Source organism: Vipera ursinii (assembly GCF_947247035.1).
Source record: "Vipera ursinii genome assembly, chromosome: 1".
NCBI lineage: Eukaryota > Metazoa > Chordata > Lepidosauria > Squamata > Viperidae > Vipera > Vipera ursinii.
The window spans coordinates 1-70,809 of NC_139512.1; the positions used below are offsets into that span (position 1 = coordinate 1).

The 70,809-nt window shown below is 42.2% G+C and overlaps 4 protein-coding genes across 4 annotated transcripts in view; 3 read left to right on the forward strand and 1 right to left on the reverse strand.

Moving 5' to 3' along the window:
* Positions 1–949: 949 nt before the first annotated feature.
* Positions 950–14,171, forward strand: TUBGCP2 (tubulin gamma complex component 2). Its single transcript, XM_083348367.1, has 16 exons — positions 950–1,077; positions 2,198–2,386; positions 3,472–3,631; positions 3,942–4,149; positions 5,434–5,633; positions 6,659–6,848; positions 7,108–7,253; positions 7,767–7,947; positions 8,083–8,263; positions 8,852–9,024; positions 9,300–9,428; positions 10,412–10,532; positions 11,411–11,554; positions 12,410–12,538; positions 12,963–13,126; positions 13,430–14,171. The coding sequence occupies exons 2-16, from the start codon at positions 2,315–2,317 to the stop codon at positions 13,542–13,544; spliced, it is 2,313 nt and encodes a 770-aa protein (XP_083204493.1). The 5' UTR covers positions 950–1,077; positions 2,198–2,314; the 3' UTR covers positions 13,545–14,171.
* A 2,288-nt stretch (positions 14,172–16,459) lies between these two features.
* On the reverse strand, positions 16,460–28,835 carry LOC310650430 (erlin-1-like). The gene is made up of 11 exons (XM_083379432.1): positions 28,572–28,835; positions 27,011–27,092; positions 25,215–25,261; positions 24,725–24,786; positions 22,795–22,920; positions 21,503–21,576; positions 19,803–19,861; positions 19,422–19,513; positions 18,622–18,711; positions 18,020–18,099; positions 16,460–17,440 (listed from the first exon to the last, which is right to left on the reverse strand). Exons 1-11 carry the CDS (start codon positions 28,718–28,720, stop codon positions 17,234–17,236), a joined length of 1,068 nt encoding a protein of 355 aa, XP_083235558.1. The 5' UTR covers positions 28,721–28,835; the 3' UTR covers positions 16,460–17,233.
* Positions 28,836–28,887: 52 nt separating this feature from the next.
* Positions 28,888–45,752, forward strand: CWF19L1 (CWF19 like cell cycle control factor 1). The gene is made up of 14 exons (XM_083368155.1): positions 28,888–28,948; positions 29,552–29,636; positions 30,636–30,714; positions 31,805–31,906; positions 33,377–33,591; positions 34,437–34,555; positions 35,652–35,736; positions 36,581–36,721; positions 39,401–39,512; positions 40,955–41,034; positions 41,578–41,787; positions 42,292–42,411; positions 43,204–43,301; positions 44,717–45,752. The coding sequence occupies exons 1-14, from the start codon at positions 28,923–28,925 to the stop codon at positions 44,859–44,861; spliced, it is 1,617 nt and encodes a 538-aa protein (XP_083224281.1). The 5' UTR covers positions 28,888–28,922; the 3' UTR covers positions 44,862–45,752.
* Positions 45,753–50,645: 4,893 nt separating this feature from the next.
* Positions 50,646–70,809, forward strand: part of LOC310643677 (cytochrome P450 2H2-like) — a 25,000-nt gene continuing 4,836 nt past the window's right edge. Inside the window, exons 1-6 of the mRNA XM_083368164.1 lie at positions 50,646–50,915; positions 54,124–54,286; positions 66,026–66,172; positions 66,678–66,838; positions 67,096–67,272; positions 70,467–70,608. Of these exons, the coding sequence (XP_083224290.1) occupies positions 50,739–50,915; positions 54,124–54,286; positions 66,026–66,172; positions 66,678–66,838; positions 67,096–67,272; positions 70,467–70,608 (967 nt within the window). The 5' untranslated portion in view covers positions 50,646–50,738. The remainder of the gene's footprint in view (positions 50,916–54,123; positions 54,287–66,025; positions 66,173–66,677; positions 66,839–67,095; positions 67,273–70,466; positions 70,609–70,809) is intronic.

Genomic DNA, 70,809 nt, shown 5'->3' on the forward strand with positions numbered 1-70,809 from the left:
TTCATTTTATTAAATGAAATAATTTAGCGGAGCTAAGTGGGAAAAAAATATACTGCAGGTTTATTTATTTTAGTCGTTGTTTATTTGTTAAATTTATTTGCCACCTATTTGCCGTGGGGTTACTCTGGGCGGCTTTCAGTTATAAGGAAGAAAAAGGTGTTTAAACAGAAGTAAAATAATAGAACAATAAAATAAACAATTACGAAGGAACACCAAAATAAATACACTAATATGATAACCAAAAAGAGGGGAGGGGAGAGGGAGAGGGAGTCTTCCATCAATCCAACAGCCACCTCCAGGTTTATCAAGTTTATCTGTTCACACCTGGCCTAAAAGAGCGGTTGGCCTTCAAAATATGAAGTTGGGTTCATATATATTGGCCTTGCTGACCACCCTTTACCCCAGAGTGACCCAGGTAAATCCAAATTTATAGAGTTAACCCATCAAGTTCAATCCCCTGCTCAGGGTAGGAATCAAAATAATTCACAGAGATGATGATAGCAAGGATGTTTTCACCAAGATAGAGGAAAAATTGGGAAATGTGGTAAGTGATGTTGGTTTCTTTATCTTATGACTTTAACTTTTTGGCGATGCCATTTCTTTTCTTTGCATAATGTTGCTTACCCCAAAGAGGAATAGCCTGGTGGGTATGAATATATAATACAGTCATAGAGGGAACATCTGTAGCAGCTTTTTTCTTGCTACCACAGGATCACAGTTCAGCTACCCAGCAATTCTGCTTCATGCCAGAGGAAACAGACTTTGTTAAGTAGAAAAGCACTCTGGAGGTTTATAAATATATAAGAACAATACTATTATTATTGATGGTTTTTTATTTATGTTGGCTGTTTTTGTACACCACCCAAAGTCACACTGCTCAAATTGGGGGGGGGGCTATATAAATTAAAATTTAAAAAATAAATAATAACAATAACATGTATTTCCTAGGTTAAAATTGCAGAGTTTTCCCGGACTCCAGAAGATTTCTTAAACAAATATGATGAACTAAAATCGAAGAACACAAGACATCTTGATTCACTTGTGTGTTTGCTGTCCAAGCTTACAGAAGACAAAGAGGTAGAAGGTTTACTTTAGAAAGCCCATATAAAAACAATTCTACTTCTTAGTTAGTTGTGTTGAATAGGAGACCAAGCATTAAAAAAGTCAAGATCAAACACAGTTGTGCAGTGGGATGCAGAATGGAGTAGAAAACAAGGAAGAAGGGAATTCTCTTGCATTCTTAAACTAACAGTATTGAACTGAGGAATACAGTAAAGGAAAGTCAAAATCTATGTTAAGTGACATTAATTTTCCAAGGCTGTGTACAGAATAACTTCTAAATGTAATATGGAGGTCTTTTCAATTGGAAATGTCACTGGAGATGATCATAGAATGCAGGGGATAAAAGGGACATTGGAAATTTCCTTTTGAGTCCAAGGTTCCCCAAAGTGGTTAGCATCAACCCTCAAGGGTCAATGGAACTATCCACTGTGGTTATTATTATTTTAGTGCTATTAAGTGGTATTGATTAGATTTCATATAATAAATGTTTGAGGTGTGGATGAACAATCCGAAACTTCATGAGGGAGTCAGTGAGCTGAAGAGATTGGAGACCCCTGATCTAGTGAGACCCCAGTCAGCTGTCCAATCATATAGCATAGCTAAGTGACAGTGAACAAGTCTTTATTTACACATCTCTAGAGAAGAAGAATCTACCATCTCTCAAGATAGTCCATTCCATTGTTGAATGGTTCTTTCCATTAAGAACTTTTTCTGAAGTCGAACCAAAATATGCTTCCTTAAAACCCATTTAGATGATATAGGGGATCTTCTGCACAAATGGAATAAATGCCATTCTAAAAAAAATAAAGTAGACATCTTATTCAAGGATGCCTCAGAAGCTGAGTAAAGTTATTAACCGGCACTCACCATAAAGCTGGGCAAGAAAGCTTTGTGCTACAGAGCCAAAAACTGACTATTTTAACTATATACATTGTGTACAAAATTCATGTTGCCATACATATTCAAATTCCATAAGAAGTTTCTGGGAATTGTCAGAAGTGCAAGTAGATGCCTAGATATGTTGGTAGCCAGAGGTATTAGTAAATTCAGCAAATAATCAGGAAATCGTACGCGTGCCATGTGAAAGAATTTGAAGCATTCATTATTTCTAAATTCTGTTTTTGGGCCATTTTAGACTTTACAATACTTGCAACAGAATGCAAAGGAAAGGGCAGAACTTGCAGCAAATGCAGCAGCCAGTAACAGTGGTAGCAGCAGCCTCACTTTCTCTGTCCCCTCAACAACTTCTAAAATGACTGTTCAAGAACTAGAGGAGTTACGGAAACAGCTGGGTACTGTGACAACTGGCTCCAGCTCACAGCAGGTCTCTGACATTCTTTGTTTATTTGCTATATATAAGCCATGTAATCCAAAGGGCACAGGCACATTATGTATTTTTCTAGTAAGCAATTGTGATTTACTTCTTACTAGAAAACCTTTAGAAAGATTGAAACTTTTGGAGGGGGGAAGCTTTTTTCCTCTTTTTTTAAAAATAAGATCATTACTTTGGAGAGAAAAATAGCAACTTGTAAGTTTCTTCTCGGACTTAAAAGGTTTTTCACTTTTGCCAATAGATGCTTCTTTCTAAGAAAGTTGTGGAATGCTATTTGAAAGTCAACTGGTTATTGCTAAAAACATCTGGTGGAATTATTTTGGTGTTGGAAGGTGATGTCAGAGATTGCAAATAAAATAATTGCTAAAACCTATCTTTGTAATAGAAACAATGAATAAATTGTGAATGAAGAACATATTCCCTGTCAAAAAACAAAAATTCAATATTATATATTTATCAAAAGTTATAAGGAATCACAGGGAACATACTCTAGTAAATTATTGGTGGATATTGCAATATGTTATGCATAGGCAATCCCTTGGCAACTTTAGTTACTCAAAATAACCCTGAAATGTTTCTTACAAGTTACTTACTTATCTAGTACAGTCAATTGTCCTGGCCATTAACTCATATCTGAACCCAGTTCAATATCTTGATGCTGATTTTTAAAGCCCTGAATCGCTAAATGCCAGACATGAATGGCTCGAGGAATGATTCTTCCCATATAAACTAGCCTGGCACTTCAGGCTAGTACTGAAGTTGTGGGTGCTTAGAGTGGACTAAGCAATGTTATATGTACAACTTTTAAGCTCATTGTGGAATGTGAAGGTAATACAGACTGGATGAAATGAACTGGTTGGGTGGGGTGGAGGGTTAAGAAATGCTTTGTCAATTCAAGTAGAGATAGATGACATCACTCTCTTTTTATTTTATTTTTATTTTTTTGGCCCTGCAGTAAATCAGTTGCTAAAAATATTTCATCCTGCTGTGACAAAGACCAATTTGTCTCATCTCTTTGTGTGGCAAAAGGCTTCTTTCACTCACAGAATGCTCATGTCTCTTTTTTTCTTTGGCAGCCTCTTGAACTTGTACGAAAGGCACTCCGAGAAAAGCAGAACAAGAAAAATTCCAGCCAGCCTATCCCATCATTCCCTTCCTGGGTGTATGAGAGACCAGCTCTTATTGGAGACTTCCTCTCTAGCTCTAGTTTAAGTACAGATACAACTGTGCCAATAGGTGGGTAAAAGTGGTGGATTGTAAGAGACCATCTAATCATGAAACACAACACCAATCTATTGTTTGGCTGAAGTCTTTCATTAGCATTTAAACATTCAGCTTGCATGTTAGTAACATCCAGTTCCTGCTTGTGTACCTCAAAGGAACTGGGATGTAAAGTTAGAGATGTTAATTAATGTGTGTACATTATTCAGGGAAGATTCTTTTTGTATCTTAATTGGATGCCTTTATAATAGAAAAACGTGATCCTCCAGAAGCCTGAAGGTATTCCCTTCTCCAAAATAACATATCTCTTTGATTTCCCCATCAGGTACATTACCATTGGCAGCCCAAGAGTCTGCAGTTGTAGAAGACTTGCTGTATGTTTTGATAGGTGTGGATGGCAGATACATCACAGCACAACCCCTTGTTGGTAGAGAGAATCGCACTTTTCTAGTGGATCCCAATCTAGATATGTCAGTTAAGGAACTGGTCACTAGAATCCTCCCTGTCGCTGCAAGTTACTCCATAATATCCAGGTACCAGCTGTTTTCTTGAAATGTCACTAGGGGGGACCAATCTGGGCGTCCCATTTCTTCTATGCCTTCTTGCATGGTTCCAATAAATGAGACCAATTAGAATAGAACTCTGAGGCTTGAGTTTTCCTTTAAGACAGACATGTCAAACACAAGGCCCGGGGGCTGGATCCAGCCCACAAAGTGGTTTCATGTGGCCCGCAAAGCCATCCTGGAAACAGTGAGGGAACGGCCCCCACTGCCTTGGCCCTGGCCCAGAGACCCTCCTTCTGCCAGAGACCCTCAGATCTGTCCCACTCCTGCCCAGGCCCCCATAGGCACCCTTGATGCGAACGACATAGAGCTGGCCACGCCCTCCCAGTATGCCATACGCACTCTGGCCACGCCCACCCAGTAGGCCACGCCCACCCTGGCCATACCCACCCGGCCCCCTGAGGGCAACGGCAATGCTGATGCGGCCCTCAATGAAATTGAGTTTGACACCCCTGCTCTAAGAACATGTTTATTGGATACAAAGTATCAGCACGGTCAAAAGTAAAACCAAGACTAAAAACCCATCCCAAAAGCAACAGTAATACAAAGTTACAGTTCCCACCCCACTGGCTATGCAATCAATTACGTTTCCCAATAATACTTCCAGGTGGGCTTTCTAACATTAGGATCATCCTCCCCAGCTGAGGGAAACATAAATGACCTTGGTTCCCACAGGACAGAAAACTGTTTAGTCCCAGGGTGGCAAACCTATGGCATGGGTGGCACGCAAAGCCCTCTCTGTGGGCACGCGTGCCATCACCCCAGTCCTAGGCTTCCAGCTGGGTTTTATAAAACATTTTCACTTTAGACCACCACCACTGTGTGCAAAACAAAGGTTCAATCAATCAGTCAATTTCAACTTCTTTTGGGGGAAAAAAAGATCTCACAAAGTTGGAATTGATTGATTGAACTTTTTAGTCCCACCCAGTCTGCCATTACCACCGCAGCCATGCCCACCCAATGGGCCACACCCACCCAATGGCCACACCCACCTGGCACCCGACGATACATAAGTGGGTTTTGGGTTGCAGTTTGGGCACTCGGTCTCTAAAAGGTTCGCCATCACTGGTTTAGTCTAATAGAAAACTTCCCATTTCCCCCCCCCCAATCTTGTGGCAACTGGAAACAAGGAAAATGGCTTCAGCCAAGTCCGTTGCAAGGTTGACAACAAGCCATAGTCCTGTTTCAGTTAGTAAACCAGCCTACTGTTTATTCTTATATTTATTGATTGACAAAAAGCTTGGATTGTTGCAGGTTTGTGGAAGAGAAATCTTCCTTTGAATATGGACAAGTAAATCATGCATTGGCAGCAGCAATGAGGACCCTTGTTAAAGAGTACATGATCCTGATAACCCAACTGGAACATCTCCAGCGCCAAGGACTCCTCTCATTGCAGAAGCTTTGGTTTTATATCCAGCCCACAATGAGGACCATGGAAATCTTGGCTTCTCTTGGTGAGAAATTCTTTTTTTTTCTTTGATTTATTGGGGTGATGGGAAATATTTTCTGCTAGACCATCTTTCAGCATTTATCTATCTATGTAAGGGTGGCCAGTTTTTTTTTTAGTAAATCAGATGGAATTTTTTCTGCCCGCATTTCTCTTCTTCAGTTAATTATCTAAAACAAAATCCTAATTCAATGACTGTTTTTAGTAACTAAAATAATACCTGTTCTTCAAATACAGGGCCCTTCCATTGCACCTTTACTTCCAAAGAAAAATATTTCAACAAGGGTTAAAATATATATATTGGCTAAAGCCAGAAAGCATACTTAGGTCTGCTAGAGGCCTGAAATTTCAGAACTGGAAGGAATCATGCTTTGACTCCATACTTCAGCCAGGGGGTTAAAACTGCTGGTTTATGAGATTGTGCATTTGTACTCTCTTGTAAGCTGGCTTGAGACTTATCATTCTTATTATAATTTTAGTTATTATAATTAACATGCTTAATTTGAGCTGTTCACTTATAGCTCAATAATCACTTTTACAGGTAATCCTTGACTTACAACCATAATTGAGCCGTGGGAGTATGCGACCATCATAACTGCAGAAACAGGTCATAAGTAGTCTGAGGAAGTCTGCCGTAACTTTAAACAGTCATTAGGCAATTCGTTATAAATCAAGGACAACCTATACATGTACTTCAGTAGCATCAGTTTGACTGTCTTTTATTCTGCTAGTTAAATTATTCCCACTCATTCAAAGATGTTTAAAATTGCATTGTGGCATCTGAGAGTTGTATTTAATGTTTTTCAGCATACAGCTAATTAAGCTCGGTGAGCCTTTTTGAAATTGTCATGTTTAGTAGATTAGCAGTGTTGCAGTTGAATATTCGTTCAAGTGGACTTTATGCAAAAAGTTCTGTGTGAGCAGCAGATTCTTTCAGCAGATAAAGGATCTTCTGCTGGTGAGTGATGGGTTCAACAAATAACTGCATTTTTTTCACAGTGAGGTTTTTAAAATCGCATCTTTTTTCCCCAGCTACTTCAATAGACAAGGGCGAATGCATGGGAGGTTCAACCCTCAGCCTACTCCATGACAAAACATTCAATTATACAGGGGACAGCCAAGCCCAGGAGCTGTGCCTTTATTTAACCAAAGCTGCCAGTGTTCCATACTTTGAAATATTGGAGAAATGGATCTACAGAGGCATCATCAACGATCCTTATAGGTACCCTGTGGAATCGTGCTCTTTTTTTTTCTGGATATCATTTGCGGTATTGTTGGGAGGCGAGGTAAAATTCTTTGCACTGATGGAAGTGGTGTCTTAGGGCTGTCAGAGTAACCAGGGTATAACACACTGGAAAAACAAAAATCCTTTTCCACCTTTGTATTCTGATTTCCCCTTTCCCCCTTGTGCCCTCCCCCCCCACCCTTCCCCACTGCTGTTCTTCATCACTCCCAAACATTCATTTCTTTTAATTGCATAGTGAATTCATGGTGGAGGAACATGAACTCCAAAAGGAAAAGATCCAGGAGGACTATAATGATAAGTACTGGGATCAAAGATACACCATTGTCCAGCAACAGATTCCCTCCTTCCTGCAAAAGGTTGCTGATAAAATACTTAGCACAGGTAAGCATTTAGCTGTCAGTGAACAGGAAAGAAGGCGGGGGCTCCTGAAAAACAATCCTCTAAGCTAAGCTCCTAAAAAATGTGAAACCTGTTTCTCTGGTAACAGAGTGAAAAGTTCTTTTTTTAATCATGACAAAGCATGTTGTTCATGGAGCCTGAGAAAGCCATATGGATGGAATCTTGCTGGCCTTGAGAAATCCCTGCAGTTTCCTTGGCAGAGGCTTACAGGTGCCTGCTTTTTAGGGCTAAGAGAGAGAGTGACCCAAGGTCATTCACTTGGTTTCATGCCTAAGGCTGGACTAAAATTCAGTCCCCCCAGTTTCTGATCTGATCCTTTAACCGCCATACCAAACTGCCTCCCTTAGTACGTATTTTTAAATGTATCTGTGGTGTGCCATGTGTGGATTCACTTCTTTTGGCTCCATCACAAGGCAGAGCAAATTAAGCCTTGCTTGATGTAAAGTTTTTATTCAGTCTATACACATCTGAGTTATTATTCCCTTCTCCTTTCAGGAAAGTACTTAAATGTGGTCCGGGAGTGTGGCCATGATGTTACTTGCCCAGTGGCAAAGGAGGTCGTTTATACTTTGAAGGAGCGTGAATATGTGGAACAGATAGAGAAGGCCTATAATTATGCCAGCAAAGTCTTACTTGATTTCCTGATGGATGAAAAGGAGCTTGTGGCCCACTTAAGGTTTGCTTCATTTGTTAATAATCAGAAAGTATGGTTTTTTATACCCTGCTTTGCCTAAGAGAATGATGGTGGAAACATGCTGGCTTTTGGCAGCATTTCTCCTTGTAGAAAATATGTGCTTTTTTTGTTGAGCAGGTCCATCAAACACTACTTTCTTATGGACCAGGGTGACTTTTATGTCCATTTCATGGATTTGACAGAAGAGGAGTTGAAAAAACCTGTGGACGATATCATTCCGACTAGATTGGAAGCTCTTCTAGAATTAGCATTACGTATGAGCACAGCTAACACTGACCCATTTAAAGATGATTTAAAGGTAAATGACTCTCTGCAGCCTGAAATGAAGGCGAGATGTTCTAAAAGTCAGGAAATAAAGACAAGATCGCAGATCCACAGATAAGAGCTGGGAAATCCGGGTAGTTGTTGTCTTTACCAAGCCAGTAATATAAAATTTTCAGGACCAAAAAAAAAAAATCCTGAAACAAGCATAATAATAAGCATTAACAACTTTAGGGAACATTAAGTCACAGCATCTGACATATAAGCCAGGAGGAAGTGAAAGCCTTTTTAACTATGTTCCCAGGTACCACAAAAACAAAGGGTCACGTTGATTACCACTATTAATTATTACATTTATATGCTACCCAACTCTCACTTGTCAGTTAATAATTCCATAATAGGGCACATAAGCTACAAGTTGTATTTCGGGGGTAGAAGAAATGCTTTTTGCCGAAGTTTCCTTTTGCTTAATTAACCTAATTACATAATAATAATAATAATAATAATAATAATAATAATGCCTTATATTTGGCAAAAAAGTGCAATTTTTTTCTCCAATATCACATTTGTCAGATTTTTACTTTAGCTTTAAGCTAACCTCATCGCACTTGTGGTTCCTTTCAAGATTGACTTGATGCCACATGATCTCATAACTCAGCTCCTTCGAGTTCTGGCCATTGAGACAAAGCAGGAGAAGGCAATTATCAACGCTGATCCCACGGAGCTCTCTCTCAGTGGCCTCGAAGCATTTTCTTTTGATTACATTGTGAAATGGCCATTGTCTCTCATCATCAACAGGTAAGCCAAGGAAAGGAATTTCTTCCAGGAAGAACCATGTCATTTATACGTTGCCATCCATATACTTTTGTAGCGGTATGATCACTGATTATTTAATAATCTGGGGTCTCAATATAGGAAGTGTTTAGAATGGACTAAAAACTGTCTGCAAGGATTCCTTTACCTTTACCTTATGCCTAGATAGGTTTCCTTCTGAGAAAATGTAATGCTTTTTATTTAGAAATAGACTTAAGCTTTCAGTTCTGTATGTTGCTAACTTTGTGCTTGACTTGTAGAAAAGCCTTAACACGGTACCAGATGCTCTTCAGACACATGTTTTATTGTAAACATGTGGAACGGCAGCTGTGCAACGTCTGGATCAGCAGCAAAACAGCTAAGCAGTGTTCACTACATTCATCAAAATGGTATATGACCCTTCAGTTTTCAGTGGACTAGAAATAGTTGTTCAGCTATTTATGCAAACAGCCTTCTATCTCTGACATCTGGTAATAATATCCTGCCAAGGAATATTTCCCCACCTGGAAATTCTTGGCCTCCATAAGGCCCTCCATTTACGGTGATAAAGGGGGAATCTTAGTGCTTTCTGCATAAATTGTTTTTGCCATTCTAAAACTGAAGGAAGTAAAAAAAAATTGAAAAGCAGGTAGAGATGTCATTTATGTTAATAGTTTCCAGCTTTCACCCCACTCCACCTTTCCTCCAGTGAAATGTTTTGATCAAAAGCTAAACATTAAGTATGTTTGAAAGGTAAATAAATTTGAAGCTGCAGTTTTTTCATAGAAAACTGCTTTGCAATGAGTTAAGTTGTTAGTATTATCTTCAGTGATAGGGGTGACTTTTCTGGATTTGTGCCATTTCTTTCTCAGCACTTGTTAACTAGGTCATGGACTCACAACCCATCTGCTTGCAAAGCATAGCAGTAACTACTCTGAGGCTGTGTTTGCATGACACATTGTCAGGGATGTCAAACTTGCAACGTCACGTGATGTGTCGCGACGTATCGCAGCTTTTTTGCCGCGGTTTTACTATGATGCATCCAGCCCGCGGGCCAGCAGTTTAACACCCCTGCATTGTCATATGAACAGTTCATGAGAGTATTCACTTTTTGCCCTTATACCAACCTATGTTGTTCATTAACTACAATTGAAGGCTTACCTGAAGCATAATATATCCCTTCAAGTGAATTGCTTGTTGTTTAGATTTGTAAAAACTAAAATGGAAACCTACAACAAACGTTGATTCTAAATTCTGATTTCTGTAAATAACAGCCTCTCCAAGTGGCAAGCTTGGACTTCCTATACTCTCTCTTGAGTTTGTTGTCTCCTTATAGCTTCATCAACTCTAATTAGCGAACTCTTCCTTGGGTTCACTGCTCCTCTCTTTTTAGGTTTGCAGGTGCTTTTACTCTGCGTCAGCGGATGCTCAATTTTGTGCAGAATATCCAATACTATATGATGTTTGAAGTGATGGAACCCACATGGCATATTTTGGAGAAGAACCTGAAGTTGGTTAGTCTGGATCGAACTATATTATAGCTGGAATAACTAAAGAGTTAATTGTGCTGGAGAGTCAAAATTATAGGAGCCAGTAGGTTTCTGCCATCTATTCTACTTGCCTATTAGCAAAGCTGTACAGGACTTATACTGGGGGGGGCGGGAAATCCCACCACTAGGGCTCTTGAAAGACTGCAGAATGTGTTCTATATTGAGCAGGCTTCCTGGATGAAGTTTTTGGTAAACTATAGCAACTGAGCAATTGGATAAACATCCAAGTACAACGTTAAAACAAATTTTAACAATTCTTCAAAACCAGATGCTTCTGAAATACATGTAGCTATCTAGACAGAGCAAAGATTACCAATCCTATCTTGAGCAGTTTGGTTTAAATCTTTGGGAGTATGGATGTTTCCAGGCTATATCATTGCTACAGTTTGGCTAGCTTCACATAGCATGCTTTAGCCAGGCTCATTTGATTAATTTTAATGTTGGTTACTTTGTGCCTTGGCTTTATTCAGTCTCCAGCTCACTTGGTTGGTTTGCGATTGATTACATTACGTGAACCTTGAAAACTCAGTTAATTCCCAGATTGAGTGTTGAGCAAATTGAGGATTTAGAGCAAACCAATTCTGTATTCCTGCAGAAAACATAGCTTGAACTGATAGCTGGGAAACGTTAGGGAGAAAATTCCAAAGGGTAGGAGTTGCTTTAAGAAGCTGTAGGCTGTTTGAAGAAAAATATTTAAATTGAGATTGGCAACCACTTCTGTGAGACAAACTAGTTGGATTCTGTTCTGCATAGTATCAAACAGGATAACACTGAGTGACGTCTAACTTCTCTTCCATGATTGCAGGTAGGGTTGGTTGATGTTATTATATCTCCTTCAATAGGCCTCCAATATTGATGATGTCTTGAGCCACCACACAAGCTTCTTGGATAATTGCTTGAAGGATTGCATGCTTACCAACCCAGAGTTACTGAAGATTTTTTCCAAGCTGATGTCTGTGTGTGTCATGTTCACCAATTGCATGCAGGTAGGACCCACATAGCTATAAGTCTTATTCTAGATTTGTTGAGAAGGGCCACGTACTGGACTATATAGGACTTCAAAGGCAATATATGTATGCTTTTGAACATGAACATTAACACCTGTTGGCAGTACTTTAAAACACCTGTCTGTAGTACTGCTTTTCCCAGGGTTGCACAGTTGTCTGAAGAAGAGATGCAGCTTTTTTATTTGTTTACAAGATTTGTCAATTGCTTCAATTGTACCAACTCCTGGCAGCATACAACAAAATAAAAATCAAGTAAAATTTTTAGCTGCATGGCTACTGCTGGCCAGCCATGAAATCTGGGAGGGCGTGCATACCACCCAATCACATGTCAATAATGCAAATTAAGTTTAGAAAATTGTCCTTTGCTATGTCTTAAATACAATCTTTAAAGCAACGCTGCTTTAAAGGTAGGCAGTATGCAAATAGGCACTAAGTTCATGCTCTCACATGCTCTGGAACATCGGTCCCCAAACTTTGCGTCTTGGCGGCCCAGTTTGAGGGAGAAAGAGGGGAACCGGGCCATACAAGGGGGCCAGCGTGTGCGTAGCTCAACTCACATGAGTAGTGGGCCAGCACGCACGCACACACATGCTCATGTAGCTTGACTTCAAGCTGAGCTATGCATGCGCGCCGCTCCACCATTCACATGAGTTGAGCTGCACACGTGCATACCAACCACTCGCACAGCCCAGTTGCAAATAGGCCACAAGCCTGGTAGCGAGCTGTAGCCCGGGGTTGGGGACCCCTGCTCTAGAATATGAAACATTTTGTAGAAGCCTAATACATTTGCCTTTGGAATATTCCATCCTTCCTACTTTTCTTTCTGCTTGTCAGAGATTTTCCCACAGCATGAAGCTAGATAATGAAATGGACCGGCTCACTGTAGAGCATGGGACCATGAGAGGCCCACCTACTAAACAGGAACGAATAGAGGAATCCACAAAAAAGCAGCTTGCTAACAAGGTAAGGGATGGGATCCACGCTCTTCCCACTTTCTCCCTTACTCATGAATTTCTAAAAAAGCACTTGAAAATGTTAGGCCATTGTATTTACACATACAACTAAATCATGTGGTATGTTTCATTTTGGATTATGTGATATGAACAGTTAACAGATTATAGTTTATGGCTTAAAGTGAATCAGCCACAATGTTCCATATATTTTGAAAAAAATACCATGTAGAAATGTACAGAACCTTTTCTCTTAATGTTGTACAACCATACAAGTAGAGATTCTCAGTAGAGTTTTGGCCTTTTGGTTGTTTAAAAAAAATCAGTTTGCTATGAAATGTACAGGAAACAACATAGATTTGCAGGAGTCTTCCCCTTTCAGTTTCAACTTTTTGGGAATAAGAAAAAGAAATGTCCTGTATTTTGCTTTTTTTCAGTTTTTAGCAGAGCAGGCAGATTCCTTGCATGTAAGTTCTGGCTTTGAGGCAACAATAAACAAGTTTGACAGCAATTTCTCTGCACATCTCCTGGACCTCCTGGACAAACTGAGCATTTACAGTACCAATGACTGTGAGCACAGCATGATCAATATCATCTACAGGTGAGCAGAAATTTTTTCCCAGAAAAAAAAAAAATCCTCTTCCTCAACCATCTCTTATCGAGTGTATAAAACTGTAGAAAGCAAATGTTATCAATGGCAATTCTGATAGTGTATGTATACTCACTTCAGGATCAGACTCAGTATGGCTTTCCATTCCAGTTGCTGGGGAACATTTTTTGCCCTTCACATCCTATTTGCAGCCTCTTATAATCTGGTGTGGCAGTGGGGAGGTAGAAGCTGGGCTAGATGGACTTTTGGGCTAAGAGAGCTCTTTCCCACATAAACCCACCCTTTCTTTTCCAGACTGGACTTCAACGGCTTCTACACAGAACGACTGGAGCATATGTCTGCAGAAAGGAGCCAGAAGACTGTATTGCATGTGGCCCCTCCTCCCAGGGTTGCTGTCACCACTCAGTGAAAGGCCTTGTCTTTATTATCATAAAGTCATTTTCTCAAAAGTGAGAAGAGCTGGGGGCTGCGTTGAGAACGACATGGTTTCATCAACGCTTATGCCGTGCAAAAATTGTGAACAGTGGTGGAAGCGTAAAACACAGACTCTAGCAACAACAGTGTATATAAAGGATCGTGACTTTGAATGCTTCTATATTTTTAAATCCAAGCATTTGACTTCTAGATTCTCTGTATTATAGGTGAAAAATAGTGTTTCTAAGGAGCATCTTTGATCTTTAAAAATGTACTTTTATATGTTCGTGTTTAAACTCTGGCTAACTAATGACTGCTCAGTTCAGTCAAAATTAGTGTTTCTAAGGAGCATCTTTGATCTTTAAAAATGTACTTTTATATGTTCGTGTTTTAAGTCCTGGCTAACTAATGACTGCTCAATTCAGTCAAGGAATAGGATTGTGCCATTTATTTTGAGAAGATATTAAGAATTTGGAGTAGAGTCAATATTATTACATGAACTTTCATGGACACTGTTCACTGCTACCGGCCAAGTTACGTTAGTATTTGCACTTTTGTCGAGAGCTTAACTATCTCCTGTTGTGTGCACTCCATTTAGATAAAGCTTCATTAAATTTGATCAATTTCGTCTGGGTTGTATAAGCTTTCTAAAATTAACCCAACCCAACATCGGGTCAAGTCTTGTTTATTTGCACATGCATGGGAAAATCAATGAACAAGAGTGGTAAACTGATGTAATTGTGTGCACTGGGAATAATAGCAGAGGAAGCAGGAGTTTAAATCTATTAGGTACACTGGGAACCATTGTTAGAACATAGCACTAATGACACGAAAAGATTTTCAAGCAAAATCATTTTGAAGTCTTGAACTTCCCATTGACAGATACCAGAGGAATTTGGTGGGGAATCAAGTTGGACAGGTTGAATGTGAAAAAAAGACTGCCAGAAACAAAGGAATAAAAAGAAAGCAAATTGGATATCAAAACAAATACAGAAACAAAGAAGAGAGGAGGAACTTTACAATTTCAAAGAGGTTTTGGAAGACAGAATAAGTAGCATTGTAGTATAAGTATCTGTAAAAGCATGAGACATAGAAATAGTTATAGAAAAATGAGGAATTTCAAAAGATCTCTGAACCGAGAAGGTTGCAATCTTGAATTGATATGCTACAAGTCGCCCATGGACAGATAGTAAGATGTATTTTCCAATAAGATGGAACAAAGATGGATGAAATAATGCGAATTTGTACCATAGAAATATCATTGTCCAAGACACCTTAGAACACATTCCATACTTTCAGGAAACTCTAGAATTAGAAGATGAAATCAGATTGGCGCTCCAGTCAAAGCTATAAGAACTGATAGACTATCTACAGAAACATGTCAAACAACCGAATTATAAAAATTCTAACCAAATTATCCCAGAAAATCTGGGGATTTATACCATGGCCAGTAGTTTGGAAGAGTTCAATACTAAACAATATGCAAACTCATAAAATATCTCACATTCAAGCAAAATAATGCTTATGATCATTCAGTCCGGATTAAAACTGCATGGAAAGGAAAATGCCAAACAGATTAGGAAAGAAAAAAAAGATAATGATACATCATTGCTGGCACATATTGAATAATTAAGAAAACCAAAGAATACCAGAACAAGTCAATATCTGCTTCACAGTCTTTCAATAGTGTGAAGCTGTCCAATGTCCTGATGAAAATGAAAATCCCAGAATATCTCGTACAAAAATATACAGACTACCTGGAAATGACTATTTGGAGAGAATTTTTCAAAACAGAATAGGTCCTGGGCAGGAATAGACCGAAGCTAGCTGTTTACTCTCCTATTTATTCAACCTACATCTTTAATATGAATCAAGACAAGCTTGGCTGGAAAAATTATGTGCCTAGTTTTAAAACTGGAAAAACTTAACATTATGCTGATGATACTAATCAGATAATGCCAAGGATCTGCAAACTCACAAGTCAAGCAGCAAAATGAAAAAATGGATTAAGATCAAATATAAAGGTGACCTAATAACAGCAGATTAAGCAATGAGTTTTAGAATTAACAAGATACTGAAGTGGTGGGTAGTATCTGCCTTTTTGGATCTATTACTGTAACAATTAAAGGAAACAGCAGCAAGGGAACATTCCATAGATTAGCCCTTGGTAACAGTGAAAGCCCCAAAGAAGATACTCAGATGCTGTAATGTGTGTATTCCTATACAAATCAGAATTGTGCGTGCAGTAATTTTCCCTGATACTTTATAGAATCAAAAGTTGCAAGTTTGAAGAAGCAGTAGAGAAAGAATATCAACACTTTTGAACTTTGGTGTTGGACAAGAGCCTAACAATGCCATGAATAGTCAAGAAACTAAATAGATGAACCACAGAACAAATCAATCTGAAGTTTTGATCGAAGGCACAAATATCAGGTTGAAATTATCATTTGCTGGACACATTCTATGAAGGCCTCTCTTGCAGTCTATAATGCTGGGAATAATGGAAGGGGGAAAAATAAAACAACTATCAGCAAGGTGTATGACTTCAATTAGTGTGATGTACTTGGCACTGATGGAGGAGCTGAAGAGATAAAAGTTGGGGACAGATCATCCTTGAGAATGTTGATCCGAGTATTCACTAAGAGTCAACACTAACTTGATGTCAACATAATCATTTATAGATTTTAATAAAGTTGTCTTGATTTCTGAATTTTAAAAGGATTTCTATTTTAGTTTTCTTTTTAAATAATTAAGATCAGAAGGCAGAACATTCTAATTTTACTGAGTTGCTGTTTCAGCCTACAGCTCCCAACAAATACTAGCCCATTTTAGTAATTTGTTTTTTTTATGCAATAACTTGTCTGTGATAACACAGGATAAACACCTGAATCCACCATACACATTCTTAGAAAAGGTTATGAAAATAGCTTTATTTTCCCTATTCCAAATACCAACATTTTGCATATATATACTTGAAATACAAGCCTTTTTTTAAAAAAAAGTCTGAAATGACACTTTCCAGTCATGAGATGCATCTTCTTCAGACACATTTATAAATTCCAAAACAAAGTTTTCACAGCAAGAACACAATTGATTTGGAGCCAAAGCCTAAGAAGTTGTCTCAATAGTTTTTATCTTACCAACAAGTGGGACCAAAAATAATCTGGGTACATACTCCCCTGGAGTCATCTTATTGAGTCATGGGACTAAACTGCATCAGCTCTTAGTTAGTAGCATCAACTTCCAAATTCCAGTAGTAAAATGTATGATTGAGGTTATTAAGATTTAGTACATCAGAGCCCCTATGTTACAATTGCCTTCAACGTAGGAACAAGTACTTCCCCACAAGAGCCGAGTAGCCAGGTTCAATTATTTTAATTGCCGATTCTTTTCTAATGATAAACGTTAGCACTCGAATCGCTTTACTTCTTGAAATTTCCAGGAGCCAGCTTCTGGTGTGGAACAGTCTAAAAAGCCTTTGGATTCTCTTTCTAGCAGGATTCTCTTTCTAGCAGGCTCTGGAGAATGACACAAACTTGGTGCAGAACTGTTTTATACTGCAAAAAAAAAACTAATTCCTTTCCTCTGTTTATCAATAAGGCAGTTTGAAAACAATTAACTGCCCTGATTTTGAGCAGTTGGTTCCTTTAATGTTCAGATCAACAAGGCTACATGGTGTGAGCATCAAGTAGCAGTTTCTTGAGCCCTGAGGTGGTGTTTCCTTGTTTCTGAGACAAGATGACTTTCTTTAGCAGTCCTTGCAATTATGTGCTCAATCGCCCAGGAACCTAGAAACAAGTGAGAGGGCAGGCTACTGCCAAAGTATAGCTTGCTGTTAGTAGCAATTGCTTGGTATTTCATCAGCTCCAGGTAGGCTGGTGTGAGTTTCAGCTGTCAAGGAGAAGAAAAAATAAATAAATACACCCGGGAAGGTATTCGCATTACAAGAATTAAATGCAAACATAGCAAACCACTAGTAAGGTAAAGGTTCCCCCGCACATGCGTGCTAGTTGTTTCTAACTCTAGGGGCCAGTGCTCATCTCCGTTTCAAAGCCGAAGAGCCAGCGCTTGTCCGAGTACGTCTCCGTGGTCATGTGGCCGGCATGACTAGACGCCAAAGGCGCACGGAACGCTGTTACCTTCCCACCGTAGTGGTCCCTATTTTTCTACTTGCATTTTTACGTGCTTTCGAACTGCTAGGTTGGCAGAAGCTGGGACGAGTAACAGGCGCTCACTCTGTTACGCGGCACTCAGGATTCGACCTGCCAAACTGCCGACCTTCTGATCGACAGGCTCAGCATCCTAACTCACTGAGCCACCACGTCCCTTTAAACCACTAGTAAGGAATGCTTTTATAGCCAAGACTTGTTTTCTCCCCCAAGAAGTAGGCTTGGTTTACATGTGTCTCCTTTCCTTTCCCCCAACCCCCAACCTTTCATCAGATTGCTGGTGCAAGCAAGGGAAACTCACCTTGTTTGAGTCAGCTGCTTTTTGGGCAGTGTAGTATCCTGCATCAGCCTTTGCTTTCTGTCTTGCTAAATAAGCAGCATCTGAGAAGGGAGCAGCAAAAACTTCTTTCAGCCAGTTTTAAGCCACCAGGACATTTGCTACCAAAATAAACCTTTCTAAATCTCTGCAGCATGGCCCACTGCGAAATTCATGAAGTCTAGCATGTTTCCTTTTTGGCCTCAAAGAACAAGTTCAGAATAGAAGACAAAAAAAAAATCAGGGAAGATTTTTGAGGATGGCTGAAGGTTTTTTGGGGTTTTTTTTTGGGGGGGGGGGTGGAGAAGGGGATGGAATGTAATGGCAGAAGGAGATTCCATTAAGTTCTATTCCAGTTCCAAAATCTGGGGATGCGGAAGAGAACGATCAGGGAGAGAATAGAAGAATGACTTATTTCCCCAAAGGAATCTGTAAACAACATTAATCATTCCTACAAATCCTTCTAAGCAGCTTGACTCAATCTTTGGAAATCGAGACAACCATCCTTGCACCCTAGTTCCCAGACACTGGATCTTTGCTCAGAACCTCCAATTAGCAAGAGATAGTAGGGTGGAGCACATAGCTACCTTCAAGCTCAGAAATTCGCTTCTCTGTCAAAGTCTCCATGACCTTCTGTCGGTACTGTATCTTTGCCACTTCAGCAATTTTCTCTGCTTCTGCAATTGAAAAGCATTCAGAGTTAAGTACAAGAACTGTGTATCGGCTGTGACAACAGTCAAGCGTGGCAATGCCCAAATTTATTCAACATCCTGAAGCTCACAAGAAACACTCTGTGGTATAGCGTAAGCACCGTTAAACCCCTACAAGTCCAGGAGAGTAACATCTGGCACATCCTTGCTTGTAGCTTACTTTCCTTCTCTGCTTTCCTTTCCTGCTATAGTGAAATATAGGAAAGGTACACTAGCCAATGCCTGAAACTAACCAATAGCCAAAGTAGGTCACCTCAACATTTGTTCATTTAGAGCAGGGGTAGGCAACCTTGGCTCTTTTATGACTCATGGACTTCAGCTCCCAGAATTCCTGAGCCAGCACAGCTGGCTCAGGAATTCTGGGAATTGAAGTCCATGTGTCATAAAAGAGCCAAGGTTGCCTACCCCTGATTTAGAGTATGGCTGCACACAAGGTACCCTGGAGGGCTATTGGCACACATTTAAGTCTCCTCAAAATTATGCCACACAATTCTGGCCATTTAGCTACTACCTTCAATACCTAACTACCACACAGGAAATCTATGGCTCAACCATTGTGCTTGCCAGTTTCCCTACTCAGATTTTTTTTAAACCAAAAGAAGCTACTTAGCTCGGGGGGGAGGGGAGGGGGGGAAGACGAAGGGTGCTGTTGCCAAACTGAAGGCAAAGCTCATTACCTATAACTGCCTTCCTTCTTTCCGTTTCAGCCTCCTTTTCCACCACTTTCTGCTTCTGTGTAGCTATCAAGAGTTTAGTCTTCTCTGCTTCCCTGCAAAGCAGAAAACAAATTAGTTTCTTGAGCTACCTACCTGGAAGGTAATCTCTATGAAATTATCTCCCTTAAGCATCCTCAGCACAAGAGTACATCTTTACAAAAGTCTCCGTTTTGAACTCATGAGAAATCAAATGAAGACTTGGAAGTCAGAAACAGAGTCTACTAAGCTATTTCATCCATGTCCTGCTTTATAAGTGCTCCAAAGGCTTCCAGCTAAACCTCACGAGAAGCAGAATGGTGAACGTGCCTCTGAACTGATCCAGGAGGGTGCTCTTATACTCACACAAGTTCAAAATTTCTTCTGATTGCTTCAGGGATTTTAGGCTTTGTCACACGCACTGCCTATACACAAACAACAATCAAATGTCTTGATTAAACAATATTCATGTAGCCTTTCCCAAGCAGAAGTTCTATACCAGTGTTTCTCAAACTCGGCAGCTTTCATATGGGTGAACTTCAACTTTCAGGATTCCCCAGCCAGCCGTGCAACTTACAACCATTCGTTTAGCGAGGGTTCAAAGTTACTGTGCTGCCACCACGTGGCTGTGTGGAGAAATCACAATGTGGGCAGTTAGACCCCCCCACCCTATGATGTATTTCCTTTCCCCTCCCCTTTCTGGGATGGACTTCCTCCTGCTTTGTCCCTAGAGAGTCCATTCTCCATTAGCCAGAAGACATGGGGTAACTTGCAGACTCAATATGCAGATCCTGGGAATACTACCATTTTCTAACTATTCTGGATCAAAGCTGTTGTACTTTAATTAATCTCTTGATAAGACCTCTATGGTCTATATAAACAGATATCATTAACATTAACAGATCTCTCCAGATAGTTTTGAACTCGTAGAGACACCTTTTATCATATAGAAATACCTTTATTGCAGGTAAAGTTGAATACAGTAGGTGGATGCATTCAGATGACCTTTGTACAGCATTTCCAAGATATTTCCAAGGTATCTCTAAGGTTAGAAAATGGTGATATTCCCAGGATCTGCATATTGAGTCTGTACGTTACCCCATGTCTTCTGGCTAATGGAGAATGGACTCTCTAGGGACAAAGGAGGAGTAAGTCCATCCCAGAAAGGGGAGGGGAAAGGAAATACATCATAGGGTAGGAGGGTCTAACTGCCCACATTGTGATTTCTCCACACAGCCACGTGGTGGCAGCAGAATTACAGCAGTACTCAAGTCACCTACAACACGTTCTCGCACTTACAACTGTCACCAACATCCTGCAGTCGCATGATTTGAGCATTTGGCAATCATCACAAATTTACAATGGTTGCAGCATCTCATGGTCACATGATCACCATCTGCGACCTTCCCAGCCAGTGTTCTGTTTCAATCTCTTTCCATCACTCACACAGATAGGCAGTGGGCATGTGATAAGTCAGTGGTGGCGAACCTATGGCACGCGTGCCAGAGGTGGCACTGAGAGCCCTCTCTGTGGGCATGTGCGCCGCTGCTGCCAGCAGCTTGCGCAGGTCCATTGGGCTGCCACCCGGAGTGGCAGCCCCACCCAGCACAAAGGAGAAGCGGCCGGCTAGCAAGCCCGAGTAGAGGTGGTAGAGCACCCCCACACCCAGCAAGCCAAAGGCCAGCCCGAGCAGGGAAGGCCAGATCCCCATCAGCGCCATGGCCCCCCAGTCCTGGCTAGGATTGCGTGCCTCTCCCCCATCTATGCTGGGCCTCCTGCCCACCACCCCACCCACAGAGACCCCCTGGATCTTCCCCAACCCTGCCCGGCCCTCACAGGCACTCCCCCATGAGCAACATTGAGGTGGCCATGCCCATCCCAGCCATGCCCACCCAGTCTGCCGTGACAACCGCGACACCCACCCAGTGGGCCACGCCCCCATGCTCCCCCTGAGGGCACCACAATGCTTATGTGGCCTTGGCACTTTGCGATAAATAAGTGGGTTTTGTGTTGTGGTTTGGGTACTCAGTTTCTAAAAGGTTTGCCATTGCTGTGATAAGTAGTACCTGAATGGTAAGGCCTGGTGCCATGCTATTCAGATCCTGTTGTAGTGCTAGCTTCAGGTTTTCATCAATCTGATCTGGTAGAAGGAAACACAAATTAAAGAGATAAATTAACCAAACAGAAACGCTTATGCCAGAGCTCAAAGTTTTTTCTGTCAGCACTGCTCATGGCCATGCCATCTATTCAGCTAGAGAGGGAACTGTGACTATATAGCTACTAATCTGCTCTTAGCCAAAGTACACAAAAGAAGAATGTAGGGCTTATCTAGGTGGCTCCATTTCAGGCTAACTATTGCAGATATTTTATTTATTAAATTAATATGCCGCCCATCCCTCCATCAAGAGACTCTAAGTGGCTTTCATCCAGCTAAAAATGGGAATATAAAACATTAAAACAATAAATATTACCAAAAATATTTAAGGAAGGAGCACTATACAGTGGGCTAAAGGTAGAATCTTCTCTTATATTGTAATAATAAAATTGTAAATGACAAAAGTGTCCAAAACATGTTTTGCGTAGGTTTAATGACAACTTGCTGGGGCCAGTCTCCCCCCAGCTGCACACACACCCAGCCTCTCTGTGCTCCATCGCACTGGCCACTTGTGCACTGCTGCAAATCCTCGCAAACCTTTCTTGACCTATGTATCTCATGCATCCCCTTCCCAACCCCCCCCCGCCCCAATCCATTGTTCATTTCCTCCCCTATCCAGCAGCAACCACTCACCTGCCTACTGGCCTGAACTTATAACTTCCTTCCAGCATCTCCACTGGTTGTAAGAAGCTGACAGGAAGTTTCCTTGCTTAATAACTATGGGATTCAGTTAATGAGGGCAGTCAAGATTGCCATGACTAAACGATTTTTTGCTTAAGACTTATTACTATTGTTGCTGTTGTAAGTCGCTAGAATAGCCCCATGGCAAGATAAGTGGCAAATAAATTTAATTAACTAATTAATGTACAAGTGCATTGTTTAGCAATGGAAATCCCAGTCCTAATTGCTATCATAGGACAAGGACTACTTATATGTGGAAAAGCCCATCCTCCATTGTGAAAAAACATAAAATAAGACAAAATCACTCCAGAAGGCATCCTGCAACAGAACTAGGTGCCCAAAACCAAATATGCAAAACCTCTTAACATGTATAGCAAGGCCTTGTTTGTATTTACCAATCACAAATACGTGCAACTGCAGGTAATGAATGGAACCATCAATAATGAGGATTGCTTGGAAACAACAAAATGTCCCCAAGACTCTCTGTGGAAAGGAGTGTAGCCAAAACATTGTGACACTTACCAAAGAGCTCAATGTACACCTCCTGCAGGGTATGGACGCTGCAAAACTGGTTGAGTTCATGATGGATCTTATTGAAGATGAGTGCCTTGTCATAATCGGCAGTAAAATTCCTCACAACGTCATAAACTAGGAAAAGGAATACCAATTTACTTGTCTATTATATGCCACCTCAATGACAAAAGTGATTCTATGCAGCTTATTTAACAACATCCAAATCAAATTAACAACTAAAATAATAAAAGGTGACCAGGAAAGGAACATCTGGCACACATCAAGGAGGATAACGTATTATCCAACAACTACCATCAGGGAGTAAATCATTCTACTGCACCCTGGGACCTGTCGTGAGAGCCAGGTTTTATAGAAGGGGCATATAATTTCAGGGGGTGTGCTGAATGTCACCTAGATTCCACAAGAAGAGGAAGCCAAGACCTGGTGTGAATCAAGTCGTTCAGAATCCAATACACCAAAATGTTTCCTTGGGTAAATACGTCCTGGGCCACGAAATACTCCTCACAACGACCTTTGAGATATTCTTCCTGTCTCTCAAATTTCACAAGAGTTTGGGTTTCCTTTAAAAAAGGTTGGTGGGTAGGATTCTGCATATGCACCGAGGGCAGAAAAATAATCATGCCTTTATTTTTGAGGTACAGACCGAAGCTTGTACACGTATTTGGTAGGACTCATTCTTCATTCTCCCACACTCTAAACATCTGTTCTGATGCTTTGCCTCCTCAGAAAACCAAGGAACAGTATAACATCACTCAAGTGCCATTCTATCCAAGGCACTGATGTAACTTTCATTTCAGAGAGCAATTAAGATCCAGTCCAAACTGTCTACTAGACACTCATGGAATTCCTCAAATGCTTTCTGGAAAACAGACATCATCAGGCAATGCGGACAATGCAATCTAATAATCCCTTTTGCAGAAAGAGGTGGGGGGAACCATGACAAGGAACAAATGCCTTGTCACCCACTTCAGATCATGTCACCTCTGCTCCAAGATCAAATATGTAACAACCTATGTGAGTCAGGTCCTAAGTAATCTGGAACAGGCCACAAATTCCCAAGCTACTTTAGGTTGAAATTCTCCAGAACTATCAGTCTAGGGAAGATTTAATAAACATCCTGGCAACGACATTAAACCGTTCAGGCAAAGAATCTGCTAAGCAGCAAGAGAGTCTAGTGCTCCAGCAGCAATCTCACCTGCTCCCTTATACTGCATCCAACTTTACATTTCCAAGAAAGGAACATTGTGCCCAACCAGATTTGGTAATTACTGCTCTCTCGTGGATGAGGAAGGACTTATTATAGGCCAACCTGACATTAAGCAGAGATCACCAAAAGCCCAGAGGCACTAAGAATCTGGTGACCTGAAACTTGGGCTCAGAACTAGGATGCAGATTTGGGGAAGTGGGGCTCAAAATAAGAAACAAAACCTCTCCTTCTTAGGAATGGTCCATTCCCTCTCCCAACACATCTCCCTCTGCACAACTCCATCAAAATACTCCTGTAATTCCCACAAACACACAATACACGCAGGTTTCTACAGTGAAATGCCTCAATTCAATCTGGTGTCCTCCAGATTTGTTTATACTTTTTATTTATAAGTCCACCCCAACGCAAAACAGATTTTGGACATTTGTTCAGACAATATTGATTTAGTTGATACTATGGCTTCCAGCACTTCCCAAATTAGCAATCCAGAAATCTTTATGAACCAACTGTCATATCAAGCAATAACAAGCCAACTATAGTGAATGTATCTCCTTTTGGAAGCAATACCTTCCTTTCCTATTTCTACCATGTACTTGCCTACCTTCTATCTTCCCACCACTGATCCTGCTTTAAAGCTCCCCTCCCAAACTTGAGTTCTGGTTCTCTTTCCTCCAAGTGTTTGTTTTCTGTTAAAGAAAAAAAGGAAAATACCTGCATACGGGGCCAGCATGTTCATCACCTCAATTCGGTCAATATAGATCATGACACCACCACTGCAAGAAGATAAGAAGAAAGCTCTTCCTTCATTGCACATACATATTTGCATGGTTAAAAACTATCCAGTTTGTGCTTTTGTAACAAGACAACGTCTCTGGTACACTCAGTCCACAAGATCAGGATTATAAATTACGTTCCTCCAGGGCTATAAACTATGTTCCTCCAACTTTTGCAGAATTTTTGTTTGTCTTTGTGAGATTAGTCTTCGGAATGAAGGCTGAAACCCCTAATCATACACCTCAGAACTGTTCAGTAAGAAGGCTGCATTATAAAAATTACTTCCTTTTTTCCATTTTTACCAAAGAGAAGATTTAATACCTTCTGTTCTTCCACCCTGTGGCTCAACCATTCTACTACACATCTTAGTGGTATATTTCCCAACTAGGCCAGAAACACAATACAAACTAAAAAAAACAACACATACCTTGTCCCACAAGGCACATTTTTGATTTCATCTGTCTGCAATGTTGTCTGGAAAAAAAAACAGCCATTGATCAGCAAAGACATTGCACGATGTAACATTTACTAACTTAACAATTATTTTGGAAACAAACTAAATTTCAGGAACATTCTGCTCTTTTTCTGAGAAACAATAGTAATAGTAATAGTAATAATAATAATAATAATAATAATAATAATAATAATAATAATAATAATTAATAATAATAAAGAAGAAGAAGAAGAAGAAGAAGAAGAAGAAGAAGAAGAAGAAGAAGAAGAAGAAGAAGAAGAAGTTGGAAGGGACCTTGGAGGTCATCTAGTCCAACCCCCTGCTCAGGCAGGAAACCCTATACCATTTCAGACAAATGTCTGGCCAGTCTCTTCTTAAAAACTTCCAGTGTTGGAACATTCACCACTTCTGGAGCCAGGTTGTTCCACTGGTTAATTGTTCTAACTGTCAGGAAGTTTCTCCTTAGTTCTAGCTTGCTTATCTCCTTGACTAGTTTCCATCCGTTGCTTCTGGTCCTGCTTTCAGGTGCTTTGGAGAATAGCTTGACTCTCTTCTTTGTGGCAGCCCCTGAGATATCATGTCACCACTCACCCTTCTCTTTGTTAAACTACACATACCCAATTCCAGCAACCGTTCCCTATATGTTTTAGCCTCCAGTCCCCCAATCATCTTTGTTGCTCTTCTCTGTACTCTTTCTAGAGTCTCGACATCTTTTTTACATCGTGGTGACCAAAACTGGATGCAGTATTCCAGGTGTGGCCTTACCAAGGCATTGTAAAGTGGTATTAGTACTTCACATGATCTTGATTCTATCCCTCTGTTAATGCAGCCTAGCACTGTGTTGGCTTTTTTGGCAGCTGCAGCACACTGCTGGCTCATATTTGATTGTCCACTAGGACTCCGAGATCTCTCTCACAGTTAATACTATCGAGCAAGGTACCACCTATACTATACCCGTGCATTTGATTTTTCCTGCCTAAATGTAGAACCTTACTTTTTTCACCATTGAATTTCATTTTCTTAGATAGTGCCCAGTGTTCGAGTCTGTCCAGATCCTCCTGTATCTTAAGCCTATCTTCTGGAGTATTGGCTATTCCTGCCAGCTTGGTGTCGTCTGCAAATTTGATGAGTTCCCCAGTCATTAAATCAGCCAATGGTTCCCTAAGTCTATGATTTTGCTGAAAACTGGCACTGTCAGTTTTTTAGAAAACCATTGCAAAACATGGTCATGTGACTGCAGGACATTGCATAAGGCCGTAAATGAGGCTGCGTTGGCAAACTCTTGACAGAACTTTGAATCAGGGTCAAAAGTCCTTTTCTTTGGGTCAGCTATAACTTCAGTCACTAAGCAACTGATCATAAACCCAGATAACTCCCCCCCCTTAGATGTTATATAACCTATCATTTAATCCAGGGAAACAGGGGAATTGCTAATAAGGAACTAACTAAATTGGTATTTTTTCTTCCTTTTCTTCAATGCTTCTTTTTTATCTTCAAGCAACTAGCAAGATCAAACATGCAAATGAGAGGTATAAGCTTATTTATAAGTATTTATCTGTATGCAGCATTAGCCGTTACCTACTTCTAGTAACATATTAACCTGTGGTGGATTTTTAATAGTGGCAGGATACCACAGCAAGTATCAAAACATGAATCATATTCTCCCCTGACACCATCTGTATGCTGTACGAAAGACAAAGGCAGTCCTTTTATCATCAAACCTCTTTTCCCTCCCTCTATTGTTTTCCACCCAAGGCAGTTACACAAACCTGTACTGTTCTGTAAGATGTGAGAATTGGGAGCATGATGTGATAGCCTGGTCCACTCAGGGAAGAGAGCAGTGCACCTCCTCTACAATAAATCATATACAAAAAAGAAAGCAAATAAGCATGAACTAAAGTCAGAGAGGACAACTTTCTTATAAAACAACAGCCACATTTATTGCATTTATTTCACCTGTCCAAATCATTTTCCTAATACTATACTCCAGTGGTTCAGAACAGAATAACAGAATTGGAAGGAACCTTGGAGGTCTTCTAGTCCAACCCACTACTCAAGCAGGAGACTCTATACCATTTCAGACTGTCCAGTTTCTTTTTAAAAGCCTCCTCTGGTGGAGCACCCACAACTTCTGAATGCAAGCTATTCCACTGGTTTACTGGCAGATAGCTGAAGGTTAGAGGTAAAGACAAATTTACAGGCACACAATATTTACAAGTTGCCTTCTGCATACAGCCAATATAGTCTGGCTCTAGGCCTCTTCGGGAGTAGAGCAAAACAAAAGATGAGTGCCAATGTTGTTTCACAGCTTTTCAGGAACAAAACAGGACAAGCTGCCCTTTATTTCTAATATAAGTATTGCTGGATGGAGTCCTGTTTGTTCCAAGACAGTGTTTCTCAATCTTAGCCATTTTAAGATGTGTGAACTTCAACTCCCAAAACACTTCCTATTTTGAGAGTTGAAATCCAGACATCTTAAAATGATTAAGATTGGGAAACACTTATCTAGGACAACTTTTTTCCATCTGGGACCATGCACAGGTATTTTGGATCACAACAGTGTGTTTTGGGTTCATGCATCATGCCAAGTTACCATGTATTTTGTTAACCATGGATCGACAAGGCTGTGAACCCAACCAATTGAAGTTGCTTAAAAAGTACAATTAAGTAAACCAGGACCAAGCACCACTACACACATTGCCTCTGAATCACAACAGCAAGTTTGGTATTATAAGTTGTAGTCCTAACACTACCCAGAGAACTAAAGTCGGGCAGGCTTCTGCTTGCTCCGAAGAAAGGCTCAGATCAGGGCAGATGGTCAAGTACAACTAGTCCTCGACTTACAATAGTTCATTTAGTGACCATTCAAAGTTACAACAGCACTGAAAAAGGTGACTTATGACCATTTTTCACACTTATATCCCTGGCAACATCCCCATAGTCATATGATTTTGGATGCTTGATAACTGTCCTGAGGTTATGTAACCTTTTGCAACCTACTAACAAGAAAAAACAATGGAGAAGCCAGATTCACTTAACAACAGTGTTACTAATTTAAAAACTTCAGTGATTCACTTAACAACTGTGGCAAGAAAAGTCGTAAAATGCGGGCACAACTCATTTAACTAATTTCTCACTTAACAACATAAATTTTGGGGTCAACTGTGGTCGTAAGCTAAGGACTACCTGTATTGTCAGATCCAGAGGGAGGCTGGCACCAGGCTCTCTACTCAAGCGTTTCTATCATCTGCCCGGGGAAGGAAGGAGGCTTCTCAGCATTGAGAAGAGAGCGACCCAAGCCACACGAGGGATCCCTTCGCCAGGACTCACCTGTAGTAGACAGCCAGGTGTCCCTCCTCCACCTTGTGGACCGAGGCCCAGAGCACCAACGACAGCAACAGGCCGGCCGTCACTGCTACTGAAACCGCCGGTCCGCGCCTCCGGCTCCTGGTCGGGATCTCGCCGCCGCTTCCAGGCATCCTCCCGCCGCTCACACCCCGCAAGCGGCCCCGCTGCCACCGCCACCACGACGTCGTCGCCGCCGCCTCTCCCGCCGCTGCATCTACCAAAACGGAACGGACTCTCCCGCCTCCACTCGCGTCCTTCGCGCTTCCGGCGGAGCAGTTTGCTTGTGACACAAGCGCCCGAGAAGGCGGGCGGAAGCGAGGCGCCGCGGTTGTGATGGCGCCGGAGAAGCCTTTGCGCCTGTGAGGAAAAAAAAAGGGCGAGAAGGGAAGAGGGCTGGTCAGGAAGTCCCTGTACTTTATTAAAATGGGGGAGGGTCTCGGCAGGATTAAAAATCAAGGTCCTGGTCTTAATGGGAATGCGAAAAAGGCCGCAAAGGACTGAGCTTTGCTTCCTTTCTCCAGAATCCACTGGTCGTTTGGAAGGTGGCAGTTTTAATAGCAGCGTTTCTGATTTGAGGATCAAAAGATCCCAGGTTTGGTCTCCATTTGGTGCTCGAAAATTGACTTAAAAATCTTGGCAGCTGCTGCAAAAAAAACAAGCCAGCTGGGTGGCGAATGATGTGATTCTGGAGCATAGTAGCCACACCTGGCCTATCTCTTCATTTGAAGATATTACAAGATGGAGGAGCTCACGCTTTTCTTGAGCTCTGGCTACCTTGGGAATGGAGATATTTCCTGAGTTGCCTGGCTCACATCAGCGCATTCTTCAAAACAGCCACTCAACAACCCTTTGATCAGTAGTTTTGTAGATTATTTTAACCACCACCCCCCAGGCTTCCCTGCCATAGTTAGTTGATTCAGGGACTCTTTCTCTGCTTGAGACTTGCTTGTTTCTTTCCTTAGGTTGGCCTGTGGAGATGTAGAAGGAAAATTGGGAGCTTTATATTCCAGAGTTCAAGCTGTTCAGAAGAAAAGTGGAGCATTTGATGTAAGTTTGCCTCCGTAGGATAATATCCTCAAGCACAGAAGCTTCAGAATGAAAAATGCCTCTATCTTATATTAGTCCTTCCAATCTGCCTCAGTACCTGCCAAATGAAGAATCAATTCATTTTTTTTTATGTCAGCACTGGATTCTCTTCTTTTTCCAATCACCACTTCGTTTATTCCTCCTTCTAGAAAATCTGAGACGCTTCATAGAGAAGGTGGAACCTGTCAGACCAGCAGTGGCAATTCCACTAATGGAATGATATGATGGGATACAGTTCCAAAACTGGCATTTCATGTAGCTGATCAAAACCCCTTGCTACAATATGTCATAATAATGATAGTTTTTTGATACTGCACAGGACTATTTGTATCACTTCAATAGATTAAATTATTTTTAGTAGCCTAGGTTCTCTAGGCAAATTACAGTTAATTTAAAGCATTATGATAAAACAATGAAAATAGTGCACCACTTTAAAAGATACCAGCAGAATGAATTATGGAGAAAATACACAAATAAAAGTATATTAAAGCTACCCTTGTTGAATTCATCATCTTTGTTTCTGCTTTCAAAGAATATTTCACTATGTTGTCTCAAAATTGTGTTTATTTTTATACTTTTACACTATTTTAACCCAAACATTTCTCAGCATTTTGTCCATATTTCAAGTTATTTCCTTAGCTGCCCACTTGATCTTAAAATTAGCTTTTTATGACTGAAAAGTGAAATTTTTATATCTTACCTGAAAGGGAGAATATTTAAATAAGTAAATGTGCACCTTAGTTCTTTTCTTTTTTAAAATTCAACCACATAGTACTGATAAACAACTATTATATTCAAACGGCCTTGCTGAAATAACTAGGAAGGCCATTGTGGTATCCCAGATTGAGCAGTCAAATGTATAAATCAGGGAGCCCTTTAAAGATGAAATGTTTTCACCTTGATGCATCTCTTTGGTTTATTCCAATCAGTATTATAAAATTGTATGAAATGTTTTTACAGTTTCTTTTGTGTGTGGGAAACTTCTTTGGCTCTGCTCAAGATTCAGAATGGAAAGATTACCAAACAGGAGCAAAAAAAGGTAAGGAAAATGACTGTCCAATAGGATCTGTGGCCTTTGCAACTGACAGTTGGTCATGTAGTAGAATCTTTTCCACAAATCTGTCACTGCAGCTTAGACCTCGTTTTTACTTACATAATTAGCCTATGTCTGGACTGTATCACTTGAGGAAATTGGCTTGCTGACTCTTCTATAACAAGTGAAAATTCTTTACCATAGGAATTTTGACAAGGAGAGATACTGACATTTGTATACCAAAATCAATTCAGATAAATTCTCTTAACATTTCTATAAGGTACTTTATCCCACATTTTTGAACCAAAATATTTCTCTTCTATTCCCTACTCCTACTGATAGATACTTTGATCACAAATTAAATGTGCATACTGCTGGTTTTCATATCAAAATAAACATCTTATTACTTTAATATGTATTGCATAACATTCTATATCAGGAGTGTCAAACTGCTGGCCCATGGGCCGGACGCGTTATCCGGAAGCCGCACTCACCCCATTGCTGGCAAGGGCAAAACAGTCCCGATACGTCTCGCGACGTCACGAGTTTGACATGTCTGTTCTACATGTTTACCTACAATTTTGTTATTAAACTACTTACTCAGAAGCTCACAGAGTATATACAATCTCAAAAGTAGAAATGTTTCAATTTGATTCAGGCCAAATTATGACTATATCAGATACACAGAGAAATAGAACAGCATATTGCTGCACCCACTGGAAATGAAACATCAGTTGACTTCTGCGCCCACACGAAAAATAGAGAAAAACCATTTAAAATAGAAGCCTTATATGTTTGTAGTGAACAGAATTATATAGTAGTTATATATTTGTGTTGTGTTGCTGTTCAAAAATACAGAGAGGATGCTTTTAAATAGCAGATAACGGGAAATCCTCACTATCATTTGCATGAAGCACAAAAATTCTTCTTCATTGCTCTACAGCGTATACTGGAATGGCAAGGAATTTCTTAAATAAAAAATAATGTCATGTAAAATAAAACTTTGACTTAAAACATTTTGCTCATACTAAATAGAATGCATTTCTGTTGTTATTTTTTTTCTTTAATTGTACTTTTGGGGAAAATTCTTTTTTAGCTCCTATACAGACATATGTGTTGGGTGCCAATAATGATGAAACCGTGCATTATTTTCCTGATATCAGCGGATGTGAACTAGCTGAGAACATCACTTATCTAGGTAACCTGAAAGGTGTTTTTTTTAATGACTTAAGTTTGGGGGTATAAATGTGAAACCACTGAAGTTGGAATTTCTGCCTTCTCCAGGATTCTCATATAAGCTTCTTGTGGTAACGTGATAAGACATTTGCTAGGCATAGTTGAGCACTGGCTCATATGATTCCCAATGTTAAAGGTCTTCTTAAGCCCCTAGGACAGGGGTGTCAAACTTGCCACGTGATGTATCGCGACTTTTTTCCATTGCTGGCAATGGGGTGGACACGGTTTCGCCATGATGCATCTGGCCCACGGTCCGACAGTTTGACAGCCCTGCCTTAGGAGGTAAGAAAATGCCGATTGTTCCTTGGCTAACTTCCTCTTTGCTTAAATAATGTCCTTTTTTAAACATGAGAATGAATTTTCTGAGATGTACACAATTATTTCCTCATTTCCCCCAAACAGGGTGAGACATCTATTCATTGTAGTTTTGTCTAGCTTTTATTTGCAGTTTGGAAAACTGGTAGCATCTGTTCGTGCCTTGGAAATTGCAAGGAACAAAAGACATTTTGTTTTATTTATTTATTCATATTTTTACACTGGTCAGTGAAAAACAAAATATGCAAATTAACAATTTGTTAATACTAAAAAAATTAATGATAAAAGGCACAAATAGAAAAACAAGATTAGGCAGAGGGGAGCTGTTAATTACCTAGGAGCCACCTAAACATTTTGCCAGTCCCCTAGTGTCCCCAAGCCTGCTGACACAGCCAGGTCTTGAGGGATCTCCAGAAAGCTAAAAGGAATGAGGACAGCCTTACTTCAGGGTAAGAGATGTTCTATAAAGTGGGAGCCACAGCGAAAAAAGGCCCACCAAAAGAAACACCCTAACCCTAGTCAATGGGGCCCACAACCGGCCTTATCAGATGTAATCTGAGAGAGGTATGCTTCTAGTGTTTCAGTCCCATGCCATGTAGGATTTTAAAGATTGTAACCACTGCCTTTAATTCAGTGTGGAAAATGCAGCTCACAGAATTGAGGTGTAACATTTTTGTGTGCTCCCTTGACTGGCTTCCCTTTCTTGAGCTCAGGATGGAGATGGACGTAAGGCTTAGGTTCATCTAATCTTGCAACTCCAATTCATTGTTAAGAAGAAAAAATGTGACATTTCTTCAATCTTTTCTCCGTTTGACTTTTTAAAGTATGATAGACTGCCACTGAATTTACATGTTATGCTAGTCCAGAGCACAAGACAGTTGAAATATGTGTGGATCTAGCCACTGCGACATTCACATGCGTCTTCTGTAAAGACTGGGCAAGGGGCAGTTCATATCTTTCAGCACAAAACAGAGATGCTCCTCTATCAATTAAAATACATAGTTTGGAACCGTGTATTCTTTGCAATTGAGTGTGCAATATGTAAGATCTGTAGCCATTTTTGAAGCATGTTTCCTACAAATTCTCTGGCCTGAATTATGTTCCATTATATGCATAGGGCGCAAAGGTGTCTTCAGCGGAGCTTCAGGACTTCAGATTGCTTATCTCAGTGGAGCTGAATCCACAGAAGATCCAGCTCCTGCACATTGTTTTCGTGCTAAGGATGTGATTGATCTCAAGACTTCCTTGCAATCCACCTCAGAATTCAAAGGTGTAGACATCTTGCTCACCTCTTGTTGGCCCAAAGGGGTAGAGACCTTTGGCAACAGCCCAGTAAGTAGTATATTGAAAATGAAAAGGAATTGTATGATAGGATTTAGGTCTTCCATAAAGACTCAACCTCTGCAGCTGGAATGTACCAGATTGGCAGTGAAAGTAACTCTGATCTTTAGCATAAACCCAGTAGAAAAAGCTGACTCTAAACTAAAGAATGAAACAATAAAATGTGTTAATAATAACCCATGGTAAAATGTAAGAATACTAAATGCAAATCAGGACAAGAATATAGGAAAACTATTACTGTTCTCACAGGAACTTTTAAAGAAATGTTTTCCTTTTTGAAAAGTCCAGTACCCACTCTGATGTTGTTTATTTAGAAGAGCTGGGAAGACCTGGCTCTTCAGGCTTTGGCAAGGAAGAGTGAGATTACTGAGTATATTGTGCTTGCATTCTTCTTACTTTTAGATTTTTATTCCACCTATCTACTTCTTCCTCCCCCACTCCTTGTATGCATGTGTAAAAATAAAAAGGCAGCCAGCATTCCAAATTCTCTTGCCTCCTCTTTTCCTCACAACAACCCTGTGAACTGGGTTGAATTAAGAGAAAGTGACTGACTGAAAGGCACCCAACTGGCTTTCTTGCCCAAGTGAATGTAGAACTCACAGTCTTCTGGTTTCTAGGCTAACACCTTAATCTCTACACCAAACTGGCTTTATCTTTTATGTGTTGTTGATCTGAATATAATTTCTTTGATTGTTGTGAGCCACCCAGAGTCAGGCAGGACACCAGTTTAATAAATTGTTTTTTGATTTAGACCAAGCATTATTGATATATTGTCTATATATAAATCCACTGTAAATAAAAGTTAAATATTTGTGTGTGGGTTTGTTTTTTTACAGGGAGATGTGAACTCTAAGAAATGTGGTTCAGGGTTAGTATCTTTACTAGCTGCAAGTTTAAAGCCCAGATACCATTTTGCTGGTCTTCAGAAAATCAATTATGAAAGGCTTCCTTATAGGTATGTGAATCCTTGAGTAATAACTGCTGTACCCATTAAAACCATTTTTAAAACTGCAGCCAAGTTATCTCAGTACATTTGTTAATGAAGTTATTTGCATAAATAGAGCATGAAAAAAGATAAGCTAGGTCAGGGGTGTCAAACTGCCGACCCGCAGGCCAGACACGTCATCCAGAAGCCGCACCCAACCCATTGCCAGCAATGGCAAAACCATCCCGATACGTTGCATGATGTTACGTGACGTCGCGGGTTTGACATGTCTGAGCTAGATCAAATCAAATCCCATCATATATTCTGTTCCCACAGTGACTAACTGCAAGTAGCCCCGACTTACAACTGCAATTGCAACCAGGATTTCCCTTGGTAAGCAAGGCAGTTGTTAAGTGAGTTGCACCTGGTTTTGTGACTGTGTTTGCCATGATTTTGAAGTGAATTACTTGCAAGTGAATTGTTATGTGAATCATGCAGTCAATAAATGAATCTGGCTTTCTTCTCCCCCCCCCCCTCTTTTCCACCACCACCCCCATACACGTTGGCTTTGCTCATCGTTATCTAGCTGGCAAGTTCACAAATGGTTATCACATGACCCCAAGTTAATACAATTGTCATAAATACATGCCAATTCCAAGTGCCTGAATTTAGATCACGTAGCTGTGGGAATGCTACAACAGTGCAAGGACGTGGCATACATTTTTCACATGGTTGCTAAATGAATGTTTGTAAGTCAAGAAGTACTGTAATTACTTACAGAAAACCCATAAGCAAGACCAGAACATGCCAAACCTTTGTCATAACCCAGGAATCTGCCATGTGAAAACATGCCTCTGATATTGGAGATAATATATAGTTATAAATAGTAACTTTTTATAGTTTTGCCCTCCATTGTTCTCATAAACAACTTTTTATGGAATTGGTTAAACTACATGGACAATTTTATCTGAAGTTCATGTTGCACATGAACATGTTATATAGACTGAAGCTTCTAGAATCAAACAGAATTTTTGTGGAAAAGTTGTGGCATCTCTTTTCTTCGAGGCAACTGAATATCTTCCAGATCAGGCGATGTTTTCTAAAATCTGTAAAATTCTTTCTACAGGAACCATGCTGTTCTTCAAGAAACCGCACAACATGTCAGCAGATTCATCGCTCTGGCCAATGTTGGCAACACTGACAAGAGAAAGGTGAACAAAGACTTTTTTTGCCTTTTCATACATGAACTGAACAGAGGAATAATCAAGTTGTATACAAGCTGATAAATTTCTTGACCTAAACAGCACAGCTTAATTTTGGTCAAGAAATTTGACTACAATAATACTTCCGTTAAAGCAAGCCCATAAGTTGCTTTACATTTGATGTTTTGCATTGAAGGATGAGATAATTCTTTGTTAATTTCTTTTTTTTAAACTGCTTTATTGGCTTTCATATATTTTGTCTCACAGATCACAAAGCCCACAGGTTTATGCAGGAGTATCTAATAGATAAGGGCTTCTGAGCATATTGGAAATATAGGCAATCTCACAAAAAATTATATGCTTGGCATGGCCATTAGGCACATTCCTACCAGTCTCTCCCTTGGTATGGCCAGCCTTCCTTTAGGCCTCTCTTTCAGGTCCCTACAGTCTTTCCTAGTGTCCCTTGTGAACTGTCAACTGCCTCTGCTGCTTTGCTACTTCACTCATTTTTGTATGACGTGGTTTGCCAATTGCAGTGGCTTGCCTCATGAAATCTGGTAAGCCAAAACCAAATTGACTATATATGCCTCAAGGCAATGTGCAAATAAATACCGCTATTTCAGTTAGTACAATCTGTTGCAATTGGGCTGGCCCTACCTTTTTGACGTGCGTGTATGTGTGTCTACATCTGCAACTTTGTTATAACTGCCATGTTGTGTATAACGCACAATTTTCATTGGATGAGAAAATGCATACTTCGATCTTCTATTCTTAGAAAGTGCTTAACCATTAAACAGAACCCTGCAGTTTTTTTTTTGCTGTAGCTCTATTCCTGTCTTGTGATTCCTTTCAGTATCTCTATGCGTTCAGCATTCTTCCAATGAATTCAATGGAGCCTGCAGAACTCATCAAACAGCCCCAAGATACCACTGAGAACCCATACCGAAAGACTGGGGATGGAGAAGGTTTTGCTTATCAGTTACCAGATACAAAGGTAGAAGGATTCAGCATTTATATTTTCCAGTCTCTTAGGCCTGCTGAACTTGTAATACAGTTTTGGATGGTCTGGAATAGCTACACCCTGCCACTGCCTCTGATGAAGGGATTCCAGTTCTGGTATCATCCTCTTGGATCAGACATGTGAAACACAAGGCTGCGGGCCACATCCAGCCCACCATGTGGTTCCGTGTGGCCAGGGAACCTGCTCGGGAAATAGTGAAGGATCAGCCTGCGGCACTTCGACCCAGCCCAGGCCAACCAGGCACTGATCTACCACCTGGTGCCAGCCATCAAAGCCAGAACATGCTCAGCCTTAGATCCAGGGGACAGCCCTGGAACCAGCGACGGGCGCCCCCGCCCCACCCTCTGGGCACACAGGCCAGCAGAATTCAGTATCCCTGCTGGCTGTCTTAACCCGCAGGCTGACTTTATCCAGGACGCCGGCGCTGGTCATTTACTGTGCACATACCCAGGGAGTGGGGCAGAGATAGCAAGGCAGCTCCTCATTGGTTCCAGGACAGCCCTTGAATGTAAGGTTGAGCACGTTCTGGCTTTGATGGATGCAACCAAGTTGTAGATCAGCGCCACCCCACTCCCACCAGCACCTCCATGGCCTGTTGGCTGGCCTAGCCTCATAGCCACAAGACTTCCTTTTCACCCGTGTGGGATAGCGACGGCCGGTGGCAGCATGGACACTGGCAGTGCTCGCAATCTCTCCCTGTCCCATCACCCCTTCCTGAGCACAAAAGAAGGAAAGAGATGAGAAGGAAGGGAGGGTGGGAGGGAGGGAGGGAAAAAAGGGAGGGAGGAACGGAGGAAGGAAAGAATGGATGGAAGGAAGAGAGGGAGGGAAAAAAGGGAGGAAGGAAGGAAAGAGAGGCAACTTGGTTGGAGATGCCCCAATTCATGCAGTTCTGCTTCAATCCTGGATCCATTGAGTTGGGCTCAAAGGAGAAAGCAATTTTGTGCTCTCTTTTGTCACAGACAGAACTTTATTGGCAATCTAAGTTAACATTGGTATTCTTGAATTGTGAACTCTTAGGAAAGTGTCCCCTCCTTGTTTGTTGCAAACAGCCATTTCTGGTGGGGAAAACAGGACAAAGCAAGAGTGGGGTAAAATATTTTCCTTTGCTATATTTCCAGTTTGAATTAGACCAAGGAAGGATCCCCAGAGGAGAGCTCTTTTAAGGATTATGTATTAATAGAAAGGCAACTAACTAATCTCTGTTCCTAAAGGCTAAAGCTCTTGCACATAAAAACAGAGGAGCTCTGATCAACTATCACAGCCACCATTTTGACACTTTTGCTGTACTGTTGTCTGTACTATACTGTTGTCTAAATGCAAGCATGGGATAAACTTCAGCCTGGTTTGTCCTCAGTCTTTTAAGTGGCCACAGACTACTAGCAAAAGTGGCATTGGATCACAAGGCAAGGAGGCATCAAGAAATGTTTCCCCTTTTGCATTTGAGCATCCAAGAAGGGACGGGAAAGGAGAAAGGGAAAGAGGAAAGACAAACAAAAAGAAGGAAAGAGGGGAAGGAAGAAGAAGAAAAGGAGAATTGAGGGAAGGAAAAGGAAGGAAGGAAGGAAGGAAGGAAGGAAGGAAGGAAGGAAGGAAGGAAGGAAGGAAGGAAGGAAAGATTATAATGAGAGAAAGGAAGGGTCTGAGGAAAGTCCTGCCTTAGCACTTGGCCCCAAGCAGCCCTGCTGCCCTTTTGCCATCCCCTTGTCCCCTCCTCCTGACCGCCTGGTGGTCTCCCATCCTATCACAGAGGATGCTTTGGTTACAAAGCCGGGTCTCCTCGCAGGGAGAGGGAGTGGGCCTCCCTCTGACCCAGACATTTTGCCCTCCCGCACACACCCTGAGCAGCTTGGCCAAGGAGAGTGAGCCAATCAGCAGCAGCCTTGAGGTGGAGGTAAGCATAGCCGGGCACCTCCTTGGGAAAGGCTGGACTGGGCGCTTGCCCTCCACTGTCCAGGGCTCTGGGCAGCCTGCATCACTGGGGGTCCTCCCCATGGCTTGAGAGGGACAGCAAGGCTCCTCTGGTGGACAAGGGTACAGTGCTCACCTTCCTCGCCTGGAGACCATGGATCCCCCCAACCCCTGCCCAGGCCACCACAGGCACCCCCGGACACGAGTGACGTTGAGCTGGCCACGCCTACCCCGGCCCACCCAAGGTCAACTACAACCCTGATGCAGCCCTCAATGAAATGGAGTTTGACACCCCTGTCCTAGATAGAAGTGTACAACTTTCTTTAATGAGTCAGGCCTCTTCTGCTGGACGTTGGTAGGACCGTGTAACATTTGGAGTAGATCTATGGCTGGATGCATCACCACAAACCAGACACTCATACCCATTTCCTTTCTTCTACACGGCACTGATTTTCCCTCCTTTTTTGGGGGTTAGTTAGTTGATCCTAGGCAATTTTCCAAATTTCCTTAAAAATTCTGGGTTTATAACATTCCTTAGAAATAAGAAACGCTACGCTTATTCTTTTTATTTCACGCACATACATACGCTTCTTTTGTATTTGGGACTCCTCATGTTCCAGCTGCTTCTTTAAAAAGAGCTTTAATCCCGATGCGTAACATGTCAAGCTGAAATACACATGAAAACATTTTTTTCTGGATTTCTCCTTTGCTCTAACAGCCAATTTTGCTTTGCTTCCAAAGGAGGAGCCTGCTAGCCAATTTTTTTTCGATTTAAGCAACAAGCCTAAAGGAAAGAAACGACCTATGAAAGGAGAAGAAAGACAGCCACCTAAGCGGTCACCTTTCAAGCCCCGTGAGTACCAGACTCATTTCTCTCTTAAATATTGGAGCAAGAAAGAGGACAGGGCTACAAACTGGCCCAAACCAAGGTTGGCTACGTAGTTTTCATTTGTTTCATTTTTATTTATTTGAAAACTGTTCAGGGGGGACCATCAGATTTAATACATTTGCACAAAACAACTAAGGTACTTGGAAAGGTCCAAAATGACTCACCTCAGTGTATTGATAAAAGACTTTGATTCGTTTGATATTATTATTGATCTGAACAAACTGAGACAAACTCTTGGCTGTACATTGAGAGATACTATCTAGGAGAACATTTTAAGCATTTTCCTTAATGGTCATCTACTGCTCCCGTGACCAAGGATTGGGCATTGTATAAAAGAGCCCACCAAATGAATATATTACAGAACATACTGTGTTTCTCTGAAAATAAGCCTGGGTCTTATATTTAGTTTTGGTCTAAAAAGACCCATTAGGGCTTCTTTTTGGAGGGTGTCTTATTTTTTTTCACCACAAGGCCCAGCCTGACCGGTGCCCCCACCCCACTAGTCAACTCTGGTTTCCCTCGGTGGGGGAAGGAAAGCTTTGGAAACTGCCTTTTCATTTACATTCCTCATCAATATTTATTTTATTTATTTTATTTTTATTACATTTATATCCCGTCCTTCTCTGAAGACTCAGGGCGGCTTACAAGCTTAGCAGTAGCCTTCATTCTATGTATATGCCTGCTTGTTAGGGCTTTCACACACACCCCAAGCGGCATTATTACAAAGTCAGCTTATTGCCCCCAACAATCTGGGTCCTCATTTTACCTACCTCGGAAGGATGGAAGGCTGAGTCAACCTTGAGTCTGGTGGGATGCGAACCTGCACTAATTGCAGGCAGCTGGTGTTACTTAAGGAGGCATTAGCCCACTGCTCCACCAAGGCTCATATTGTACTCTGTCCCTTTATTTTTCAAAAAAAATGATTTATATTTACCACGATTAGCCTCCTTGATCACCAGTGGGAAGGTGCGGTGTGAATTCTGCGCATGAGCCGCGGAAATACAGACACTGGCACCCTCAAAGCTCTCGCCACTTCCTCGCTCGTGGCGCATCACTGCTTTGCAGGTGCGTTCAACTTTGCGGCTCAGCTAAACTCTTCAGCTGTGGTGGGCCGCAGTTCCCATCAGCTTCAGGAAGGCTGGGCAATAGAAACCAGCTGAAGCAATCCGGCTCACCCGGGGTCAGGTTGGCCGTCCGAGGTCCCTTCCAACATTACTACTACTACTACTACTACTACTACTACTACTACTACTACTACTACTACCATTATTATCAATATTATCATTAACAAATAATAAACATGTTCTTGGAGGGATTCCCAAGCCTCGGAGTTCTGCTTTATTTGTCTCTGTCTGTCGGAACCTTGACACTGAGTTTCTTATATCTTTTTTCCTCTGACTTTAAAGCATTGCCGACAGCTGCCTGCTGGTTTTGTCTTGCCAGCCCAGATGTTGAGAAGCATTTAGTGGTGACCATTGGCACTCACGTAAGTATCTATTTTCCAAAATCTATGCTTTAAGGATGAGAGGATTAAATTATACATAATAGAAGTTATTCAAAATATACAGTAGATTTGGACTTTGTTGGAAATGTATACAGAAGATCAGTGGCAGCTCTCTCAAATATTGCTCATTCATCAAACTGATGTGAAATATACTTGTTTTTCATTCAGAAAAAATATTCATAATACATGTTTCTTGTCACTGTTAATCAGATGTTGACACTCTCTTTTTCCGCAATTCTTTTATTATCGTTTGGCAATATCCTGCACAATCTTCATTGCATTTAGCAATAATCAGTTTTCTCTCTGCTTCTTTTGTCAACAAAGTGGCATAAAAACTTCTAATAACGACCTTTTAGTAGTTAACTCTTGACTGTAATTTTTGTTTCTCTGCGAGTGGAAAGATTCGGACAACATTTCAGAATGTTGATACTGTTCCTATCAGTTTAACATTAAGAGCACGAAGAGATTGGCTAGGCTAGGGAATGCTAATGATTCTCATCGCTGTTTCTTGGCTTCTTTTCCTAGTGCTACCTTGCCCTTGCCAAAGGGGGCTTGTCACCTGATCATGTCCTTATTTTGCCCATTGGACACTATCAGTCAGTGGTCGAGCTTGCTTCAGAAGCCGTGGAAGAAGTTGATCAGTACAAGTCTGTGCTGAAAAAATTCTTCAAAGCCAAAGGAAAAAGGTGTGTGATTTATGAAAGGAATTATAGGAGTCAACATCTCCAGCTCCAGGTGAGGCATTTCTGTCTTTGCAGGATGTTTTTAACAACAACGCTTAGTGAAAATTTCTGTATATTTTGCATATGATTTGATGGTTTTAACAGCACTAGGAGCCATGGAATATCCTTTTCTTCAGTATAAACCTTATCTGTACATTCTCTTCATAGACAGTGTTCTGCTTATACCAGTGTTTTTCTAGTGATATATTGTGGTAGTTTCTATCTGGCTGACCAGAAACAGTCTCTGAACAGCATCTGGCTACCACAGAGAATATAAGTGAGGCAAGAAAACTGAGGATTCCAGAAGGAAAACAAGTCCTCAGTACTTCATCTCCCACAGCCAATTTTCACGTTCATAAGTTTAAGACTGTAAGAGAGGCATTTGCCTTTCATCATGATGATAATCTTTGCTGAGGGCCCTCTTTGGTCCCAATGATGGAGCTCCTAATTTGCCTTAAATATTGCTTTTTTAAACTTCCTTTTTTCATTCCTAAGTGCTGTGAAAATATTCTTTTAGGTTGTTCCTGTACCCCAGACCTATTGTACTACTGAAGACATTAAGGAAGCCTTCATAAGTCAAGCAGAGGAACGTCACATTGAGCTATTAGAGATACCAGAACATTCAGCTCTCAAACAAGTAAGAGTTAAGCCATTGCTTCTTTTGTTCATACCAGAATGTTGCTGCAAGGGATTCAGGGAATGCAGGAGTTGGATCTCAACCTAGCATGTTCTTTTATGTGCCCTTTCCTTTTATTTGTAAGCGGATGGCAGGATATTGAGTCAGCAACTTCAGTGTGTGTTTTTATTACATGTTATATACTGTCAGTGAGGGTTTCCTGCAGCAGGCTTCTGCAGTCTGAGCACTCTCTAGCAGCATGGTCCTCAGTTCCAAATGTTCAGCCACAGCTAGCTATTGCCGCTGGCAGGTAATTCTTGCAATTAAACTACATGCATTTAAAAGAAAACCAAATTAAAAATATCCCTTTCACAACACCTCTTGCCACATGTTCTTCTGTAACTTAACGATCCTTTTTCTCTCACAAAGGGCATCTGTGCCAGTATATCTAAATGTATCCAGAATAACCAATGCAAAATTACCAGCATCAGTTTTTAAAAACATACATAAACTTCAGTTCCTGCATGTATTTGTTGTAACTTGTCAAAAGTTGCCTTTTGAAAAACACCTATGAGTTTGCAAAAAGGAATTACAGCATTAATCCAGTTTTGTCGCATCCTGAATGATGGGAATAAAAAATTGCTTACTGTGCAAAAATCCAGCTGCACCACAATTTTGGCACTTGCTTTCCTTTTCCTGGCAGCCTAGTAAACATGCTTCATAGATCGTGTATTTTTTTATCATCCACACAGACTCTTCTTTGCAAGGGAATGGTCAAAATATTGCTACATGGAAATGCTTCTTGTCTTTCAGATAATTCAGCCAGGGACACCATATTTTTATGTTGAACTTGATAATGGAGAGAAACTATTCCATCGTATTGGCAAAAACTTTCCCTTGCAGTTTGGAAGGTTAGTTTATTCTACTTAACCTTATTTAATCTCTCTTTAATTTTAAAAAATGTGTGATTTAAATAGCTACCCAAGTCACTGATTGACTCTGGGCAGCTTACATTTGGATAGAAACATAAAAAACATAGGAAATAAAAGCAAAGCACAATAAACATCCAGAAGCAGAAAAAAGAATAACAAAAAGATTACAGAATAACCAACTATTTCATAGACCAGAGGTCCCCAACCTTTTGGGCACCAGGGACCGGTTCTGTGGAGAAAGGTTTTTCCACGGACTGGAGAGTGCGTGGATTTGTGTGCTGCCTGCATCCCATGGTTGGGGCTTCGCTTTTTTGTGCAGACCGGTTGCTGGCATGCCGTGGTCCAGTACCAGTCCATGGACTGGGGGTTGGGGACCCGTGTCATAGACCATTCAGAAGCCAGTGGTTCTGGACTTTGCCCATCAAATGGAATGAAAGAGTGTTGTAGAGGCAAGCTGTAGCTTTATAGTTGCTAACCCCTGTCTTTGTTCTCAGTTGGGGTTACATCACCATGAAACTAAACATTAAGAAAACCAAGATCATGGCATCCGGCCCTCTCAATTCCTGGCAAATAGATGGGGAAGAAATGGAGGTAGTGACAGATTTTATTTTCCTGGGCTCCAAGATCACTGCAGATGGGGACTGTAGCCAAGAAATTAAAAGACGCTTGCTCCTGGGGAGGAAAGCCATGGCAAATCTAGACAGCACACTAAAAAGCAGAGACATCACCCTGTCAACAAAAGTGCGTATAGTCAAGGCTATGGTCTTCCCAGTTGCAATGTATGGCAGTGAAAGTTGGACCATAAGAAAGGCTGAGCGCCAAAGAATTGAAGCCTTTGAACTATGGTGCTGGAGAAGACTCCTGCGAGTCCCTTGGACTGCAAGACGATCAAACCAGTCAGTCCTAGAGGAGATCAACCCTGACTGCTCCTTAGAAGGCCAGATCCTGAAGCTAAAACTCAAATACTTTGGCCACCTAATGAAAAGGAAGGACTCACTGGAGAAGAGCCTAATGCTGGGAAAGATTGAGGGCAATAGAAGAAGGGGACGACAGAGAATGAGGTTTCTGGATGGAGTCACTGGAGCAGTAGGTGTGAGCTTAAATGGACTCCAGAAGATGGTAGAGGACAGGAAGGCCTGGAGGAACATTGTCCATAGGGTCGCGATGGGTCGGACACGACTTCGCAACTAACAACAACAACACCATTTTTTCCCTTTGGCGTCTCTTCCTCCTTGTTAGGTTTCATTTACCCTTCCACATGATACTCGAGTGGAGACATAGATATCCAGAAAATCAAGTAGCTTTTGGAATACATGGCTAAGCAGTCTTCCGTAATGGGAACTTGGAACACTATGACAGAGTAACGCTAGTTTGTATTCTGCCGTTTTCCATAGGGAGGTGCTGGCCAGTGAAGCCATCCTTGGCATGCCTGAGCGGGCAGACTGGAGAAGCTGCCAGACAGGACGGGACGAAGAAACTGCTGCAGCCCAAGACTTCCGTCAAGCCTTTGAGCCCTTTGATTTTGCTCAGTCGGATTGAGTATCTGAATGGAAGTGGGAAAGCTGTCTTGGAGAACAGCTTTCCTTTGAAGCTTCCTGTCCAGCCAGAGGAATTTTGCACGGGTTGGAGTTCACCTTTCCTGCTGGCTAGGTCATGAAGGTCCCGCCTTTTATATGACGGGAACCAGTGCTTCCGCTGAAGATTATTTATGAAGTCTTGCTGGTCTACAATTCGGGTCTCATTTTGTCTGCACTTACTGACCTGTGGCTTCCAGAAGGCCTTCAGAAGAGGGACATGCAAAAGATTTTCTTTTGCAGCTGACCTCTCTATTCCAGCCAGTGAGTTTAGGAGCTATGAATCCTCCTAGTTTGGGGAGGTAGTTTAAATCCTCTGATGTTGGAGGTAGATTTGCAGTGTGCATCACACAGTACCCCAAGTTCTTGTGCTCTGGCAGTAAATCACTACTATCTAGGTGATGCACAAAAACAGAAGAACACAATCTTTGAAGGCAGTGGAAGCCTCGGCACTCTCCTGTACAAATGGAGGAAGGGTTGAGAAGGCTAATGCTGGTTGCAAACTGATCGTGCAAAGGGGGAAAAAAACATGCACAGGCAAGGAACATTTTGTGTTTTACGAAAATAAGGAAGTCAGATGTGCAATGCAGATAAATAATCACTGCTGACTCAAGTTTTCTGTTCATTTCCAAATTTAACTGGGAGACTGAGAGGGATTGTGAATTGTAAGGTCAAGCAAACTCCTGGCTTAATGAACAGCCTTGGACAATGGTTAAAATATTTTAATGGTTTGGTCAAATGAATATTTTAATGAGAATGTGATTTTTTTATATGTGAAAATTAGATAAAATATTTTCTTGTCATCAGCTGCTGGTTAGCTTTATCAGCCGGGAATACAGTCATCTATATGAGCTCAGTTAAACTTTTCAACAAATCTGTTACTTTTGAGGAAGTGATCGTGATTTATGGGGAAATTATAAGATCTCATATATTACAGTAATAGAGTCATATGGGGTCCGTTTCTTATGGTTTACTTAGAACTTCTCAAATATGACAAAGCAGCCTTTTACTTCTTTCAATAATTTCCTTGGACACCTTATTCAGCCTAGGAATCCAAATTAAAGTTTCTCCAATAAATGGCAATGTGGTCTTGTAGCATCCAGTAAAGGAACGCTTCTAATTAATTGGTTTCACTGTTAAACTGTTCCTAATGTTAAAGCATTCAGCCAAAATGAGCTTATAGGCATTGGGGGTGATATGCTCATATTTCAATTTAAAATGATCTACTCCGTTTTAATATATGGCTACAAGAGGTAGACTTTGCACAACAGTAAAAGTTTTGAACTTATCGTGCTGGAAGAAGCATATAGGTAGTCCTCAACTTATAACAGTTCATTCAGTGATCATTCAAAGTTACAATGGCACTAAAAAATGTGACATATGACCATTTTTCACACCATTGCAGCATCCCCATAGTCACATGATCCAAATTTAGATAGGTGGCGACTGACATACGACGGTTGCATGTCTAAGTGCAACCTGACAAAGTGAGTTGAGAAGGCAGATTCACTTAACATGTTACTAACTTTAACAACTGCAGTGATTCACTTAATAACTCTGACAAAGTCATAAAATGGGGCAAAATTCACCTGTCTCACTTAGTAACAGAAATTTTGGACTCAATTGTAATAAGTTGAGGACTACCTGTATTCATATTCCTTAGACAGCCAAGCATCCCAGTCATTCATTAGTATAGAAAAACAAGCCTGAATGTCCATTGGAAACAAGGAGGCTGAAACAAAACCTGTTGTACTTTGAACACATCCATACTGATGCCTTTGGGCAAAGTGGATGGAAGGAGAATGAGGGATGAGAGCATTAGGTGACCAGATGGAGTACAGAACAGGAAGTTTCAGGATTGCGCTTTTAATAATTGCATAATGCAACAAGAAACAGGACAGTTTGGAGAACTTCTATCCATAGAGTCACCCAGGGTCAGCTATGACTTGTAACTTGAATGTTACAATATCTCTCCTTCCTTCCTTGCCTTTTCCCAAGACTATTTAATTCTATCAATCTGTTTTGAGTCCCCAGTCATCCTAGCTGCCTTTCTTTGTATCTTTTCCAATTTATTGGAATCCTTAGTGCCTAGACCTGGACACAGTGCTAAAGATGGAGATCTGATAAGTGTAGAATAAAATAGTATTACTTCCTGTTCTTTATTTTCAGCAGGAAAAAAAATAGCTGTACAGTTTGTTGTAACAATAGTCAACAATAGTCAAATGTGGCATTGTTATAAAAGCCTAATATCTAACCTGCAGTACACATGATCTAATAGGGAGTGAACAGATTCCACAAACCAAGGAAATTGTCTGCTCATTGTTGTTGATGTCATACCAAAAGAATAAAGTCTGTACATGTTGCATCTTTTCAATATTCAAAGGAATTATTATATTCCATTCAATCCCTCCTAGATTAGGTGTGTGGACAAGTGTTTATTCTTGGCAATTTTCTGTCAGGATAGTATGAAGCTTCTGATGGTAGAAGCTATCCTCGTTGTTTGCAATAAATTAATAGATCGTCCAAAATAGTGTGGATGCAAGGAGAAACTTTCAGTTCTTTGCAACACTTGCCACTGAAATCATAGCAGTACACACCTGATGTTGGTACACAATTTTTTTTGTTATAAGGTGAAAGGACAAGCTGTCACCTATACTATTAATCAAACCATATATACCAGGGATGTCAAACACACAACGTCACGTGACGCGTCGTGATGTATGGCAACGTTTTTTCCATTGCCGACAATGGGGTAGGCACGGTTTTGCCATGACGCATCTGGCCCACGGCCTGGCAGTTTGACACCCCTGATACATACCAAGGTTTTTAAAAATTGAGCAACTTAAAAATTGAGCAATATTCTCCCCGCCCTGCTTTGAAACCAAGACAACAACCCGCCACCATTTCATCATATACTTTAAATTGAGTAATAAGTATTTTTCCACTTCCTTGTAAAAAACAAGTGGAGAGAGGAAGTGCTGGCTAGCTGCTAATTAGGGTTAGTTTTCCCCTCAACTATTTTGATCAGCCAGGTGGAGCACCGTGCAGTTCAAATGGATAAGGAAGCAGATACCACAAGGACATTTGTGTAGCAGGATGGAAATATTTCTGATAGCTTGGACTCCAAGCCTTGGAGGATGAATCTGCCAGCTCTAAACAAGGTTAGTTGGGAAGTCTAGGAATCCTTTAAGGATATCATACTCTTGTTTTCTGTTATGAAGGTCTTAAAACCAGTACTCAACATGCCTCTTAATCTTATCTGAGTTTCATAGCTTGCAAATGTAAATGTAAAACTGGTTTGTCAGAGTGAGCTACATTTTTGTAGTAAAAGAATTCACGCTGCCTGAAGCTAAGGCTCAAACGAGGAGTTTGAGGCAGAGTAATTTCCAGAGCAACTGTGAAAGAAGGGAAGTTCTGTACCAGAAAAAAGTATGTCCCAGGAGATTTGAACAAACTAGAATTATTTTTTTCTATCAGTTTTTCCTCTTTTTCTTTTCCATTGGTATACCAGGTTTACAATTGATGCATATTTCTAAAAAGTGGGATAGATGTAGTCCTTAGTAGCTGCCTCATTTAGCAACCATTTGCAGTTATGACTGGTGAAAAAAGTAACTGTGACTAATTCTTGCATTTACAACCTTTGCTGTTTGTAAAGCAAAGAAAAGCTGAAATAAGATCATAAGCACACAAATAGTTCCTGACTTACAACCAGTCATTTGATAACCATTCACTATAGCCACAAAACAGTTACTTTGCAGCTTGTAAAGTACTTCCAGGTATTATAAATCAACCATGGATCTCTCGCCAGACACATGACTGCATTTTGGGCACTTAGCAATCTGTTCGTATTTACAATGGATAGCCAAGTGCCCTCTGATCATGTGATCATTTGCAAACTTCTCTGCCTGCTTGGGGGTGGGGGTGGGGGGGGAAGCTGGCAGGGAATGTTGCAAACTGGGCAAAAGATCTGAGGTTCTCTCAATATGCTGAGAGATTTTCTCCTCTGCTTTATGCAGGGAGGGGAAATCCTACTAGAACAGGGGTCTGCAACCTTGACAACTTAAGACTTGTGGAATTCTGGGAGCTGAAGTCCACAAGTCTTAAAGTTGTCAAGGTTGCAGACCGCTGCACTAGAAGAACAGGCCTCATATCTGGCAAAAATGTTAGCAAAGCCAAAGAGGAGAAGGACCCTAGCAAAAGAGGTGGGTTCCCGAGGAGAAGATGCTAATGGGTCTAAGCCTCCACGTTCTGAAACACTGAGGCTCAGAGCCTTTCAGAATGCTGACTGCCAGTGGTTTCCTCTCCAGAGTAGAAAACATTAGCAAGCACCATTGTTATGTAATTTGGAGAAAAGAGCTTTCCAAACCACTACGAGAATGGGGTGGGGCCAGCGTACAGCATGGAGCAAGATGATGGAAAGGTAAATTTTTTTAAAAAAATCTCATTTATATCCTGCCCTTCTCTGAAGACTCAGGGCGGCTTACAATCTAAAGCACAAATCAATGTGCTTAGCAATAAATGAACTTAGGCCTGGTGGGGCAGGGAGAGGATCAGTGGGCCTGGCCAGCTGCCTCCTCCCAATGGACTGCAGGTTTTAGTATGCAAGTGGGCATCAGGTCGCATGCGATCTCCCCCATTCCCTGAGGCCCTCTGCACAGTCAGTGAGCTTGGATTGTGATAATTAAATGAGGCTGTCATGTGGGTGTCTCGCTTAACAACCACAATGACAGCCAAAATTCCAACTTCAATTGTAGTCATAAGTCAAGGACTACCTCTAATCATACCGGTACTTTCACTGCTAGAGACTGCTTCAGTAAACAACTGAGTTGCCAGTTCCAATTGTGATCACTAAATGAGGATCATGTATATAACGATATTAATAGGAAAAGTGTCATTCTTTGAAGAATCCCCCAGGCTGGTGCTTTCATGCTCTCAATATATCCCTTTTATTTCATGTTGCAAACTGACTTGGCTTGTCCATTTTTTAAAATTACGGTCCTTGGAGGTTCTGCTCACACTTAAAAAGAAACTTGTGTATTTTTCCAGTGTACCCTTAATTCTCTTCATTTTTTTTTTGTTTCTTGAAGAAGGTGTTTCTCATTTTGTAGCACTTGGACTCCAGAGTATGAAATCACATTAACCATTAGATCATGTGACCCATTTAGAAGATAGTTCTTTCCAAGACTAACAACTTTTGAACAGAAAAAAAAGACCAGAAACCAAGAGAAACACAATTAATAGCTGCAGGAAATAAAAGATCTTGGGGGGGGGGGGTTGTGAAAGCAAAATGAAGGGTGGAGCAGAATGAGGAAGCATGAAGGCAAACCTATAAGTCACTCATTTTAATGGAAGCAAGGTTTTGCCTGGTCCAGTTTGATTATGAAGTGTTCTGCCTCCATATGTTCAGTGCCCTCGTTTTTATGCATACAGCGTTGTAAGTTCTGCAGGAACTCCATGTATTTGCAGCTGTAGGATCAAACTGCACACTCAAAAGCTTCTCTCACAAAAAACAGGAAACATGCAGAGGACTCTTGAGCTGGCAAAAGATGTAAGACCTGTACGTGCAGCGGGATCTGTTTTATTTGAACTGTGTCCAAATTGGCTAGCTCAGGGGTCGGCAACCTCGGCTCTTTAATGACTCGTGGACTTCAACTCCCAGAATTCCTGAGCCAGCTATGCTGGCTCAGGAATTCTGGGAGTTGAAGTCCACGAGTCATAAAAGAGCCGAGGTTGCCGACCCCTGGGCTAGCTGCAGCCCCTCCTTCATCTTACTGGTTTTGTATATCTCGGGTGGTGAAACATCTTCAATCAATTCTACGACTTTTGACTCCTGCTTTGCAGGATGGAGCCTTTCGGATTCACAAGTATTGTCCTGCTCTTTGTGACCTGCCTTCTTTTTATGTCAGTCCGGAGAAAGACTTCTCAAAGGAGGAGGATGCCACCTGGTCCTTTCCCTCTCCCATTGATTGGGAACTTTCTGCAGCTGGATACTAAGAATTTTCCTAGATCCTTGGAGAAGGTAAACAAGCACAGTGGAGGCCTGCCTGCCTGATGATTGATTGACTGATTTGCTATAGAAAAGTAGATGTAAACTATAAAATGTATAGCTATATTAAATTTGTAACTGTAAGTTTGCTAAACAAAACTAGATACTGGCATAAAACATACCGGTCACAGCACGGAGACGGCACTGGTCCCGCTGGTGAATGATCTCTGGCGGGCTCGGGACAGGGGTTGCTCCTCTGTCCTAGTCCTATTAGATCTCTCAGCGGCTTTTGATACCATCGACCATGGTATCCTGCTGCGACGTCTCAGGGGGTTAGGAGTGGGAGGCACCGTTTTACGGTGCTTCTCCTATCTCCTGGGCCGCTCGCAGTCGGTGTTGACAGGAGGGCAGAGATCCACCCCGAGGCCTCTCACTTGTGGAGTCCCTCAGGGGTCGGTTCTCTCGCCCCTCCTGTTCAACATCTATATGAAGCCCCTGGGCAAGGTCATTCGTGGTTTCGGGGTGGGGTATCATCAGTACGCTGATGATACCCAACTTTTTCTCTCCACCCCGAACCAACCCAGCGATGCCCTCGCCGTGATGTCCCGTTGCCTGGAGGCGGTCCAGGTCTAGATAGGGAAAAACAGGCTTCATCTCAATCCTGCCAAGACTGAGTGGCTTTGCATATCGGCATCCCGGGCTAACCAAACTATTCCACCTTTAATGATGGGGGGTGAGGTGTTACCCCCCATTGATAGGGCTCGCAACTTGGGCGTCCTCCTGGACTCACAGCTCAATTTTGAAGATCATATAGGAGCCGTGACCAGAGGAGCTTTTGCCCAGGTTCGCCTGGTGCGCCAGTTGCGACCCTACCTGGACCGAGATGCCCTACGCACAGTCACTCATGCGCTCATGACCTCCCGTTTAGACTACTGCAATGCTGTCTACATGGGGCTGCCCTTGAGGACCACTCGGAGGCTTCAACTGGTGCAGAATGCGGCCGCATGAGTTGTGATGAGGGTTTCCCGATACTCCCATGTAACACCTCTACTCCATGAGCTGCATTGGCTTCCGGTTGCCCTCCGGGTGAGATTCAAGGTGCTGGTGATGACCTATAAAGCCCTAAATGGCTTGGCTCCAGGATATTTGAGGGAACACCTGCTGCCAGCATCAAGTTCCCTTCGTCCAGTGCGCTCGCAGAGGGAGGGTCTTCTCAGGGTGCCGCCGGTAAAAGATTGCCGGCGGATAACACCCAGGGGGAGGGCCTTTTCTGTGGGTGCGCCTGCCCTCTGGAACCAGCTGCCTGTGGAGCTCAGGACTACCCCTGACCTACGTTCATTCCGCAAAGACCTGAAGACTTGGCTCTTTGAGCTCTCTGGCCCAGGCTGAGAATTTTAACTGGGGTTTTATTTTCAGGGATAATTTAATCTTTTATTTGTCTTTTAACTTTGTATTTTGTATTGGTATGATTTTATAATGCCCTGTAAACCGCCCTGAGTCCTTCAGGAAAGGGCGGTATATAAATATAATAATAATAATAATAATAATAATAATAATAATAATAATAATAATAATAATAATAATAATAATAATAATAATAATAGCATGCTACTTAAAAGAGAGAATACTGGCTAAATCCTCTGGTGTTAGAATTCAAGTGTGGCCTCTTCCAGCTCTTCCAGTTCAAGAAAGAATGCATTATAACCGCAGAAAGGAACTAGAAGATGCTGAATGTAAGATTATCGTGTCAGGTTCATAACCAATTCTGCCTATTATTAAATGGGAGAAAATCCTGCTCAACTCAGATCAGGCAGCAATGCAGCAAGAAGCTCAGGCTGGATACCTTTTACTCCCTGACTAATCAGGAGTATCATTTCAGAGAAAGAAAGAAAAACCTATGTTGTTCTGATGTTTGCATGCAGTTGAGTGAAACCCAGAGAAGTAACCCTAGATGGGAGGAATGAGAAGGAAGTCAGTACAGAAGAGGTGGAAGGAAAACGCCTCTGGAAACAATTCTTAGACAGCATTCTGACAGAGGCAGCCTCATGAGCATGTACAGTTGGAAAAGGGGTGAGGCAAAGAAAACTGGGCGATAGTCTCACTTTGGATGAAGGCCTGTCCATTGCCTACATGTAGCACCTAACAGACTCACCCCTAGCAGTCTGACTGGAAAAGAAAAAAAATGAATGCCCTTTTAGAAAGCTCCCAGAGCATCTTAAATGATTGCAGCAAATTAATGGTCCCTTCGTACAGGTTTGAAATCTAAAAAGACATGAGAAAGGAGGAGGAAAACAAGTTAACTCAGGCACAATTCTTCCTGTAACACAGGTGTGGAGAAAATTTTCCAGTCAAAAGCTGCAAGACGTAACATGTTTGGGGTCACTGGGTGGGTGATGGAAAAAAAGCAGGAGGCCAGAACCAAAAGTATGTAGGATACTATCTTATCTTTTGGATATAGTTATTCTCCTGATCCCCATCTCTCCTCTCCCTCTTGCTGGTATCCTTCCTAAATTAGTGAGCTGCCGGGAGCTTTTATCAGCCAGTCTAAATTAATCTCTTGTAGACCAAGATTGAAAGTTAGGACCAAAGGTTGCCCATTCCTATTCTAATTGCCAGGTCTGATAAGGTCAGGATGAGGCCCAAATGAAATCACCACATAGTCCCCAAGCAATGGTCCTGCTGTCTTTCCTCAGAGCTGGTCCTCAGGAAGGAGGGAGGAACATCTCCAGCTGAGTAGAAATTAGGGAGATGCCAGTTCAAAGTGCATCACAGTCCTATCAAATGCTCCAGAGAGGACAAATCATTGTAAGATTTATGATCCTGATCCTTTGTACCTCGGACAGAGAGCATATCCTACCTCTGTAGAGCTGGATTTTAAAAGATCAATAAAGACTTGTGACTGACAATGACTCTGATGGCGACCTGGTCTTTTTGAACTTTAAAAATCCTACAGAATAAAGAGCAGGATGTGCTTTCTGCTCATGGCCAAATAACAGGTTGCCATGTATCTAGTATCAATCTACAGTGGACCACTAAAAATGAGAAGTCTTGATTTATCTATGTGACTGAAGAATTTATTAGCAGCCTTGTTTGAATAGCTCTCAAACAAGATAAAGCTACTTGAGAAAGTTATAGAAAAGCTTTATGTGCATAATAGCCCTCAGTTCTTCAGAACATCCTTGTGTAAACTATTGTCAAATGAAACTAAGTCACACCATAGCTTATGGTTTCTCCTCTATAGCTAAGTCAGAAGTATGGACCAGTATTCACTATCTACTTGGGCTCTACACCAGCTGTGGTGCTGTATGGACACGATGTAGTGATGGAGGCCTTGGTTGCACAAGGAGATGAGTTTGGTGGCAGAGGAGCATCACCCATCCTTATGAAAACCGCCAATGGAACAGGTTTGTTTGAAGGGCTTAACCACAAAAAAGGCCAAACCTACACAAGCATGACCAACTCTCCAGACAGAACAAAAGTAGATTTTAGAAAACAACCATTCTTGCCTCAGTGACTGCTTTTTCAGCCACACATTACATGCCACCTCAATAACAGGAGTAGGGAATCCTTTTACCCCACTGGTATTGTTGAACTTTGAATCCTCACTATTGGCTATGCTTTCTGGAACCATTAAGGTTTATGGTTTAGCAACTATCAAAATGCTATAGGTTCTCCATCACGTAAGAAGAGATTGGACAAACATTTGTCTGAAATGGCATAGGGTTTCCTGCCTGAGCAGGGGGTTGGACTAAAAGACCTCCAAGGTCCCTTCCAACTCTATCATTCTGTTGCTTCTTTAGAGATGACTCTCACTTGGTGTCTCATAAACCCAGCTTTGTCCACTGGACTCCATAGGGAATAGTGACAGTTGATTGATCTCTAGAGTCACAGCATACTTTCTATCTGAGATGGCTTAAATAGAAGTGTTCCAGATTTTCCCCACAACCTTGTGAGGCAGGTTGGGCTGAAAGAGAATGATTGGTCCACAGACACTTACTGAATTTGCCTAGTAGGAATGTGAAACTTACGTCTTTCCAGTCTGACACTTCCGGCACTACATTACACTGTTTCTCTGTCCTAAATGTACAGATGGCAAGAAACAAGGGAAACTAAATTTCGATGGAACTACATATTCTATAAAATTCTTCTCTCTTTTTATCAGTTAAAACCATTGTCTAACTCAGCAACTGGTTTGAGAGAGGCAAGGCAAGTCTTACTTTCCAACCATTTGCCCAGTCAAAACCCCATTTATTGCTTGGTCCTGATTCTTTATCTATGAAGTTTATTAGGAGACTTAGGAGCAAAGAAAAGGAGAAAGATATACTAGCCATACACATTGCCATGACAGTGGAAAGCAAGGGACGAAGACAGTATGGGCTGATCAGCTATTCCAGACTAAATGAGCGTGTGTGTAAACATTAATTATGGGACAGGATACAAAGTTCAGGTTAAAGAATAGTAAGCCAAAGGGATAGTAATTTAATTTCTTTTGATGAGGCAGTCAAACTTTTTTAGAGGGCAAAGGAAGTACTTGCTCTGGATTTCTTGTATGGAGATGTTCGCTGAAGTATAATTCTGTATTTGAAATGTTCAGATAGATGTTTTATTAAAAGTAAAGGTTTTCCCTGTCCATAATTATACTCTTGAGTTGCGCGGAATGTTGTTACCTTCCCACTGAAGTGGTACCTATTTATCTTCTGGCATTTGCATGCTTTCAAACTGCAAGGGGGGGCAGAGCTGGAGGAAGTATTGGGAGCTCCATGCGGTAGTTGTGTCTTGAACCCTCCGGTCAATAAGCCCAGCATCTTAACTGCTAGGCCATCACGTCTCCTTTATTGAAGGCAGCAAAGCTATTCAGTTAAAGCATTGTTTTTCAACCGCAGAATCAAAGTTGTCCAAGCTGTAAAACCCTGAGTTAAATTACATCAGCAAACATCATTTCAAGTCTTCCCTCTGTCCTCACCATTACTTGGATGTTGATTTCAATATGTAAAAAGAAACAGAGACAAATTACATTAAGTGGGACGTTAGGAGAAAAATGAGTGGAGGGGCGAATCCTCCAAGTGAACATTCGGCCCCAGGTTTCTCAAGCTCTTAAAAAGACCCTGGAGGAAGTTTTCAGCCTCAGCTGAAAACAGCTGAATGCTTGTCCTAGAGTCTTACCTAGTGATGTCCCGTTGCCTGGAAGCGGTCCGGGAATGGATGGGGAGGAACAGGCTTCAACTCAACCCGGACAAGACTGAATGGCTGTACATACTGGCATGTCAGGATATTCAGAGTATTCCATCCCTTAATATTGGGGGCGAGTTACTGCCCCCCGTAGATAGGGCTCGCAACCTAGGTGTCCTCCTAGATTCACAGCTCTCCTTAGAAGATCACATAGGAGCTGTGACTAGGGGGGCTTTCACTCAGGTTCGTCTGGTGCGCCAGCTACGACCCTATCTGGACCTGGATGCCTTACGTACAGTCACCCATGCACTTGTGACCTCTCGTCTTGACTACTGCAACGCTCTTTACATGGGGCTGCCCTTGAGAATCACTCGGAAGCTTCAGCTGGTACAGAGTGTAGCTGCACGGACGCTTTTGGGGGCTCCCCGATACTCCCATATTACACCTCTGCTTCGTGAGCTGCACGGGCTTCCAGTTGCCTTCCGGGTGAAATTCAAGGTGCTAGTGATGACATACAAAGCCCTACATGGCATGGGTCCAGATTACCTACGGGAGCACCTACTGCCAGCGTCAACACCCCTCCGTCCTGTGCGCTCCCACAGAGAGGGCCTCCTCAGGGTGCCACCGGTCAGAGAATGCCGGCTGGTGACCCCCAGGGGGAGAGCATTCTCGGTGGTTGCGCCAATCCTCTGGAACCGCTTACCAGCCGAAATCCGGATGGCCCCTGACCTTCGCACCTTTCAGCGAGATTTAAAAACCTATCTATTCCAGCAAGCCGGCCTGGCCTGATAGATTTGGGGTTTTATTTGTAGATCTGGGGTTTTATTTGTTTTATTGTTGGTTTATTGTATACTTACTTTGCTCTGTACACCGCCCTGAGTCCTCCGGAAGAAGGGCGGTATATAAAACGAATAAATAAATAAATAAATAAATAAATAAATAAATAAATAAATAAATAAATATTATCAACTGCTTATCTCTGCTGAATTCCTCCACTGAATTCTAAAGACTTTAAAAAATACACAGTAACCAGGAAGGGCATTTCGCAACAAAAGAAAGGGATTAAAATGTAACCTGAAAGAGCTGGAAACAACCAACCAGCAGCCCTTCTCCAGTGGAGATGAGGCCAAAATGCAGAGGATTTTAACTCTGTTAAGCATTTAGTTGAAGAATTTAAACAGGACCTGAAGCTGGAATGGGAGAAATCCCTTATTTCAGAAAAAAAAAGTAAGTACAGGTAGTCCTCAACTTACAACAGTTCGTTTAGTGACCATTTGAAGTTACAATGGCATTGAAAAAAGTGAGCTATGAATGTTTTTCACATGTACAGTATGATTGTTGCAGCATCCCCATCATCACATGGACAAAATGACACTTTACAATGCCTTGGTAAGGCCACACTTGGAATACTGCATCCAGTTTTGGTCACCACAATGTAAAAAAGATGTCGAGACTCTAGAAAGGGTACAGAGAAGAGCAACAAAAATGATCAGGGAACTGAAGGCTACAACATATAAGGAACGGTTGCTGGAATTGGGTATGTGTAGTTTAATGAAAAGAAGGACGAGGGGTGACATGATAGCAGTGTTCCAGTCTCTCAGGGGCTGCCACAAAGAAGAGGGAGTCAAGCTATTTTCCAAAGCACCTGAAAGCAGGACAAGAAGCAACGGATGGAAACTGATCAAAGAGAGAAGCAACCTAGAACTAAGGAGAAATTTCCTGACAGTCGGAACAATGAATCAGTGGGACAACCTGCCTCCAGAAGTTGTGGATGCTCCAACACTGGAAGTTTTTAAGAAGAGACTGGACAGCCGTTTGTCTGAAATGGTATAGGGTTTCCTGCCTGAGCAGGGGGTTGGACTAGGTGACCTCCAAGGTCCCTTCCAACTTTTTTATTATTATTATTATTATTATTATTATTATTATTATTATTATTATTATTATTTTATTTCAGATTCTTGGCAACTGACTCATTTTATGACGGTTGCAGTGTACCAGGACCTGTTGCAACCTTCTGTCAAGCCAAGTTAATGAGAAAGACAGATTCACTTAACAACTGAGTTACTAACAACCACAGTGATTCACTTAACAACTATGGCAAGAAAGGTTATAAAATGAGGCCAATCACTAAATATTTGTCTCACTTAGAAATGTTGGGCTCAATTATGGTTGTAACTACCTCTATATCTGAAAGAATTCATCACTTGCACAAGACTTATCAAGAAAAATACTAGATGTTGCTCAGTTAGTCAAGTTTCTGATTAAAGTACTAAACCAGTACCTCTAGCATAAAGAAGATTGAAGAAGATAGTACGAATGTGAACGTATTCCTGACTGATGCTGAAGATTGTAACAGGCAAAACAACTTCCATATTAGAGGCATGAGTGAAAAAGCTGAGAACACAAGTGTTCTGAACCAGCCCTCTTCTCGCACCCCTAATCAAAGGAAGAGTCTGGAAAGCGTCCAAGATCAAAAGGCTTCTGCCAAGTTTTAATTACACTGTTACAAAAATACAAGAGCTTGACTTCTCAAACGAAAAAGTTGCTTTCAGCAACTAGCCCCTCCCCAAACACTTCTTTTATAGAGAGCTCAGGGCGTGGTCTCCCTGTGCCTCCTCCCGAGGAGTCCCATAGCCTTCCTTTGTTTGTCCCTGCTCGTCTGCCTCCTGCGTCGGGCGTCCTTGAACAGGGCCAGCTGTGGGTCATCATCCTCCGCACTCTCGGGCTCACACAGCTGAGAAGAGGTTCCCGGCTGAGGACTCTGCAAAGTCTCCAAATCATCATCAGCCGGTTCGTTTCCCTCCTCCCCCACATCTGAGTCCTCCGATACATCGGACCCGGCTGTCGGACCCACAGGCTGGCCCTGAGTCACAACAACAAGCATGGTGGATCATGTAGTAACAAAACACAATGATCTCCTCCTCCTTATTTAAATATGACATACAGTACTGTAGTACGTACACATAGCGTTTCACGCACTCTTACACAAACACAAAAGTGAAAATATCAAAACGTAATTACAATTAAGTTTCCAAATGAATCTGTCAGAGTTAATTTACAAGAAAAATGTAAAAATGTACTTTGGTGGCATCAAACCCCAACAGAAATCTCACATGTATCTATCTTTTCAATATTCAGTGAGATGCTAGCAAGGCTGTAAACTAAAGGGAACATTCTTCCACCTTTATTAGGAATGTGATAATGTACCAGACTTTCAGAGAAACATGTCTGAAGAAATGTCTTAAATAACAACAAAAAAGAGTCAATTCTGTCTGAAGCTAGATTTGATATATATGTTTGATGGCCAGAATCAGAAACCGCATAATAAAAACTTATTACCGCATTATTATTATTATTTTAGCAACCCATTAATCATTGCTGGACAATGGAAGCTAGTCTGGTGTAGTGGTTAGGGCATCAGGGTAGAAATTGGAAGACTGTGAGGTCTAGTCCTGCTTCAGATACAAAAACAGTTGGGTGCACCTTGGGCCAGTCACTCAGCCATAGGAAGTAAGCAATGGCAAACCACTTCTGAAATCTTGTCAAGAAAACTACAGAGAATTATCCTGGCAGTCACTGGGAGTCAACACTAACTCAAAGGTACCAACCCCCACCTCCACCAAAATAGAAATACTTGGATATTTCATTGGATAGATGACTTGAAAAGATATGGTCTATAGCTTTACTTGAAAAAGCCTCTGGTAAAATCTATTATATGACAAACCATAGTACTGAATCATTGCTTTAGAACAGGGATGTCCAACGCTAGAAACTTTAAGACTTGTGGACCTCAACTCCCAGAATTCCCCAGGCAACATGGGAGATGAACTTCCAGGTATAGACTTCTGGGAGTTGAAGTCCACCAGTCTTAAAGTTGCCAAAGTTGGACACTTCTCTTTTAGGAGTGGTGGGAAATTACGGTAACTCATTATTTACATAAGAGAGAAGCATCCTGGAAACCACTTTTATCAAATATTGTGGTCATGTTGAAATGTAAGAGCACTATGTGAATTTTTGACATTTAATAGTGGGGGTAGAGATGAGGTGATATATGTTTGACTTTTTGTGTCCTTGTCTGTTTCTTTGAAAACCAAGCACAGTTCAAAATAAAGACCACTGGTTGGTAGTTACTGTATTTGCTGACCTGAAGAAGCTTTCAAATTCAATACACAGTTTGAAAAGGCTCAAGTAGCAAAAGACAGGCAAGACTGTCTGGTTGCTGGTAATCAGAGAGAACGCTGTTGAATCAGAGGGTCAGAAAGATTATTTATTTCCATAGTATAACATGGTACATTGCATTGCCTCATCTTTCTCCATCACAGACAATTGTATAAGCAGCACAAGAATTTTTTGACTAGCATTATGAAAAATACATTTGTTGTGCAATGTATTTTAAGAAATCCAGTGACAACCTTTTCACCATTGTGAGCAATCTCTTCTTCCATTCATTTTCATTTCTTTTTTTTACAAGTTTTATTGATTTTTTGAATATTTACATATACATGTATTTGTGAAGTAATATGGTGGTTGGGTAGTCAAAATAACAAATAACAAGTTGTAAATAGTGCAGGTTACATCAACAGGGATTCCCCCTCTGATTCCCTTAGTTATCACGTAGTCAAAATAATCAAGTTAATACAGTTCTAGTTGCACTTGTCAATTAAAAAAAATTTCAATATATTTTCACTAATATATATCAATATCCTGTTTTTAAATTTTATCTAATTGCAATAAAATATTCTAGAATAGCCTGTAGTATACAAAAGAAAGCTTAATTTTTGGGTAACCCACATTTCCCTATTTCCATAAAGAATAATTCTCTTGTCTACAAAACTTACATTGTTCATTACAAAACATTCTTATGTTTTACCATTAAAGTCTAGTTTTCATCTTAACAAATCACCAATTATTAGAAGTATATTTTTTATCTTAACCATTCAACAATTTTTAAAATACTATCTTTTACATATAAAATTCTAGATTCTATAATATAGTTCAAAAGTAACAACTAATATCTTCTATAAGTCATCTTAACCGTACTTCAATTGTTAAAATACTATCTTTTGCTATATCATTCCAATTTCTATAATATAGTTCAAAATTATATTCTAAGAGCTTACTTTTGTTTTCCCTTACAGATCAAAAGCTAAATATAGAATCAGTTATATTTTTAGAGATTTCCCTTAATCCATCGAAAGGTATTTTTATACTCTATCTTTAGGAATCCTAAAAAAGAAACAAGTTCAGTTTTTTAAATCTAACTCTTGCCTTCCTTTTGTGCCAACCAGGCTTCCCACTTGGCATCTTTAAATTCTCAAATGTATCTTCCTTTCTTCCTATAGCCCTTATTTGAATCCAGGGAACGTAACCAAATGTCAATTTTGCAAGGAAAATGTCCCCTTTGTAGCCATTGTAGTTTTGCTTTGATAGTTCACTTTTTGATGATTGATGTAATATAGTTGTCATTAGATCAGTCAAGTCTTTTTGTTCTTCCAATTCTATCTGGGTTAGGAAGAAAGTAGTAGCTGGTATTATGATTGTCATTTGATTAGTTGAATTCTCAATATAGTGTATTTGAAGGCCTTTAGTGTCTTCACTCTTAATATTGCTTTCTTCAGGTGCTGTTGCTTTTTGAGTTGTAAGTTTTGTAGTTGCCATTAAAGTTTGGGCTTTAAGGTTTTCTATAGGTTGCTTTTGTTGTTCTTTGAAATCTCCTATTTTAGTGTTAGTTTCCACTTCTTCTTTTTGGTTTTGGGTTATCTTTTCCTCATTTAAAGTCAGAATTTGATTTGGTGGCTTTGAGTTGTCAGATTTTTCTTGCAGTATGGCTTTAATTTGCTCTGTCATTGCCAAAATCATGTCCAGTATCAATTTATAATCAAGTGGTGGGATATATTCATCCATTTCATTATTGTTTGCAGCTAAGTCTTCCATGGAGGCTATTTTAATAAGAATCAAGGATTATCCACCTCCAAAAGAGTTGTTTTCAGTGCCAGGTGTTCCCACACTTATCTTTAAGAATAATGTCAAGGACAGCTCTGTTATTCAGTCAGCTCTCACAACAGAAAAAAGAAATTTACTTGCTGTACCACGTTTTGCCACAAGATGTCATCAATAACATATAAAAGGCAATGTAAAAACTTTCTTTTTTTTCCAAATTAATATAGAACTTTTGTAACATTAATCCATTTTTTTTCCTTAATTCACAGCTTAGAGAGAAGATAGGATAGTGGCTCCCCAGCAAAAAAAATAGAAGCTTTTTAGTAAATACAGATGAAATTGCTTAATTTCTTTGCTGAATTAATTAAATTTCTTTTAAAGCTTTAAGGCTTTAAGATTTGTTCCCAGAGTAGATATTCGCCGTTTTCTCAAAAAATGGGGAAGGAGATTTTCAGGAAAGTCCCACAGGAAAATGGTTAAGGCAGGGGTGTCAAACTCAATTTCACTGAGGGCCACATCAGCGTTATGGTTGCCTTCAGGGGGCCGGGTGGGCGTGGCCAGGTGGGCGTGACCAAGTGGGCGTGACCGGGTGGGCGTGGCCAGCTCAATGCTGCTCACTCAGCGCAGCTTACTCGAAATGCCTAGGTCAGGAGAGAACACGTTGCACCAGCTAATTTGATGTGGGGACATCTCATTGCCCCACAAGCTCTTCACCTCCCCAAACATCTGCAGCCAAGCATGTGCAGAGGATGGAAAGGGCCTTCTTCCCAAGCCCAGGCATGATTGGTAGTTTGTTAGCTCAAATGTAGATAGCCTCCTAGTCTCCAAGCTTGGAGAGAGTGTGTGTGTGTGTGTGTGTGTGTGTGTGTGTGTGTGTTCCTTCTTCTGCCTTGACAGATCTCTGGAGAGCAAGAGGAGGCAGGGAGCAGCACTTCCCAGTCCTGCATGAGGGAGGCTGGCCCTTCTTGAAAGGGAAACCCCATTTCCACTCATGCGTGGAAAGGATGCTGGCTGGTTGGAGCAGCCTTCCCTCATGCAGCTTCCCTGCCAACTTATGCTCCTCTCCAGAGATCTTCCCTCAGCAGCGGCCGGCAAAGAAGCTCGCACGCGAAACAAGCCTGGCAGAGGAGCCGGAGCAGCGAGCAAAGACGCCCGGCCTGGATCCTGCAAGGCCCGGCCGAGACGCGTCCCCAGCAGCGGAGCTGCTCCAGCTCCTCTGCCGGGCTTGTTTTGCATGCGAGCTACTTTGCCTGAGGCTGCTGGGGACGCGTCTCGGCCGGGGCCTTGCAGGATCCGGGCCAGGCACCTCTGCTTGCCCTCAGAAGCACCTGGCCCAGAATTGCATGCGAAAGAAGCCCGGCAGAGGAGCTTCAGCACAGATGCGCCCGCGGGAGCTGAGCCGCTTGTCTCCTCGTTCGGGCGCTGTGGAGGGCGAGCCGAGGCGCCCGGGCCGATCCTGCAGCGCCCCAGCCCAGACGCCCCCACGAGAGCTGAGCCGTTAATCTCCTCGTTCGGGCACTGCGGAGGGCGAGCCAAGGCACCCGGCCTGATCCTGCAGCGCCCCAACCCAGATGCGCCCGCGGGAGCTGAGCCGCTTGTCTCCTCGTTCGGGCGCTGCGGAGGGCGAGCCGAGGTGCCCGGCCCGATCCTGCAGCGCCCCAGCCCAGACGCGCCCGCGGGAGCTGAGCCGCTTGTCTCCTCGTTCGGGCGCTGCGGAGGGCGAGCCGAGGCGCCCGGCCTGGATCCTGCAAGGCCTGGCCGAGATGCGCCCCCAGCAGCGGAGCCGCTCCTCGCCCTCCGCAGCGCCAGAACGAGATTAACGGCTCAGCTCCCGCGGGCGCGTCTGGGCTAGGGCGCTGCAGGATCGGGCCGGGCGCCTCGGCTCGCCCTCCGCAGCGCCCGAACGAGATTAACGGCTCAGCTCCCACAGGCGCGTCTGGGCTGGGGCGCTGCAGGATCAGGCCGGGCGCCTCGGCTTGCCCTCCGCAGCGCCCGAACGAGGAAACAAGCGGCTCAGCTCCCGCAGGCGCGTCTGGGCTGGGGCGCTGCAGGATCAGGCCGGGTGCCTCGGCTCGCCCTCCGCAGTGCCCGAACGAGGAAACAAGCGGCTCAGCTCCCGCAGGCGCGTCTGGGCTGGGGCGCTGCAGGATCGGGCCGGGCGCCTCGGCTTGCCCTCCGCAGCGCCCGAACGAGGAAACAAGCGGCTCAGCTCCCGCAGGCGCGTCTGGGCTGGGGCGCTGCAGGATCGGGCCGGGCGCCTCGGCTCGCCCTCCGCTGCTCCCGAACGAGGAGATTAACGGCTCAGCTCCCGCGGGCGCTTTTGGGCTGGGGTGCTGCAGGATCGGGCCGGGCGCCTCGGCTCACCCTCCGCAGCGCCCGAACGAGGAGATTAATGGCTCAGCTCCCGCGGGCGCGTCTGGGCCGGGGCGCTGCAGGATCGGGCCGGGCGCCTCGGCTCGCCCTCCGCAGCGCCCGAACGAGATTAACGGCTCAGCTCCCACAGGCGCGTCTGGGCTGGGGCGCTGCAGGATCAGGCCGGGCGCCTCGGCTTGCCCTCCGCAGCGCCCGAACGAGGAAACAAGCGGCTCAGCTCCCGCAGGCGCGTCTGGGCTGGGGCGCTGCAGGATCGGGCCAGGCGCCTCGGCTTGCCCTCCGCAGCGCCCGAACGAGGAAACAAGCGGCTCAGCTCCCGCAGGCGCGTCTGGGCTGGGGCGCTGCAGGATCGGGCCAGGCGCCTCGGCTTGCCCTCCGCAGCGCCCGAACGAGGAAACAAGCGGCTCAGCTCCCGCAGGCGCGTCTGGGCTGGGGCGCTGCAGGATCGGGCCGGGCGCCTCGGCTCGCCCTCCGCTGCTCCCGAACGAGGAGATTAACGGCTCAGCTCCCGTGGGCGCTTTTGGGCTGGGGTGCTGCAGGATCGGGCCGGGCGCCTCGGCTCACCCTCCGCAGCGCCCGAACGAGGAGATTAATGGCTCAGCTCCCGCGGGCGCGTCTGGGCCGGGGCGCTGCAGGATCGGGCCGGGCGCCTCGGCTCGCCCTCCGCAGCGACCGAACGAGGAGACAAGCGGCTCAGCTCCCGCGGGCGCGTCTGGGCTGGGGCACTGCAGGATCTGGCCGGGCGCCTCGGCTCACCCTCCGCAGCGCCCAAACGAGGAGATGAAACGCCAAAGCATGCCAGCAGAGGTAACAGAGCGGCTCTTTCTCTGGCCTCCTCAAGTCCGCCCCCACCCACACAGCAAGTAGAAAAAGGTCCCACTCACCTTTCCACTCCTCCTGTTTCTTCCTCCGTTGACTCCACGTGCAGTCCAAAGAAGCAAAGAAGTTTGTAGGCAGTCCCACAAACCAAAGAAGTTCATTCAATCAATTCGAACTTTGAGAGTTGTTTTTTTTTTGTGAGCAGTTTGAATTGATCGATTGAATTTTTTTAGTCCCACTTTTTTTTTGGAACTGGGAGGAGGCTGCCTGGGCTCTGGCCAATGAGCTGTTGAGGGGCTAATGAGCTGCAAATGTTGCTGGGCTCCACCAGCACTTGCCTCCTACTGAGCAGGTGCTCAGCCGGGCCGGCGCCAAGGTGGTGGGGGCCGGACCTTTGTAATTTCTGGGAGAGTTGTGCGGGCCGGATTCAATCATATGGCGGGCCGTTTGTGGCCCGCGGGCCTTGTGTTTGACATGTCTGGGTTAAGGGAATAGGAAAGGTAAAGGCTCACCCAGGTCCTCCAGATTGCTTCTTAGTGCTGGGTAGTGCTTTTGGCTTTCGGCAGGGAGCGGCTTAGTGATCGGCCATCTTTATGGCCAGTCTCTTCTTCTTCAGGCCAAAGGAGATTGTCCCAGATTCAAGCGGAGGGCTGCCACCCTTCCGTGATTGCAAGGAAGTCCTCCTCTCGGTAATCGCCCCTCCAGGGTGATTTTTGACCCTTTTCAGGGTCCTCCAAAAAAGAAAGAAACGGACGCCAGGCAGTGGACTGTTCCTGCACATTTGGAAGCGCCGCACACGCGAACTGGAAGCCCATTCATTTTCATTTCTTTGCTCTCCTCAGGAATTGGCTTCAGTAATGGAGAAACATGGAAGCAACTCCGTCATTTTGCAGAGACCACACTGGACATGTTGGGCATGGGCCAGAATATTGAAAAGAAAATCCAGAAGGAAGCTGGTTTCTTAGTGGAGAGACTAAAAAGCACTAATGGTAAAAAAAATCAGTTCCTCACTCCAAACCACATAAGGTGGACTTCTTTAGCAAACCTGTTGAAATGGAATAGAATAGAATAGAATAGAATATCTTTATTCTCATTGTGTAACTCACAACAAAATTAAGTCCTGTCCACAATGCACACTACACACAAGTAAAAACCACAAATAAGAACTTACATTATATACACACATCCTTCACATCCTTTACCCTCAAGAAGCAAAAGTTAGAAAAATAAGGAAAAGGCTAGGAACACTTGGAGCATCCCAAAAGGTATCATGGTTCATTCACCCACCAGTGAAAAGTTAGGGCCTTTCTTCTTAGATTAGAGCAGGGGTTTCCAACCATGCCACTTTTAAGACCTGTGGATTTCAACTCCCAAAATTCCCCAACCAGCCTGGTCTGGGAGTTGAAGTCCCCAGGTCCTAAAGTTGCTAGAGGTAGATACCCCTGGATTAGAGTTTAGTAATCTAGGATGTTCAGTCTATTTGTCTATTGGCAGGAAGGACATTTGATCCCACCAGTTTCCTCAGCCAGACAACAACCAACATCTTATGTTCAATTGTCTTTGGGAAACGCTTTAATTATGAGGACAAGGATTTCCTGAGATTCCTGCACTTGTTGGATGAAAATGCCCACCTTCAGTCTTGCACAATGACCAAGGCAAGTATAGGAAGGAGGGAATCATGCAATGGGAATTTCCATTCCATTTGTGAAGTGGGCCAAGATAACCCAAACATCAGGAATATGGACAGAAAAAGAATCAAGCTTTGGGCATTTCTCCCCATTGCAAAAGAATAAATGCTGAAATGATTGGCTGTGGAATTCTTGGGAGTTGAAGTCTACACATCTTAAAGCTGCTGAAGTTGACAAACACCAGTCTAGTGCATCATCGTGACATTTTACCATTGTCTTCACAGCTGTACAATATTTTTCCAACAATCTTGGATTATCTTCCTGGATCTCATCAGAAGATATTTAAAAATACAGAGGAGTTAAAACAGTTTGTGTCAAGGCAGGTGAAAATGCATCAGGAGACTCTGCAGCCCGAGCATCCAGGAGATTTTATTGATGCCTTTCTTATCAAAATGGAAAAGGTAATGGGGCTCAAGCAATCTCTGAGGCAACTCCTCAGATCAATCTTGCTTAATGGTTAGAGTAAACAGCCATGGTAGCAGGATGCCTGAAGGAGGTAAGACTCCATAAACACAGATCTTCATTCTCATAACTTATATTTTCTAGCCCATACAGTAGATGATGGAGAGGTGAATAGTGTGTATTTTAATGTATGATGGCAGCAGATCACAGTATCTAATCTTTAAGATAAGTAAGATAAAGTAGGTTAAGTAGGATTGGACCTGAATAGAATTAGATGGGAGAGCACTGAGAAAGCACAGAGCCAGTGGTGGGATTCAGCCTGTTCGCACCAGTTCGGCAGAACCGGTAGTTATTTTTTTGTTGCCCAGGCCCAGAATGGACTTCTGGAAGCGGCATCCACACAGAGAACTGGTTGTTCACATATTTGAATCCAACCACTGCCCAGAGCTGTTGATTAAACTAAGGAAAATTAAAAATCTCAGAAAAAAACTAGTGACAAATAATATCTACATTTCAGAAGAGAATCCCCTTTGTATTAATTTATGTTCAGGCACAATACAGAACAAGTGGACAAATACTTAAATATGAGTCCCAAAGATGCTTTTTCAAGAGGCAACTGGACTTTTTTGTTTTGCTTTCAACATATTTTGCTTCTCATCCAAGAAGTTTCTTCAACTCTGACTGGATGACGAGGAATGGAAGGATTTATACTCCTTGCAGACAGCTGGTCATTTGCATCCTTTTAGAGAGACATTGAGGCCACCTGGAGGTTATCTGTGTCCTCAGGGTCATCTGAATAGTGCAAATGGGTGGGAGCCTTCTTGGAACTGCTGAAAGGACTGTGTTGTAGACTCCAAAAGGTGGAGTTTGCTGTCTTCAAAAGAGTGGCCTTTAAATGCAGATGCGCTGCTGAATCTTGTCCTGATGGGTTTGTTTTCCTTTGTTGTGCCATGGGTTTATGAAGTGGTTGCTTTGTTTCCCCAATGTACAGATCTGTACATGGCTCACTGCATTGTACTGCATATGCCACATTGCAAACCCTTGCACCCCTTGCATGTCTTTTTTATAATCACAAGAAAATCTCACTATATGTGAGCCTTGGTGGAGCAGTGGGCTAATGCCTCCTTAAGTAACACCAGCTGCCTGCAATTAGTGCAGGTTCGCATCCCACCAGGCTCAAGGTTGACTCAGCCTTCCATCCTTCCGAGGTAGGTAAAATGAGGACCCAGATTGTTGGGGGCAATTAAGCTGACTTTGTAATAATGCCGCTTGGGGGGGTGTATGAAAGCCCTAATAAGCAGGCATATACATAGAATGAAGGCTATTGCTAAGCACATTGGTTTGTGCTTAAATTGTAAGCCGCCCTGAGTCTTCGGAGAAGGGCGGGATATAAATGGGATTAAAATAAAATAAAATAAATAAATAAATAAAATAAATGTCTTTGGTAGAAAAAATGCATAAATGGAAATGTTATTGTACGTTATTTAAGGTTTTGAATATTGTTACAAGAAGGATTTGCAGGGGTTACATTGCCTGTAGAGAGTGGGCAGATTCTCGTTGGTGAGAACGCTTGTCTTCTGTCCTTACAGTCTTCCCTACTCCTTGGTGAAGCCCAGGTGCCAAGATACCTGGCCCTATTTCATCATGTTTGATTGACTCAGTGAAGATGGTAGCTGCAGGGAAGGACTCCACCAGGCTGTGACTTCGTAAACACTACTTTCTTAACTAAAGCCATGGGCAACCATTAGAACCAATAGTTTGTTCAATTTGCATTATTACATATGATATAAATGACACCGCTTGTGTAATTCTTTACACTTGTCACACCAATTGCACAACAATTAGATGTGCATGATGTCACTTGCCCCTTTTGTTCTCCCTCAAACCCATTGCCTGTGGTCTCAACTTCCACCAAAGCTGTTCTCTTTTCTCATTGCTCAGCTCTTTCCTAATCAGTTCAGAGGAAAAGAGGGGGGGGGGAAGAATTTAAATGCCCTTCCTATCATTCTTTTTTTTTTAAATGTGGGGAGTAAATAGTAGACTGGAAGGAAAACGCTGGGGTAGAATTTAATTGGCGGTAGAATAATAGCATTCAGGTGGAAAATGGGTTAAATATCATCTTCCTCACCATCTCTCTTTCCTGATCAGTTGAGGAATGCTTGAGGTCAGCACAAATGTTTCAAAGATTTGTTTTCAAACTTTTTAAAACTGTCAGGCAGACCAGGGAAGGATGGTGGTGATTTACCTTTGGCCTTCTTTCACCTCTGTCTCTAATAGTTTATAGGTATGATCTAACAAAGGCAGGTGGAGGAGACCATGTCCTTAGGCTCTGAAATGTCGCGTGGTTGCACAGAGAGACGGACACTTGAGCTGGGTAGTATTTCTTTATTGAGTCAGAAATGAAGCTGGAGCAAAGGGGTTACCTGGCGTCTCTTTAGACCTGCCCAGGTGAATGGCGACCAATAGATTTAAACCTGGGCTTCCCGCCAGTGCAGGTGGCCAATGGATTTAAACCCTGGCTTCCCGCCAGAGCTGACCATGCCCTGGGGCTGTCAACGACTCGCTCTATTCAGGCTTTCCCGCCAAAAGCGGTTATAGCCTGGAGCTGTCCAGCCCCCTGCTGTGCTGACCTTTCCGTGTATGCTTTAAGAGCATACACTACGGGCTCCAAAACTGGTTTCTAGAAACGAGACTGTTCTTGGATTTCTGAGGACTGCTACCGCACAGGAACCCTCACAACTATTCTGCATGTGTTTCTTTGGTCCTTTTCCTCCTTAAGTCACTGCATTGTAATTTATTCTGAGTTTGTTCATGGCTGGAATACCATCTATCCAACTATTGATTAAAACATTCCGAACTTGTGAAGTATAACAATGCCCTTGGAGACAGAGATTATAAGATGTGCACACAGGAACATAGAGATGGGATTCACATCACATTAAGCCAATTTTGCTTAAGCATGGCTTACTGAATAAACCACAACTAATTCATAGAACTCATTAAGCCTTAAATTATGACTCAAAAATCTCAGTGGGTTCATACAATATTCTAAGCAAAAATAATTGAAAAATCATATATGCAGATAAGCGAATTCAGCCTTTGTGTGATGGAAACCTCATAAAGCAAAAGTTATTTTGTTCAAGTCAACAATGTCTTTCTAAATATTTGTCTTCTATCACAACACTTCGTACAGGAGAGGTGGAACAGTCATTCTGCCTTTGATCTTCCCAGTTTGGTGAGGAGCACCTTAGATTTTTTCACTGCAGGAGCACAATCAACCAGCCTTGTCCTAAAATATGGACTTCTGGTTCTCATGAAGTACCCAAAAGTACACGGTAAGATAATAATATTGGATTTGCTATTTAAGGTTTACAGAGAAGTTTTCACCATCCATAATGAAAACAAATGTAAACTCAGAAAGCCTACTTTTCTATGGTCAAGCTAAGGGACTTCACTCTTTTATTTTTTAAAACAACTATAACAAATATTTTTAAAAATGCAAAATTAAAAAGAAACCAATGGTAGAAAGAAAAGGA

What these genes read in the sequence shown, in the direction of transcription:
- TUBGCP2 (XM_083348367.1), top strand. Translation starts at nt 2,315, where the DNA reads ATGACTGTTCAAGAACTAGAGGAGTTACGGAAACAGCTGGGTACTGTG. An exon ending in CATTTAAAGATGATTTAAAG is followed by an intron (nt 8,264 to 8,851) that starts GTAAATGACTCT and finishes GTTCCTTTCAAG; the next exon opens with ATTGACTTGATGCCACATGA. An exon ending in TGGAGAAGAACCTGAAGTTG is followed by an intron (nt 10,533 to 11,410) that starts GTTAGTCTGGAT and finishes CTCCTTCAATAG; the next exon opens with GCCTCCAATATTGATGATGT.
- LOC310650430 (XM_083379432.1), bottom strand. Translation starts at nt 28,720, where the DNA reads ATGCCTGGAAGCGGCGGCGAGATCCCGACCAGGAGCCGGAGGCGCGGA. An exon ending in AATGTGCCTTGTGGGACAAG is followed by an intron (nt 24,787 to 25,214) that starts GTATGTGTTGTT and finishes ATCTTCTTGCAG; the next exon opens with TGGTGGTGTCATGATCTATA. An exon ending in GCGAATTTCTGAGCTTGAAG is followed by an intron (nt 18,100 to 18,621) that starts GTAGCTATGTGC and finishes CTCCCTTCTCAG; the next exon opens with ATGCTGCTTATTTAGCAAGA.
- CWF19L1 (XM_083368155.1), top strand. Translation starts at nt 28,923, where the DNA reads ATGGCGCCGGAGAAGCCTTTGCGCCT. An exon ending in TGGTGACCATTGGCACTCAC is followed by an intron (nt 41,035 to 41,577) that starts GTAAGTATCTAT and finishes TTCTTTTCCTAG; the next exon opens with TGCTACCTTGCCCTTGCCAA. An exon ending in AACATTCAGCTCTCAAACAA is followed by an intron (nt 42,412 to 43,203) that starts GTAAGAGTTAAG and finishes CTTGTCTTTCAG; the next exon opens with ATAATTCAGCCAGGGACACC.